This window comes from Vigna unguiculata, chromosome 7, assembly GCF_037176805.1.
Source record: "Vigna unguiculata cultivar grain cowpea cultivar isolate G323 ecotype 2 chromosome 7, ASM3717680v1, whole genome shotgun sequence".
In the NCBI taxonomy this organism is placed as follows: domain Eukaryota; kingdom Viridiplantae; phylum Streptophyta; class Magnoliopsida; order Fabales; family Fabaceae; genus Vigna; species Vigna unguiculata.
The window spans coordinates 9,378,034-9,450,122 of record NC_140798.1 but is presented as its reverse complement, the minus strand read 5'-3'; the positions used below and the strand labels follow the sequence as shown (position 1 = coordinate 9,450,122).

The window sequence follows — 72,089 nt, the reverse complement described above, 5'->3', positions numbered from 1 at the left end:
AAGCATGGATCCTTCACTCAAATGCTTTGCACTTACCACACCAGTCTCAAAGGAGTGTCTCTTTTCCCAATAACTAACAGTCTCAAAGGCATGTCCATTTCACTTATTATTGTTATTATTATTAATTATACTCTCCTTTTTTTTCTTTTCTTTTATCTTTTTTTTTCTTTTTTTTTTACTTTTATATTGTGAAACAGACAGACATTTCTCCAGTGACCAAATGCAGTGAGTGTCACCTTAGAAATCCAAAAAGAAACTCTTAAAGTCTATCACTCAAAAATTATCTTCCTTACATGTCAAGTGTCAAACCCTTTTCATGTGTAGTGTGTGTGAGTTCCACAACAATTATCTAATGTGCTTCTCCAAATATAATTGAATAAACTTAGACTTGAGTTAGATTTATTTTTATGCTATGCAAATGAAATGCAACAACTAACATGCAAATGACTCTCCCAAGCTTAGATGTATACGTTGTCCTCAACAAAAAGCAAAAACAACTAAGAAAGGAAGGGAGAGACTCAGAAAAATATTAATGGTGGGGACGGAGCAAAGCCATAGTGTCATGGAGCAATTGTTCCACATGTTGTTGATGGAGAAGTTGACTATTCCTGAATTGCTCAAACTCATTGTAATGGCGTTGTTGTTGCAAGTGAAGCTCAACAAGGGACTGATGGATATGGCTAAATGCCTCAGCATGAGACTCTGTAGTGCTTGATGGCACCCGAGAAGGTGGAAAAAGTGGAGGAGGAGAGGAATGGTGTGCATCAGATGCTGAGAACGTCCATATATCTCTACCATACACTGTAGTAAAGGCAGGATTAGGGAGAGGTTGTGGTGGCATGCCTTCTACAGAATTCATCACCAAACAATATTGCCCATCTCGTTTAACCAACATGTCATTATTGACAAGCATATCAAGATCAATACGAGATGTCCCCAAAATTGGCTTATCATCCTCCAAGGGAATGTTGAAATGGAGAGCAATAGTCGTGATCAGTCCACCAATTGCGATGTTTCCTGAAGAGGCTTTTCCAACCTTTGTGAGTTGATGAGCCAACCATGCACCCGAGTCTAGGTGAAAATCATTAACCATCCCCCACATAAATAACAACTCTGATTTTCTTACAGCAGCAGTGCTATCACCCATTGCAAACAGTGTGTGAGCTAACAAGCAATGAGCATAACGAAAACAGGGATGATGAATATGGGATTCTTTGGAATTTGATGAAACAAACTGACTTGCAGTAGATAAACGACACCAAAAGGCATGTTCATTAAAAATACATGGATACCTCCTCTCACCACCACTAGGAAACCCAAAAATAACATTCAACTCAGCCAACTCAAGAGTATAATCAGTGTTATGTAATCGTAACTTAATCAACCCCTCTTCGCAATTCTTTCCCTGCAAAATTTCTGCGCTCACAGAACTGAGGAATTCAAGAGTAATCCTATCATAAGCAGGGTTTTTCAAACTGATAAAAGTGGTCCAACCAATATTTCTCAGCATAGCAGTCATGTCTTCTAACATTCCCAATGTATTCAAAGAATTTTCATCAAGATACCGTGTAGGGAGAATCACTCGCTTGTGTAGAGAAGCATACCTCAGTTTTTGTTCTTCATTTTGGAAAATAATCCCATGGCCATTGTCCGCAGAAGCAGAAGAATGCCTCCGTTTTCTTGTGCCGGCAAACCTTCCCATCGTTTGAGAATACGCTGATGTCGCACAAGTTGGTTCAAGAGAAGGTCTAGGTACGGGAGAGGTTCGAGATTCGGGAGAAACTTGAAGTTCTGATGAGGCACGAGCTTTTGGAGAGGCTCGAGATTCTTCTTCTTGAGTGGGTTGAGGTTCCTCTAGAATGGGTCGCGATGACGAAGAAGGAGACGAACTCACAGTGATTAGCGCATAGACTTTCACTGAGTGGGACGATTTCATGATCGAAAGGAGGCGGCTAGAACGACGGCGCATTATTGGAGAGGGAAACGGTGGTCGGTGGACGACAGAGACGTGACAGAGGAGGAGTAAAAGTGAGCTCTGACGTGAATGGGGAGCTTTAGGGTTTTGGAGGGTGAAAAGGAATTACCTCTCTCGCACCTATTGTAATCCTCTTCTGTTCCCTTTTTTTCGTTTTTTTTTTCGTTTTATTTTTGAAAGAGAGGACTCATTCAGTATTTGGTTGTGGTGATGTTAATGCAACAGTTGTTACATTCTTTTTGCAAACATCACCTACATACACCTTCAATCTTTGACCATTCACTCTAAAACTTCTTTTTGAATTGAGGTCTGAAATTTTAATTGTACCAAAGGGAAAAACTTGCTTCACAACAAATGGACTAGACCACCTTGACTTTAATTTACCAGGAAACAATTTGAGCCTAGTATTGTATAACCACTAGCATCACACATAATTTCAAATGGTAAAGACCAGATAGGTGTTGTAATTATAGGAGCAGAGACAAGTTGTTTCTTTAAAGTTATGAATGCTTTCAAACATGCATCATCAAACACAAAAGGGGCTTTTTTTTCAAGAAGGTTTGTCATAGGCTTTGCAATTTTAAAAAAATCTTTAATAAATCGCCTATAAAAACCTGCATGTCCTAAAAAACTCCTTACCCCTTTTACATTCAATGGAGGAGGTAATTGTTCAATTATTTCCACTTTTGCTTTATCACTCTCTATGTCTTTAGCATAAATTTGATGACCAAGAACAATACCCTCCTTTACCATAAATTGACATTTTTCCCAATTTAGCACTAAATTAGTTTCTTGACATCTTTTCAACACCTAGGTCAAATTAGATAGACAAGAATCAAATGAAGAGCCAAATACAGAAAAATCATCCATGAAGATTTCAATGCAATTTTCAACCAAATCAGAGAAAATGGAATACATACACCTTTGAAATGTTGTAGGTGCATTGCAGAGACCGAAGGGCATCCTCCTGTATGCAAAGACTCCATAACGGCATGTAAACGCTGTCTTCTCTTGATCTTCAGGAGCGACGACTGTTTGGTTGTAACCAGAATAGCCATCTAGAAAACAATAGTATTCATGTCCAGCCAATTTCTCAAGCACTTGATTTATAAATGGGAGGGGAAAATGGTCCTTCCTTGTGGCTTGATTAAGCCTTCTATAATCAATGCACATGCGCCACTCAATCACCTTTCTTGTGGGAATGAGTTCATTCTTTTCATTTTTTACAACTGTCATCCTACCTTTCTTAGGCACCACATGAACCGGACTCACCCACTCACTATCCGAAATTGGATAAATAATGCCCGCGTCTAATAGCTTTATCACTTCTTTCCTCACCACATCTTTCATTGTGGGATTGAGCCTTCTTTGTGGTTGTCGGATTGAGCCTTCACCGTAGGACTAATACCTTGTAAATCATCAATTTGCCAACCTATAGCAGATTTGTACTTCCTCAACACCTTTAACCTTTACAAGCTCTTCTTCTTCAACAATAGTAAGTTCATTGCTTATAATGACAGGATTGAGCTTTTTCTCATCTAAGAAATTGTATTTAAGGTGAGAAGGAAGTGGTTTTAATTCTACCTTGGATGTCTCGTTTCCTCCACCTTCACTTCTGTTGAGATCTTCTACTCTTCTGGTAGAACTGAATAAAGGCTTAAGAACTTCTAATTGATGTGCACATTGAACTACCTCTTCATCACTCACTTCTGCCTATAACTCCTCCGCTTGCATACCTGATAACAAAGTGAGCTCTAATGGACTCTTCCTGCCATGATTATCCATTTCTTTATACACCAGAGACTCAATAGTTTCAGCTCGAAAACTATCCTCTTTTTCCACCTTGTGTTTCATTGCTTCATTTATGGAAAATGTGACTTTATCATCGGCCACTCTTAACATCAACTTGCCTTGTTGTACATCTATCAATGCTCTTCCCGTGGCTAAGAATGGTCTTCCCAATATAATTGGAACTTTAGTATCTTCTTCCATGTCAAGGACCACAAAATCAGCTGGAAAGATAAATTTATCCACCATTACTAAGATGTCCTCCACTACTCCATATGGATAAGTCACTGAACGGTCCGCCAATTGGAGAGTTATCATAGTAGGCTTCACTTCTCCAATACCCAACCTTTTAAAAATGGATAAAGGCATCAAATTAATGCTTGCTCCAAGATCACACAATGCCTTACTTACCATTATATTTCCAATCTCACATGGAATTACAAAACTTCCTAGATCCTTCAACTTGGGAGGTAATTTTTGTTGAATTATTGCACTGCACTCCTCTGTGAGCATTATGGTTTCATCTTCTTGCAGCTTCCTCTTCCCAAACAACAAATCCTTCATAAATTTCGTATAGCTTGGCATTTGTTCCAATGCCTCTACAAATGGGATATTAATATGGTGCTTCTTAATGACATCAAGAAATCTTGTAAATTATTTCTCTTGATCTTTCTTCTTCAACCTTTGAGGAAATGGAATTGTAGGAACATATTCTCTCATTTTACCTTTTTCACTCTCTTCATTTTTCTCTCTCTCACTCTTCTCCTCACAATTTTTCCGCTCATTTTTTTCACTCTCTTTTACAATATCATCTCCTTGTGCATTTTTCTTGCTACTCACCTAACTCTTTTTCTCATTTTCAACCAACCTCCCACTCCTCAATTGAATTGCCTTACATTGCTCCTTTGGGTTTGGAACGGTGTCACTGGGAAATGTTCCAGGAGGCCTTTCTGAAATTCGACTTGAAAGTTGACCAATTTGATTCTCCAACTTCCGGATTGAAGCTTCCTGATTCTTGAAATTAGTCCTTGTCTCATTCATGAAATTAGTAGTTTGCTCCACAAATGTTGAGGTTTGCACAGTTAATTTCTCCACAGCACTCTCCAACGTAGACATCTTATTTCCTTGGTTACTAGATTGTGCTTGATATTGATAAGGAGGCCTTGGTTGATTGGGTTGATTTGAACCACTCCAAGGTTTATTTGGTGGGCTCCTCCAATTTGAGAAATTATTAGCAAACTGATTTTGTTGTTGTCCCATTGCATTCATCTGCGCCTCTTTTTGAGTTACTTGACACTCACCATTTTGATGCATTCCTCCACAAAAATCACATAGAAGAGACGTTGTATTAACAACTTTTGCTTGCATATTACCCAACTTCTGCGTCAACTCAGTAATTTGTTGTGTTAACAACTTGTTTTGGGCAAGGATAGCATCCAAGGTATTAACCTCCAACACTCCAGCTTTTCTATTTTGCCGGTCAAACTGCATATTCATTGTATTACTTGCCATTAACTCCAAAGTCTCCAAAGCTTCCTTAGATGTTTTCAAATTAAACGATCCTCCACTTGCTGCATCCAGAATTGCTTTAAAAGATGGTACAAGACCATTATAGAATATTTGGACTTGCAACCAATCTGGTAAAGCATGATGTGGACATTTCCTCAATAGCTCCTTGTACCTTTCCCAAGCCTCGTACAGCGATTCAATTTCTTGTTGCACAAAAGTAGTGATTTCATTTCTCATTCTCGCTGACTTGGATGGAGGAAAGCATTTGGTTACAAATTTTGTAGCCATATCTTCCCATGTACAAATACTACATTGAGGTTGTTTATGAAGCCAACTTTTAGCTTTATCCCGTAATGAGAAAGGAAAAAGCCTCAAGCGGATTGCATCATTTGAAACTCCATTAATCTTCAAAGTGTCACAAATCGCCAGAAAATTCTCCAGATGAGAATTAGGATCCTCTGAACCTGCACCTCCAAATTGATTCTACTGGATGACTTGTAATAGTGCAGGCTTGATTTCAAAATTGTTCGCTTGAATAGGAGGTCTCACGATGCTCCCTTGGTAAGTATTTGTATTTGGCATCGAGTAGTCAAGCAAAGTCCTCCTCATAGGTTGTTCCTCAGCCATTGTTGATATGTGCTCCTTCTTATCAATTGATGGCCCTGCTTTTCTTTCTTGCGATACTCCTATTGCATCTAGCAGTACGTTCAATTTCTGGGTCAAAAAGCAAGATTTTTTCTGCAACTGTACCTCGCATGAACGCTTAAAGACACAAGATTCTAACAATAAAAATCACTTGAAAACAAATTAACAACAAAAAAATAATTAAAACAGAAAAAACAACAAACTGAAAAAACAAACAATTTTAACTAACTAAAAATTAAAACTCAAATCTCAAGCAAATTAGATCATTAATATCAACAGAAAAATCAATCCCCGGCAACGGCGCCAAAAACTTGATGAACGTTTGGCAAGTGAACCAATCGTTAACGTAGTAATAAAATATCGTCCTCTGGGATTGACTTGTTGAATACTAGATTCCTAATTTACGTAATTTTGAGCAAATGTGAATCAATATAATTGCAAGCATAAAATTTGTAGCAAAAACTTTAATCAAGAGAAGAATCGTTAGAGGATTGATTTCGTACTTTTTCCTATAAAATTCTACTCCTTTTCAATTGATGCAAGTAATGTAATCATCCACTTGAGTTCACTGAGAGCTGTTTTACCCCTAATCCCTTAGTAGGTAAAATCTATTTATTGAATTCGAACTCCCAATTTCTTAGGTCAGTTTACAAAAATTCAATAAAATCATGAAAAATCAATGATCATCTCTATTGCAAACTAATTAGATACGCCCAATTTCCCAATTGTGACATACTCTAACCTGTCTTGTTTATAATCGCAAATAATCCCTAATTTCCCAATTGTGAAATTGCTCATAAATAAACGATAAAACCATAAACAGAGCACTGAGATGAAGAACATTAACAAAACATCAAATGTAAAAAGTAGAATTAAGTGATGCAGCTATTGTAAAATGTCCTCCTTGAAGAATTGAAATTGTAATGGCCAATAATATTTGCACCTGGCTATGGAAAGTGAGAAAGATCGAAGAGGAAATTGAATCAAGGAGTTGATTCCTGTCTGAACCTTGGAAAGTGGTTGGGGCAATTGCTAGCAACTTCGAAAAACCAATTGGAATTCAAATGGACAAGTTCTGCATGGAGAACTAACCTACACCAACCAATGATTTTAGGAAGACCTAATGATGTCTTTGGATAGAGTATTTTAATGAAGCAATTCATTCTTTTTGAAGAATTTAGAATTATTTGGAATGAAATGCTTTGTTTGGATAGAGAAATTAAAAAGCATTTAAAATGCATGCATTCTTTTGAAGTATTTCAATTAGCTAAATTAGAAGAAATTAAAATACCCCCAAATTTGTGGAATTTGAAATTCTTCTCCCCCCAAACTCACACTCTAGACTCAACCTCAAATGGACCCGGCAAGCCTGACAACCATGACGAGCTGGGCTGGCCGCACAATCCAAATGCATCGGGTCATCCTAACGACATAAACAAGTCAGGCAAGCCTGACTACCCACATAGGTCAGGTCGGCCCGACGACCCAGATAGGTTGGGTGGGCCCAACGACCCAGATGGGTCGAGTGGGCCCAATGATCTAGACAAACCGGGGTGGCCTGAGGGCACATACAAGTCAGGCGGGCCGACAACCCAAATAGGTCAGTCAAGCCCGACAACCCACACGGGTCGAGCAGGCCCGATGACCCAAACAAGTCTGACAACCCAAATGAGTCGGACGGGCTCGAAGATAAAGACAAGTCGAACCGACTCGACAACCAAGACGAATATGGCGTGCTCGATGGCCCGAAAGGGCTGGGCGGGTCTGACGACCCACACGGGCTGCATGGGCCAAACGACCTTGAGGTATCGAGTGTGCCTAATGACCTAGACGTGTCGACCAGGCCCAATGACCCGTATGGGCCCCACCTACTCAACAATCCATACTGGCACAACTAACCCGCTGACCCGACAATCCTAACTAGCTTGACGACCTAGACAGACCTCACTGGTCTGACGACCTAAGTGGTGTTTACCGACCCGATGACCTAGCCGGGTCGAGCCGATCCAACGACACAGACTGACCGGGTGTGCCCAATGACACGATAACCTAGATGGGCTGGCGAGCCCAATGACCTAGTGGGGCCAAGTTGGGCCAACGATTCAAACGGGTCGGGTCGGACTGGGTCGATGAATTTGACGGGCACGACCAACTCGTATGGGTCTTCAAGCTGACCAGACCTGTCTGGATCGTCGGGCCATCCCAACTCGTCTGGGTTTCCCGGTTGGCCTAACCTGACTAGGACATCGAGTTGGCCTGGCCCATCTTGGTCGTCAAGCTCATTTCCAAATTTATCATGAACTCAAAACATAATTAAGCCTAAAATAATATTGTTAAAATGAAATTTTATCTCACAAGAAATTCAGTTATTTTATCCAAACAAAAAATTGAGATGTAAGGTATTTTAATTTTTGTATCCAACTAAGTTATTTAGAAAATGAAGGGAATTTAATTGCAAGCAATTCAAATACAATGCATTTGAATTTCTCAGCATCGTTGAAATGCTTCGTCCAAACACAAGGTAAAGAAGTTGACTTGTTAGTTAGGTGACTTGTAAATAAGACTATGATTGTTTAGATAGTTTGTAAGTCTTTTAACCTGTTGTTGGCGGTTAATATGAATATTAATAATATGTTTTTTCAAATTTCCAAGTACAAGTTGCATGGAAGCCTATATAAGGCCTTAACCAAACTTTAATAGACACAACCTACATTAGTGTAGCAAAGGCTTTCTATGTCGATTAAAGAAGGTCTTTTTTGTCGATTCTAGACCTGACATAAATATAATTGGCGTAGAAAGTTTTCACTTTCTATACCAGTTTTGGACCCACAATAGGGGTTTTAAGATGTCCTATGGACCAGCCTTAGGCCCATCTGACTAAAAGAGACCATTAAATTTTAGGACATAATTAAAGTGGGTCTTACCGAATAAACATATAGAATATTTTGTATGGTACAAAGCTAACTTAAAAGTATATTCTTATCATAAGTGAGAGTTTTCTTATCAAACAAAGGAAAAGTACAAGATGTTTTTGCGTTTGTTAGCTAAAACACATGCTTGTTACAATATATTTTATTTAGGAAACACTTATGTTTTTTTAGACCAAACACTCATGACTGTTACTTTGTTGTAGAAACATTTGATCAAAACTAATAAGGGTCTTTTAGACTTTACTCTAGTATTCTCAAATCATGTTCCAGTGATTGAATTATTTCCTTCACATTCCCTTTTTGGAATTGTTTATTTGTAACTTCCAATCTCCTAAGAAGGTTGTATACATTCATATTTACTTCCATCGCAAGGTGTTTTCCAATGCAGTACATAATTGAACCATTTAGAGATCTTTTATGGCAATTTCTAACGGTTGTAGATTCATTATATGCACAAATTGTGACTAAGCCCCCTGCTATATTATTTCTCTTCCAACCAAAATTTGCTCTAGTTAGCCCTCAAAATGACCTTGAAAGTTCTCACATGTGAAAAAAAAAATCTTATCTAGCACTAAAAACCCCATGCTTGATGTTTAAATTTTGTTCATCTATTCGTTATGGATTTTCCTCACAGGCTATATATGTGCCGCAATAACAACTGAATTTTTTTTTCTAGACTATATGGAAAATCTGAATATGGTTATGTAATGAACCAACCCAACTGAAATCTTTTTATGAACATTCCTTACAAAACAGAATCCATAATAATCCTTGTATAACATATAGAGAATACGATAGCATGTTGAATAGATATCAATACTTTTTAACCTTGTTCAAGATAGATTTGTGCAAGTAGATGGATAGGGCATGGAACATCATGTTTTATAGGTCAGTGTTCCTCCTTGATTGGTAGAGGATATCCAACTTGTATGACATGTACTTTAATGTTTAGACCCCTCCATTGTAGCTTTTAGCCAACTAGACTTTATGTAAACATCATCTATTTTTCGATACTTTTTATGCAATATTTTCGACAAAAACTACCAACTTTAATAGGAGAATGTGGGTCAATGGATTCTACGAGATATTAATGTCCATGTCCTACTTGTGCTAATCCAATCTATGTTATCCTTCCTTAAAAAATAATGTCATTTCTTTGATTCCATATATACTAAACCACAACCATTCACGTATATATGATCTTCCAAATTTGGTTTCGAGATTCTTTTAAACATAAACTATTCTAAGTGGTATTTTTGTTCGTTATGTGATACAAACACATCTCTATCCAGATTTATATGAATTCCATGTAAAGAAAGCAATATTACAGCTGAAAAATAAGTGATTGATAAAGAAATATTTACAATTATGTTTTTTTTTTCTATTTCGTATAAAAATTTAAATTAGTCTCCAAATTTTATTTTTCTCAATTAAATCTCTATTTTTAAAAATATGATCTAACTTGGTCATTTATGTTATTATTTTACTAATAACGTTAAACATACATCGCATGTTAGTTAATTATTTTTTTTACTACTTGATGTTGAAATTAACATGTGACATGGTCACTATTACATGACACGCACAGACTATTGAAATATGAATTTTAAAAATCAAATAAAAATTTAAAAAACCTAAAAAAAAAACTCTTTTTTTTTTAAATATAGAAACCACATTAAATTAAATATAAATAAAAAAACATTGAATATAAAGATAAAATTTTCAAATATTAAGTAAAAGAAAATAGATATTAATTAGTATGAGCACTCGGTAGCCAGCTAGGTTTTGGTCCCAAAGGATGGCATTATTGAGCAAACAAAAGATGGCATGCATGGTTGAAAAGTTTGAAAAGCACTTATTTTATGTTTTTAGTATGCAAAATTTTGAGGAGTGTGGCGGCGTAAACATTAAGGGTTGAGGACCACTACACTTATTTCCGTTTGAAATCGCCAACTTGCTGGATGTCACCTTCACAAAACGTATTTCGTTTTGGTTTACATGCATTGCTTTGGAATTATCGGCACCTATTATGTAGCCAACAAATTAAACCAGTTTCGGATTCAAGAAGCAATTCTTACTGAAACCAGCGTTTGGTATCATCGTTGCGTTTGCGGAAGGACAATGATAATTACAGTTCTAACATTACGTGCACAAACCATACTCTGGAATATTCATGTTCACGGAAAACAAGAACATTCACACATGATCCATATTTAAATTCCATGAACTGGCTCTGTGTTCGCTTTTTTCAATGCAGCATATCGCATGTGATTCTTGACTTAGAATATCCAATTAGCTTTCTCACTGTGAACTACTCATATATACTCATTCAAACGGGGTGAGGTATATGGTTTCAAGAAAATAAATCAAATCAAATATATTATTTTGGATTGGTATAAAAAAACATATAATTAATAAGAAACTCAAAAAAGACTGAAACTGGATTATGGAATTTTTATATATTTTTTTTTTTGTTTTTATCTATTGGAATATAATCATATTTGCGCATGATTTGATATAGTTTTTGCTTTGCAAAATTACATTCCTAAAATTTAAAAGTAAGTTTATATGAATGAGAGAAGTAAGGAGGTTTGAGTTGATGAATTAAGCGCAAAAGATTTAAAACTGCACCACTAATAACTTCTAATGGTCTAGGAATATTTTTTTTTTAAACTTAATTTTATTTATTTAAAATAATATATATTCTTAACTGTTTTTACAAGGTCACAGGTAACCTTGAAGGAAGATAAACTCGTTCTAGTTAGGTAAAAACTTCTTTGGATGAAAATGTTTCACCAAATATATATAACAAAATTATATATATTTAAAATTTAAACTTAAGCACTAGTTAAAATAATCTCACGTCCATTCACAGGTTTAGTGATATTTTTTAATTTCTCTCAATTTTTTTAATAATATATATATATTTGAGTTGTATGAAATTTTATAAAATGAAGTTATTTAAATAGAATTTAAACATAAAAAATTATAACTATTTAAATTAAGAAACAATTTTTAATCATATCTCAAATATTTATCTTAACAAAATATTCTTTAAACAATCCATATCTACTTTAGGTATGATAAGTAATTATTATTATTAAGGTTACATATTTTTTATTATAATTTAGTTCGTGATTAAAAAAATGTTAAAAGAATTTAAAAATTAAAACGTTATTCTAAGTAATATTTTGTTTAAAATCAGATAAATAGCTAAAAGTAACACATTGAAAAATATCTTTAAAACTGCAGTTTATCACTCTCTAATTTAACATGTTTCTATTTCTTAAAGTGATAAGATTAGTATTTTAAGAACTAATTAAGTAATATAAATAAATAAGTTTAAGAATTTAGGTCCGGATGTCAAAAAAACTTATTTTGAATTTGTTTAATTTCAAGATTTGTACAACATCACTTTACTCTTTTTACAAACTAAGATGTTTTAATTTTTTAACATGAGAAATCAAGATTATCTTTTACATAAGAAATACAAAAAAATCAAGCTCCTCCTTTTTACCCAAAACCGAGATTTAGATCGAAGCTTATCAACTCCATAAGCTTACGACGTTCGTGACGTTACGGTACCATTTCAATCCTAATTTTAATCAACCACTACTAAATAATGATTAGTAGGAGCCCAACTCTACTTTTAACACCTTTTGCTTATTGCAAGGAAAAGAATTCGATATAGTTTTTGTTGAAAAATCAGATGAAAAATATAAATAAAGTGGACTTCGTGATACATGTATATTTACTGTTCTTAAAAGATTTATTTGATGGACGACTCAAGAATTTAGGAGATTTAAATTAAATTAAAAAATTGGGATATTTTATTTTAATTTTTTTGAGTTTTTTTATTGAAATTATTTATTAGATTGTCATAATTAATTTTATTTAATATTTATTTTTCAGTAGAAAATAGGTCTTTTATTTAATCTTTCTTGAGACATTGTTGATCTTAAATAAATTTTTATTATTTTTAGTTTTAAGAAATTTCTTTTGACTGAAGCAAGTGTCAATGGAATTGTTAACATTATTTTATAAGTTATATATGCATTTGAAAAATAATCTATTCTTTTTATATAATTAAGAGTGTCAATTGGTTTATCATTTTCCAAACCTATATTTTAACAAAACAATTCATCTTTTTGAAGAATTTAAATCTCTTTGTAATGAAATGTTTTGTTTGGATAGAGAAATTAAAAAGCATTTAAAATGCAAACATTTTTTTTGAAGTATTTCAATTAGCTAAATTAGTATAAATTCAAATGCTCTCAACTCTTTGGTAGACTTGTCAATTTGGCCTAGTCTACAAGGCTTGGCCCTGACCTACGTGGGCTAGGGCACAAAAAGCCCACACGAGTGGGGCGAGCCTGATGACCAAGATGTGTCGGGCTGACCCGATAACCCAGACTATCCAGGCTGGCCTGACGACACAAACAGGTTAGATGAGCCTAACGACCAAAATAGGCCCGACGACCAAGATGGGCCAGGCAGGCTCAAAGACAAAGACAGGTTAAACCGACCTGACGACAAAGATGGGTTGAGCGGGTCCGATGGCCCAAACAGGCTAGGCGGGCCTGATGACCCACACGGGCTATGTATGTCAAACCTAGAGGTATCAGGCAAGCCTAATGACCTATACGAGCCTAACCAGCTTGACAACTTAGACAGATCAGACCAGCTCGACAACCTAGTTGGGTCGGGCCGGCCCAACGACATAAACTGGCCGATTAACACAAATGGGCTCGACAACCCAGATGTGTCGGGTGAGCACAACAACCTAAGTGGGCCAAGCTGGGCCAACGACCCAGACGAGCTAGGCCGAGTTGGGTCGACGAACTTGACGGACACGACCAGCCCGTATGGACCGTCATGCTGATCAGGCTTGTCTGGATTGCCAGGCTGACCCAACCTAGTCAGTTTAGGTTTCCTAGCCGAACTAGCTAGCTCGTCTTGGTTTCTTGACCAGCCCGACCCATTTGGATCATCAGGTCGGACCAGCCCAGTTGGGTCGTCGGGTCGGCCTGACCCATCTGGGTCATCAAGCCCGTTTCTAAATTTAGCATGAACTCAAAACATAATTAAGCATAAAATAAATATTGTTAAAATGAAATTTTATCTCACGAAAAATTCAATTATTTTATCCAAACAAGAAATTGAAATGTAAGGTATTTTAATTTCTTTATCCAAACAAGTTATTTGGAAAATGAAGAGAATTTAACTGTAATCAATTTGAATACAATGTATTTCAATTTCTCAACATTGTTTAAATGCTTCATCCAAACACAAGGTTAAGATATTTAATTTTGAAAATAAATCAAATTCATCAATATCCAACAAATGATCATGTGTTAAAGATTTTTTTAAGGTTTAAGCATTTTTCTAATTCATTTTTTAACTATTTTTATAAATTTATTCATAGCTCCTTTTTGTGATGCAATTAAAGCCTCAATTCTTTTCTTCTTTTGAATTTTTTAATATCTTGATTCAAATTTTCTAGTTTGCATATCTATATACTTTTATATGAAATAAAAACAATTATAATATATAAAACACTACTAAAGATAAGTATATAAAACGAATGAATTGAAATAACAAAACTTGATTTTTGTTGTCCAAGAAAGTAAACTTGATAGTAGATTTGTGGTATCTTGAAGTCTCAAGTCTCTTTCTCCTTGTCAAGTTTCAATTTTTTCACAAACATATAGAGTTTATTTTAGTATTAATCATTAATAAAAATAATTCAAAAAAATTATTGTTCTTCTCAACTTGATAGTAAATGGGCAAGATATATATGCAAAAAAAACTCTCAAAATCCGTAAATCGAAAGGTACCGAAAAACAAAACTGGGCAAAAGAAACACATTTCTAATTCTAATACAAATCCAAAACAAAATAAAAATAACATCAACACAAATGGAAAGAAAAAACATAATAACCAGTAATGAGGATTAAAACATTGCTACACATGGACAATATGAGATTTAAGAAGAGATTCAATGAATGTAATATGCTAAAACCCTAAAAAATGACTCTTAGAAGAGAAGAAAGTAAGGAGAGGTAAGAGAAGTCATATAGAGATAAAATAAGAAGATAGAATCTAGAATAATTATAAGAGAATAGAGATATCTAATCATTCTCTTTTTCTTAAACAAATCATAATTTACCAAAAAATGTTTTAACTCATTAATTATCATTTTCAATACCAATAAAAATTAACAGACAATAACAATAACTTAACTCAATTTTAATTTTATTTTCAAATATAAACTTATAATTAATTTATAGAGATATATTAATAAGAAAATATTTTTTTGAGGCTTTTTTTCTTAAACATAATTTTATAGTTTATTTAATAAAGAAATATTAGTGGTAAAAAAAATTTTGAGGCCTTCTTTTTATTGGGGGCCTAAAGCAAGTATTTTACTTGCTTTACCCTTGAGTCGGTCCCGTTTATTCGTATTGCACAAAGTTTCTGGAATACAATAGAAACTTCTCAAATATTTCTAAGAATTTAGAACTAGTAAGAAACTTTAAAAGCAAGAGAGAAAAGAAAAAATGAAGAAAAATTATGGGTCTCATAAAAGATGTAATGCATCATAGGTTGTATAGCAAGTTATATGAACTAGTCTCAGATTGAGAAACTTGACACACAATGCAGTTGGTATAGCAAGCTATATGAACCAATGACACTTGATGGTTTTAGTGATTTATCAATCTTACTAGGTCATGTATGTGCCTGGTATTCATGAGTGCTCTAGAGATCATGTCAAGATCTCATGAAAGTGGCCCCACTCGATACTCATATAGGTGATTTTATCAAGTGTATGCTGCAAATCATACATTGCTTGTAAGTGATATGAAAATCATTAAAAACTTTGTTTAAATTAAAATACTTACACCACATAGAATTTTAATTACAAAGTTTAACCTCTCAATAATGTAGTCTCTAGCACACACAAACACACACCCCCACCATAGGAACGAACATAATTGATTTAAATTAATTTAGTGCTATATGAGCTAACAAGTGACTTGTTTTTACCTATATGAACCTTATTCATGGGATTTCCAATGACGAAGGTTTGGTTACCATCACTTGTTTGTTTGCAAGTGACTTAAGTTTCATTCCCCTCAATGTTTCTAAATTCAAATTTCTTCCTAAGGGTTTCGTTAGAGGATCTGCTAATTTCGTTCTGACTTCACATAGTTAATGGAAACTATTCCACTCTTTAGGAGTTGATTCACCAAATTATGTCTAAATTGTATATGTTTATTCTTTCTAATTAATTTATCAAGTCATTTTAGTGTAAAGAATTTTAAATTATTCAAATAAATGAATTACCCTTCTAAATTACCTCATCCAAACACAACATTAAGTTTTGGCTAATTGAAGTTCTGATTGAATTTGATGAGAGATGACTTCTAGGTTGATTAACCATATCTAAACTTACTCTTTGATAGTATTTTATGTCTTGTACTTCTTCACATTGGATACTTTAATCCTACCATAGACAATTTAAGATGAATTTGTTAAAGTGAATTTGAGGGGAAAGGAGGTGGATGTAGAGTTATTTGGATTAAGGAAAATATTGTGAGAAATGAAAGGATTTAAGAAAAAAGGTTTATGAAAATTAGTGAGTGATGTGATAAGTTTGATATATATAAAAAATATTTTAATTCATAAAAATAAAATATTTTCATTTTCTTGGTTATAAAAATAATTTAAAGTAAAATATCTATTTATTATTAATAATAATAATATTGTTATTATTATCATCGGTTGAAAACAATTTTAATTAAATATTACATTATAATAAAATTAACACTATTATTAAGTAATTATTATTGTAATTAATGTAGTAAAATTAATTGGTATGAGGCTCACTTCTGCACAAAGAGAACCTATTATAGCCACAAAATCGGTTCTCATGTTGCATGTGTAGCCTTACATGTGATGAATAACTTATTTTGAAAACACGTGGAGGGTAATTTCATGATCTCATGTCATGTTGTATGCTAATGAATCCTCATTTATCTCTGTAACAATGCGAGGATGCAAATATGACACTCACGTGCAATTCTTCTCCTTCAAATACCTTTAAATCTTTTGAAACAAATGAGTTACCCACTCACAAATCTATCTGTTTATATACAGGGCATAAGTGGAAACAAACACACTCTTAGAGTAGACCATTTACTCCTTAATTTGATTGTGAAAACAATAATGATGATTTGTATATAATAAAAAACATTAATTTAATTTTAAATATTCGTTTTATCATTAAAAGACAATACCCTATTAACTATTAACAAGAAAAAAGAAACATTTCTTTCCGTGCTGAAAAATAAATATAGAAAGCGAAACATGCGTATTAAGAGAAAAAGAAATATTTTTCTCCTTTTACTTTAAGGGAAAGGAAGAAAGAGATATAATGACGGGTGAAAAATCAAATTTTCTTGTTTTTTATTTTTTATTTTCTATCTACACACTCTAAAAATCTAATAATTTTTATTTGTTTATTTTTCTCTCTTGCTTCCTTTTATCCTAACTTTTTTCCTCCTTAATTGGAACAAAGTAAAATTGACAAGTATGGCTAAGGCAGAGAACAATCCAAAATTGACTTCTATAACAATGGAGATTACGAGAACTTGGACTTGAAAATGAGTTTTGAATCAAACAATTATTTGTGTCGTGGTGGAAACAAACCAAACGATACTTCTACGAACCCGTCTTGTCCCCAAAATTTAGCATATCACTGTGATGTGGCACGTTCATATCACTGTGATCATTTTTTCTTCTCACCATGGAACAAAAATTGGGCTAAAGCACCCAAGGAGGTAAAAAAGAAAATTGTGTTTACCAAACAAAAAAATTATAGTTTATAAGTACTGCAAGTAAATGAGTTATGTTTTACTTTCGTGCACCCACATGTCGAATAGAAATATGGAATGCTATAAGATTATTTCAATATAAAAATAAAAATAAAAATAAAAATAAAAATATTTTGTATTCATAACCTCAATTAAAATTCAAAATATCTTATCAATATATTAAAAAATATACAAAAATATTATGTCTCTACTTTGTCTTGTAGTAAAATGTAACCTTTCATAATTTTATTTGTGGATCGTTGAGTGAGATGACAAAAATGTTATTAAGGAGTGATTTAAATTTAATTTAATTTTACAAAATTAATCTTTAAGATATGATTTGCACATATTTAGATATTGTCAATTAATCTTAACTTTAATTAATGTGAAATTTTTAACATAACATTCCCACATCCCGATATATATATATATATATATATATATATATATATATATATATATATATATATATATATATATATATATATATATATATATATATATATATATATATATGGTGAGATTAAATCTTAATGTATGGTTCAATATGTTCAATAGTAAATAAAAGAATAGATCCAATAAATAATAAACTTTGTTATCATAGACTTTAATTTATAATTTTAATAATATGCTAAGAAGTAAATTTTAAATTTAATTTAATTTTACACAATCAATTTATAAGATAAAATTTGTACATACTTATATGTATCATAAATTGATCTTATATTTATTCAATGCGAAACTTAAAAAACAACAACTAAGTATCATTTATATATAGTCTAAAAGAAATACTCTCGCACAAATTACCAACTATAATATTTTTAACCTTCTTAGCCAAAATGTGGAACACGAGTAAGATTCTTCGGCCTTAATAATTTGTACTGGACATTTATTTCTAACGTACTCCTACGCACTTAACGTTTTTTTCAAGACATGCATTAATCAATTACCTTAAAAAGGGGAGTTAATTAATTAAAATAATAAAAAAAGTACATTTAATTTCCACTTGTCTATGATTCAATAGTTTTAGATTTTTCAATTATGTTAATTTAGTTTTTCAAATACCTCAAAATATCTTTCGTTTCTCAAAATTTGAATTGAAGTTATGTATTTCAAATAATTTATAATTTTACTTTCCTATATTTATATACTATAAATCAATTTCATATTAACGACTTTAAAATCATACAATTATAAATGTATAATAAATTTAATTGACACGGTGGTGGAATAGCAGGAACTTAAATCACATTAACTATATCTTAAACGAATTCGAACAATTACAATATTTAAAAACTATAAAATAAAACCTAAAATATATAGAAGCCACTTAAATTTGTTATGATGAGAATTGTTGTGAAACTTGAGTAGTAGGCTAAAGTGTAACTTGCATCACTTGTTTAATTGGTGAATTGTGAATAAATTAATGCATGCTGATTTGGCAGCAGATAGCAACGTAGCTGCCCCACTTGCTAAAGTGTGAAAATCGTGCTTTTTGGTTAGTTAAAGGGCACGTTCGATTGCAGTGTTTATGTCAAATTTTGTCTCATCCATGTGAGGGTCAATGTTGTTGTTTTTGCTGTATACATAGGAAGGTTCCTCCTGGCGACAAATGATTCATATGAATTTTGTTATTACATATGTGCAATCAATGATGTTCTGCAGAAAAGCTTTGTATTGGTTTTTAATAATGACATTGGACATAAAGGAATAAGGAGGGAAATAACCAGGAAAAACACATGACAAGCACCTTTTGAGACAACCCTCAACTCATAAACCAATTAATAAACAACTCACACTTATGTTCATCCACCCTATATAGTTCCTCCAAAAGAAGCTAAGTCTGTAGCACCACAATGCACAATGCTCTATATAGGTTTTCCTTCTCACTATAGGAATAAAACCTTGTTATCATTTGTGTAAGGTTTTATGTTAGAAGTGAGTTTTAAGCCTAACTTAATCCCATAAAACCGATTTGTAAGATGAGATTTGTACCTGTAAGACTTCCAACACACCCTCTCACGCCGAGGTATATACATCTTATGCGTGAGACTCATATATCGAAGAGACTAGTAAGTAAATAAATTAATAATGAAAATAAAATAATAATTAGGTTAATGAGGAGCAATTTTTTCATAATAAAGATCAACCTAGCAGAACAATAAAGTTTTATATCTATATAAACCAGAGACAAGGCTCCCTACCAGCCAAGTAAATATGTATGTTTCTCTAAATCCATCACGTAAGAGAAATCTTGGACCGTCATTCATTGAATTGGATCCCAGAACATTGAGGAACAATTTCTCATAAAGACAAAGAATCAGGTCATTCATTTCATTGAAAACTAGAGGATATTTGCTAATGAAAAAAGTTATACATTCTCTCCCTTTTTAATATATATGTGAGAATCATGTAACTTATTTAAGATCCTATTTGAGTTTTTTATGTTACGTAATTGTATGAAAGACATAATGTTCTTACATATCAAAGTCTCTTATGAAATTATGTGATTCTTCTAATATTTTTTTTCTTCTCAATTTTATAAACCCTAATTATGAAAATTTAGGGGTTTTTAATTTATGATGTTTTTACATATGGTGGGTATGAAAAATAATTTCTTTTTTATCCTATATTATGATTATGGAGTTTTTATTGTACATGTTTGATTGGATGGTAAAATTGTGTTCTTTTGGTTGTATGCGTAAATATTGATGTTTTCCGTGTAAATTTTGTAGGTTTCCAAAAATATCTACATTAAAATCGACTCTAAACTACCTTGTAACAAAAACACTCATTTTTCATAGAAATCTAATTTTTCCATCATACAAATCAAGAGTTCCCAACATACTATAAAGCATATATTTGTTTAGATGATCCTATGACACATTTTTATTATTAATAGTGACATAAGAACTATATAGGATGGTTACGCAGACAGATAAGAAACAATGTTACACTGGATAGAAGTAAAAGAGAAAAAGATCAAGTTAATCTTTTACAATTTGCATGACACGTTGATTGTTTCTGAAGTAAAAATTTAAAATATCATGGCTATCAAAAAGTATATTTAGGTGTTTTGAGATAGTTTTGGAAGTCAAGGTTAACTTTCATAAAAAAATAAAATTGAAACCTTGGGAGTTGGCAAAAATGAATTAAATAGAATTTGAGTGGAAATTGTCTCGTTTATCTAAATTTAGCCAATTAATAAATCAAACAAAAATAGAAGGCGAGGATATACGGATATGGAAAAAGGAGGAACACAAGTATTCAGTCAAATTTGCATAAATAAAGTTGTATAATTCAAAGTTTTGAAAAAATTCTGGTACGTATTTTTATTTATTTTAAATATTATGTTCTATATATCCTGATTAGAAATTTGGTACAATGAAACAATGAACATATCTATCTAGATTTTAACAAATCAAAAGAGAAAAAGAAGTTTATTAACTAATAATATTATTAACGAAAAAGCTATGAAATCAAACCTTTTATTGGCTCGATTGTATTATGAGAACACCTTTACAACACATTTTCCAAGTATCTTTTATTTAGGCTTATATGTCTTCTTCTTAGAATACCCCATTATGGATTTACTTGCATGCAACAATATGCTCTTCACAAAGGCACCTAACAATCGACAACCACATTTCAATTAAGTATCTAAGGACTTTTTACGAATCTAAAATACGTTTTTCAAGTATTCAATCAATTTTCAAAATTATGTTGTGCATATAGAATTTTGTTCAATGCAATTTAACATTTATCTCGTACAACTAACATTGTAATACGCACACCTTCCAAATTATACAGTTTGTAAGACATCTCAAGAAATATTTTTTTTTTATAAAATAAAAAGCAAAGTCGTAATTTCAAAATAAAAAGGACGCAACATAAATCAAGGGACTGAATGAACAAATATCCTTATTCTGCGAATGTGTAATTAACAATAATGATATAATAATTCATAATATATCATTATCCGTAATTAAATCAGAAAACCCAAATATATATTCCACCTTCAATTAATCTCAATTGTAACTTCAAACGACTTTGGATAATATTCTATATTTATAAGATTATAATATTTAGAAATTATTATTAAAAATACCGCATTTATATATTATCTAAATATTTTAAAACCTATTTTAACTAACGGTTTAAATTCTTTTTAAATTAAAATGTTCTAATTTAAATCACGCAATAAAATAATATTTTAAATATCTAACATATAAAAATATTCTTAAAAATAAAACATAACTATCTATAATACCCTTACATCTTATATCTTTACTAGAAAACACACATACTTAAATATTAATTTCTAAATTTTATTAAAATTATTTATCAAACAAATCCACCGTCTATTAAATATAGTAATAAATTGAAAATAATCTTTTAAACAGTGTAAACGGAAAGCCCGTGTATACACAGTAGAAAACAAAAAGAAGAGAGAGTTAAGTTTTGTATTTGGGAAGAGGAATATTTTGGTCTTTACACATCCTCCTAGTGGTGTACAGAGAAATTAAAGGATTGCAGGAGCCCATAAGTTAATTAGACCGGGCCAAGTAATCCAGCAGGCCCATTTTTGTATTTCTGTTTCTCACACATTAGTTGTTGTTTTTTTTTTTTTTTTTTTTTTTTTTTTTTTTTTTAAGAAGAGAGATTTGATTTGAGGCGCCGTGGTTTCACACTCCATCGTCATCCTCAGAAGAAAAACCCTAATTACAAGTTGCCAGGGAAGTGGAATCAGAGCTGTGAAACCCTAACGGTTGTGAAACGCTAAGAATGGGAGGAAAATGTCCGCACCGGAGCGTGAAGAAGAGAAGATATTCTCACAAGACAGCACGCCGAACCAAATTTGAGTTGAAAGGGGACGATATGGTTTACGCGCAGGTAAACAAACCCGATGAAGAGAAAACCCCTTTACCCGTAGACGAAGATTTGCCTGGGATGGGACAGTACTATTGCCCTCACTGCGAGTAATTTCTTTTTCTTCCTCTCTTTTTGTGTGCTTGTTTTATCAATATAATTAACGTTTGTATATATATTGATTTTCTAATATGGGATTGAAAAATTTGGTGTTGTGGAACACTGAGATGCCAAGTTTAGGTTATAGGAATAGAAGATGAAAAGGGTACATGGGTAATAACAGAGAGGAGAAAGACGAGAGAAAGCATAGATTTTAGGTCATGTTTGATTCACTTTTCAGTTTATGGTTTTAAAAACTGATTTCTCGAACTTTTTAGTTCTGATTATTCAATAACCTGATAAGAAGAGTCCCTGATAATTCTGCACTCTAGGAGTGGGTTTATAGTTAGCATCGGTAGCATTTTTCTTCATGCTGTTTCAAACTGTTAACTGGAGTCTGTTTTCGTCTTTCTTAAACCTATTCAATCCCATCCCTCTTCTCCGTTTCGGAACAACATGGGAGAACAAATCATTGTATGTTTTCCTTAATTCTCAATCTGCTTATTCCGTTTTTGTTGTGATTTAAGGAATATGGATACTGAAGTATTCGTCTCCAAGCTCCCTTCTTTTTCTTGTTGCTTTTTTTGATTGTTGGTTGGTTTCATGATTAGATAGAGTAATTGATTTTTATTTGTGCAGTCGGTACTTTTCCAATAAAACTGTGAGGGATGAACACTTTAAGACCAAACGACACAGGAGGCGGTATGCTACTTTTTCTTATGTTTTGTTTTTGAATCTATGCTACATTCTCCCCTTATTTATATTGGTGAAGATTGGTTAAATTTATAGAATCGATAGTGTTTTGTTGTACTCTTGTTTTTTATGTTTGAGCTTTCAGATATGTGAACATATAAAGCTGATGGACACTATGAAAGGAACAAGTCTTGCTTCTTAATAAGAATTGAGTGTAGTTGAACATAATACTAGAAAATTCAAGCTTCTTTAGATAAAAGAAATTGCATTTGGAACTTTAATAAAAATAAAATTGATCCTTCTTCTAGTCTCTGTTTTAAAAGGAATGATCAAATTGGATGACTCGGTATAGATTATGGATGGAAAATAGTTAACCAAGTCATGCATGTTGAATAGCTTGATTAATTACTTACCTCAGTCCTAATTATTACCTTAGCTTGCCCTTTCCCTGCTTATACTAATAAATTATATTAATATAAGGTGTGAATTCGAATTGCCCTTTTCCTGCTTGTACATTATTGGAAAAGTGAAGACACACCCACACACACACACACACACACACACATATATATATATATATATATATATATATATATATATATATATATATATATATATAATGAAGTTAAGTGGCTCTGTTATTTTAGCTAATGAGGAATTCTATCAACACGCTTATCATCAAAATGTTCTATACTTGTTCCAACTCATAACATGGCAACATATATGTCAATTGAAGTGCAAGCACACTGGCATTTACATATTGTAGTAGAATGATATTGGTTCTAATATTACGGTTTGATTGTGTAGTGTAAAACAAATGATGGGTCCTGCACCACATACTCAACTTGATGCCGAATTAGCTGCAGGGATGGGTATGCCAGACAATGGACCAAAGCTGATGTCAATGTAACTTCTTTTTTTGTAGTGGGTAGAAAGATTGTCCTAGAGTTTAAGATATAGTGCTTCTTTATTACACTACAAAGCAATATTAAATTTTGAATGCTGTCTTTTTTGTTTAATTCCTATCTTTTGTTTACTAGATGAAATGTTGGAAAACACTATTTGAGAGAGTTTAAATTGGAGTTAAAGGTGATTTTGATAATCGCTCATATGGAATACAGTGGTGTGTGTATATAGTAAAAAGTGATTTAGGTTTGGATTTTGAATGTAATATGTTTTTATAATAAAACTTGAGACGAAAATGTGCACTTGAGTGTTCAGAAAATTGCAAAAGAGGGTGAAGAAAAAAGTGGCAATTGCTAAATTGATCCCCCTAATTGCCAACTGAACCTTGAGTTTATTTAAACAAAGTTCACCTTATGCAATCCACGTTAGAATTGGTTACAAATGTTGATTGTAATCGAGTAATGTTGATGAACAATTTTTTTCATTGAGTAAATGATGTAATTTTTATATAAATAACGTTGCTTGAGAAAAAATGTTTTGAATGAGATGCATTAACTAAAATACTATTTAAGTATTTATGTTGTATTTGTTGTAAGATTTTCAAATTAATTAAATATTCCTTTTAATAACTTAACATTGTAATGTTGGAATAACTTACTTTATATTATTATCAAACAATTCAAAAATTATTCTAATGTATTGATACTTATTTCTCCTACTATAGGTGGGGTGACAGCTAGTTTTGACATGTTGGAAGATATCATTATTGCCGAACCAAACGCTTATATTGCATTTGCGGGTAAAAGTGTAATTGAACAAATAAGGTATTAAAGATTAATTGAACAAACAAGGTATTGAAGATTCTTATTATGGATAATTAGATTAAACTGTCTAACTAATAGATAAAAAAATTTAAGAAAATCATTTTAAAGATTTCATTAACCAAATAAATTATTATTATAGTATATAAATTATTCAATGTTAATGTAACACCCCATTTAAATAATAACTTTAATTTAAATGAAATGTCACATACCATGATGCCAGATATAACCAAGAATCCTTGCCCAAACCCCCGAAGCTCACCCCCGAGCTATATGTTACAAATGTTACAATGAATCAATTTTCCCTCATCACAAGGTTAGTCCTTAATGAATTTCAAGCCTCCTGCTACTCTCACCACAAGAGTCAGTCCTTACCTAGTTATACATAAGCACGACCCTGAGAATCTCACCTAGAGATACCAAGGAATTACGCACTGACACGGACCAACATTCTTAATCAATCAAACGAGTTCAACATGCGTATACACATATATAAATATACATCACATACAATTTCTCATAATTCACCTCTTTCGTATTCCCAGCCAACTCTAAACTATCATTGCACACTTTTACTCGATACTCACAAGAACGAAACCTTTGATGTTTTTAAAGAACTGGTCTTCGTAGAAATCTCTAGGTCTTGAATAAGATAGTTCTTCTCACGCACCTCTTATCATTTCTAAGCATCATCTGCCACCATCCGCTGCGCTACTTTGATCTATACCCAAGCTCACTTGTTTGTTTACTCAAAATAATGATCCCTTCATGTCCGCCATGACAAGGAAGCAATCGTCGTTGAGAAATCCTCCTCGAGACCCCTATAAAACTTGCAGAACCCTTTAAACTCCTCTTTTGATAGCCTCAGCGTTTCATTTTCTCAACAATGTATCTATCCTTTTATAACCATATTCCTTATTAGTCACTCCAACCTTAGTCAATACTCTTCCTGAACGGCTTGACACACCACAACTTCTCTTTAAAGATTCACCAAACTAACAGTCCTCCTGGTGATTATACTGAGTTTATACCATTATGTCTCCAACAACTCTTTCACTTGTTTCTCTTACTTCACAATCCTTGCATAAAGCTTCCAATTAGAAACTATCAGCACAAGTTTGACTTCAGACCCAAATGCAAAAGGGAACATCACCACTCTAAAGCGAAAATTCTAATGTTTACTTCAAAATAAATCTATAACTCTTCTACCATTGAGATTCCTTGCGTTTATTTTTCGCTTGCCTTTATCGTTTAACTCTGAGTCACATGACACCCTGCCCTCATCTTTCAGCTTGATCCACACTTGTTACACCACCACTGACATATCTCTTCAAATCAAAGGATACTACTTCGTTGGAGATCGCATCTCCTAAGAATGAGATTAAGAAAACAACCAATTCACTCTTGAGATTATGTCCCAACCTTGTAAAGGAAACAATTCAAATTGGCTTTGAATTTAAATACTTTGATCACCACGAAGGCACCACACACCCGAGCGAGTCTCCACTTGGTCGCAATTGTAGCAAAACCATCGTCTCAACCTCAGCCCCTTCTTAAGGCAACTATGACTTCTTTACCATACTGGCGACATCAAGGAGTACACGATCCCAAGAAAACCGGCTCTTAGTCCAAGCATCACCTTGTAAGGTGCATCTCTGGATGAGATTTATTCGTGCTAATTACTTTAGCATCAACCCTTGTAGACACCATGTCAACTACTCAAAACTTTTCTTTTCACCCCCTTCATCATTGTGCTCCGACGTCAGTTGGGTTGTCCTTCCATACGAGAATAACCTTTAAAGGTGTGTCCTTCCTTCTGGTGCGTGAAACCTTCCACTTTATACCCAAGGTCAAATGTCTTGCTCATGGGAACTACTTTTCCTTGAAACATCCCATTAACAAAGTTGAAAAGACCCCTTTCCACCTGCTGACTGTTAATTCTAATATGAACCTCTTATCCATCTCAGCCTCTCACTAGAGGTTTGCCATCTCTTCGCACTTCACGGTCTCTTCCCTTCTTAGCTTGCTCGTTGCTAAGCGATCTCTCCACTCCCTGCAGCTTAGAATTTGCCTATTGTTCCTCTTCCACCACTCCAAGAAGCATTAGGTGTGACCATATGACTATATTCAATGACATTTCTCCTTAGGGGTGGCAATGCGGGCCGGCCGGCCCTGTTTAGGCCCGCCCCGCATAAGGCCCGCACATCGCGGGTCGGCCCGCCCCGCCCCGCACATTTTATGCGGGCCACATACTCTGGCCCGCGGGCTCGCGGGCCGGCCCGCTTTTTTATTTATTTATTTATTTTTTTATGATAAAACTTTCAATGTTTAAAAATTGGAAAATTTTAAGAAGTTCACAAAATTAAGTAAAGGCTTTGGGGAATTAGATGATAAATTGATAATTCAACATTTTCATCATATTCATACTATGACATACACAATGTATTCTTTAAATTTTAGCACATTAAAAGTTACATAATACTTGTCTTTTCCAGTTATACAAGAATTTGAAATGTTAATGCAAGAGTCCATAAAAAAAGTAATTAATATACACAAGTGCAAGTTTTTTTTTTCTGCGGGCCGAGCCCGCGCGGGCTTGCGGGCTTGCATGTACTGATACCTTTCAGTGTTCTTAATCTTTGGATTCGACTCTTTTTTATAAAACTTGTAGTATTGCTTCTCGAGAGTCTATCCTTAAAGCTCCCTCTGCCCAAACGTGATTTTGTGAACTCTAGCATCTTTTCCGGTTTATCAACCCAAAACTTAGCTATCCTTACTCAATTATATACATCGTACATCGACTTTCTATCTCTGAGGCAAGACGTCGTCTTAGAGACCCCATTCAACGCTTATAAAGATGATCAGGCCAAGTTGACATTGAATCCGCATTCTCTTATCTCTGTAGACACTAGAAACAAAGCACAGAGGCGTAGTAAGACAACCTAGATCCTACAAAGCAACACCCTATCACTTATAGACAACCAACCCTCTTGTTTGTCACCCTTCTTTCCCAAACCATTAGAATTAGGAAGGAAAACAACCTTTAATCTAGTCATGAGTGTGCACCCTCATTACTTTATCAAGGCGTTTTCTGTTCTCAAAACTTTTGGTTTCACTGACAAACTTGACTAGATATGACTACTTTCGCCCGCGAGGCATGACAAACCCACAACCTCAGGTCATCCTAAGGACGAACTGCTCTGATACCATAAATGTAACACCCCATTTAAATAATAACTTTAATTTAAATGAAATGCCACACAAATAGAAATTTAGAGACAGGTCCTGGAGTATGGACGTTACTCCTTACAATATCCAAAAAGCTAGGAGAAACTAAGGCACACCATGATGCCAGATACAACCAAGAATCCAAGGACTTAACGAAATTTAATAGAATACTAAAGAGCAAAACGTACATGGGCCATAGTCCTAAAGAAAAGCCCAAAAGCAGAAGTCAATCCCAAGGCTAAGCAGGGGAACCATCACCTTCCTGTTGACCACGGGTGTTCCTCGCATCTGCTCACATCAACAAGTTGATGATCATCGCAAAAGAGAGTACCACACAGTAGAACACACAACAATAATAAAAGGGTAAGCTAGAGCCGAAAATGGTTTTATCATGCAGTCAGATATACTTTCACAGTCAATTATACATACACCACTCAAGCATGTTATGACTTTTCAAAACAATACACTAAGACTCGACTCGATTTGACTCATCCGGATACATATAACTTGGTTGGATTCAGGGGATGCTTGCACTTGTGGTGGATACCTCTGCTCACCCCCGAGCTATATGTTACAAGTGTTACAATGAATCAATTTTCCCTCACCATAAGGTTAGACCTTAATGAATTTTAGGCCTCCTGCTAATCTCACCACAAGAGTCAGTCCGCTCTAGGTGAGACTAACTGACTCCTTAGAGTGTCAGGATGCAACCTTATCTTGAATCCTTACCTAGTTATACAGATGGGGCACCACCATGGACACCCACTAATAGGGGCCATGGGATTACGTCCTGACCACTGAAGCACGACCCTGAGAATCTCACCTAGAGATCCCAAGGAATTACGCACTGACACGTACCAACATTCTTAATCAATCAAACGATTTCAACATGCGTATACACATATATACATATACATCACATACAGTTTCTCATAATTCACCTCTTTCGTATTCCCAGCCAAACCATACCAACTCATTATTCTCGAACCATGAATATGGAACTCCGTCTCATATCATTATCATGCCATATTGATACCAACCCTTTCGTGTCTCATGTCGAACTCAAGCCAAACTCATCATTTCAATTCCATGAATCACCTCATACATATATCATACTCACATCATGTAAAACTCATAAATCTCAATGTTACCATCTCATGCATACAAAATCACTCAATTCATAACTCATGAAGCACATCCCTCATGCATAAACATTCAGAACATACTTTAGCACAATAACCCAGTCCTACATGTGATATTCACCCAATTAACATAGAAGAAAACAGTACAGGGTGCATCCTCGCCCAACTCTCGCTCAATATGAGGATACTCGCTCAGACGAGAGGTTTCCCTCGCTCAGGCGGACTCCCCTCGCTCAGGCGAGAATTCGAGGAGTGGGAATAGTGGCTCCTTGCAGGGTCTCGCTTAGGCAAGCCCTCCTCCCTTAAGTGAGAATGCATCTCGCTCAAAACGGAGACTCTTCGCTTAAGCGACCCTCGCGTAGGAATCCTGGGCGAAACCTCTGCTAGTCTCGCCTATGCGAGACAAGCTCGCTTGGGCGAGATTATCAGACTTCGCCATTGTCCGCACCTGCATCAGTTATATTTTACGCATATGCAATATTACCAACCCTTCCCCGCATTCACAGTAGCATACCAGTTCAAGAATCACGAAACACCAACCAGACAACAGACAAGCACATGAAACAGAAAAGGGTTCTAGCTTCCCTTACCTGGAATAAGCTAGCACAGTACTCCGACACCAACCACGAAACACAACAGCTCTAGGAAAAAGCTTAGAAGTTGAGTAGAAATGAGTTTCGAGCGAACTGGTCTGAGATGGGAAAGCAAACCCTAGTAGAGTAACGGTTGCACCTCTTAGAACAAAGGGGCAGATTCTGAAAGTGAGTAAGAGGGATAGGGTTAGGGTAGACTTAGGGTCTGTTTTTCCCTTTGGGCCAGCCCTTAGGCCCAACTCAAATGGGGCAACCCTTTTTAAATTAGGGCAGAAAAAGTGGGCCTTACAGTTACAATAATGTACAAACTATTTCTGATCTTAACACAAAATAGCAAGAAAACATTTAAAGGAATGACAAATTAGGCTCATAAGGCTACTTCACAGAGTGAGTTATTACAAAAGTTTCATTCGATTAAAAAATACTTAAAAGTTAAAGAATACTATTTGTTAATGGTTAGCAATGACCAAAATTTGTTCTTAACTATTTGTCAAAAAATATCTATTGGTAATTACTAATAATTTTTAATTATCGGACAATATCGCAACTGAATCTTCTTTTTCCTCTTCCTTTTCTCTCTCCTTTTCATTTTTTCTTCTTTTTCCTCTTCCTCCTTTTCCTTTTCTTTCTTCTGCTCATCTTCCTCCTCGATCTCTTCCTCTCACTCCTCCATTGTTGTCATTGTTGATTCGCTTCATTTGTCGTCTCCTTACCTCTATCATTGCCTTGTTGTTACCATCTCCTCCTTTTCCTCCTCCACTGCCTCTTTCACATTCTTGTTCTCTTCTTTCTCTGGCTCATTTATAATTAATTTATAACAAATATTTAGTTAGATTTGACAAGAAAATCAATGTCCATTTTACTGACAAAACTACCAGTGAATGTTTTATAGAATAAAGTTACCACAAATTTAAAGAAGATTGAATTACTGATAGATTTACCAATGAATTTTCAAAAATTTAATTTAAAAAAAAAAATCATTATCAAGATGTTGACCGACATATTTTAAACAACATGATCAAAGTCTAAAGCGAAAACTTTTACATCTATTTTACAGATGAAATTTATCGACTGAAATATCTATCGATAATACACATTATAAATTACCGACAAGTTTTATTAACAAATTCATTAGTGATGAATATTTTTGTTGATAATAAAAATTCTAATGGATATTACCATGAAAATATTTATTTATAAATTCTATTTTGCCAATAAAGTTTTCTAATCGGTATTTAATATTCTTTTTGTGTTAGAACCAAAATTCAAGTTGAAAGACATGTAATCCTTACAAAAACATATTATAGAATAGACTAAAACCATAATATCAATCTTCGAAAATATTCAAGGAAAAGAGACAATTATTCACTGATGCATAGACACGTTGGGTAAGGTTACATAGAAATACGTTCAAAATTCGTGCAATCTAGAGTTATCAACACACAAGAAAAATATTATTTAAAAATAAGAGGTTATTAACCTTCACGTATTTATCTGACTGATTAGTTTTATTTTTCCTTTTTCAACTAACTCAATCACGTATTCTTATTTCAAACATCCGCATTTTACTTTTTATTAGTGTGTTAACATCTGACAATATATATTTTAAATGATTTTTAAATTGAATTTCAAATAGTAATCACACTAAATAAAAATAATTTTAAATAAAATATAAATTGAATTTTAAAATATTAAAAATAACAAATAAAATATTTTAACGTATTATAAAGTTTATAAAATCATAAAAATTATAAAATTAAGTGTTTAAACACAACAATAATTCCAAACATTTTGAGATTTAAGAATAACATAATTTCTATATAAGTATACGTATTGTATCCTATATTTTTTAAAGATAAGACGAATCATTGTATTAGATACGTGTTATATTTAATACTCATATTGTATATGTGTATCATAGCAATTATTATGTGTGTATCCTCATCAAGTAAGGTATCTCTAAAATCATTAAATTTTTAGTCCAATATCTTTCACAGGAAAAAATATTTTTTGAGTTTGTATTTTTTTTATGTGACTAAAGCAAAACAAAATAAGTTTTGAGAAAAAAACATTCGAATATGGCTCAACCATTTAGTCGTGAGCCAATCCCAAAGTTTTACTAAGTAGGTGAGTATCATGATAGTTCAGAACTACACCCTGAACTAGGATATTCATAAGCCAAACTTGAAACTATCTAGTACCTGCTTAGCATTACCAAGGTTAGGTAGTGAATATATATCTTTTATGGACCTATAAATGACTAATATTTTTGAGAAATAAATAATTATGATTGTACCAATGTTTTTATGAGAAACACTCAACTACCTAATCACTTCCCAAAATAACTTTTGATGTTCATAGTGGGCCATCAAAAGTGGAATATGGATCCATATGTCTGATAAAATGAGATTGAGTCTTGTGGTTGTAAGTCAAATTGTAGAGTTGTCAAAATGGACCGCTTGGCCCGGCCCACCACGAGTGGGTCACTTAGTGGACCAACCCAACCCGGCTCACTTATTAGTGAGTCGAACAAATTTGAACTCGACCTGGCTCATCACGGATTGGTGGATTAACGGGTTGGCTCACTAGCCCTCTTAATTAAAATAAAATATAATTTTTTTCTCAAGTCATAAATTATAATTCAAATTAAAATTTAAATAAACTTCAATACAATCTAAATACAATCCAAAATTATGTTAAACTCCAATACAAACCAAAATAAATTAAAAAAAAATACAAATTACTATCTAAGATCAAAGCATTCTTGTCACTTATCTAACTATAATATTAGAGTTTTGAATGAATAAATCTACGACATTTTCATCTCTTGAAGCATCTTCTTTATCCCCATCTCCAATAAAAAAGAATGTTAACTAACAATATTCAAAGACTAAAAGTAATAAATAATTCAATTAATTTCACAATATTAACAATAATGTTACTTGTTAGTTCAAAACCATGCAACCAATTTTGAGTTAAAATGAGTGCCTCAACATTCTCTAGAAGAATGGAAGAATGATATTTGGTTAGCACACAAGAACCAAGACTAAAGGCAGACTCACTAGCAATGGTAGTGATTTGAATGCTAAGCACGTCACAAGCCATCTTAAATAAGTTTGGATAACGATCTCGACGATCCCTCCAATAGCTCAATACATCCAACTTATCAAAAACATTTGGATCAAGATTCCCTTCATCTAAATAAATATCCAATTCAGATCTTCATGTGTCATTAACATGTTGGCTCAAATAATCAACATATCCCTACAATAATATGAGAAAAAATTAATGGCATTCGTAAGTAAGTAACAAAACAAAGCAAGTTATTTTGAGAATTAAAAACTTACATCAAATACATCCATCACTGGCTCATCATTTGTAAAAGAAGCAAGTTGTGTTGAATGGGCAACTTGAGAACTTGAACTGTTTGACTCATTTGGATTTAATTTCACATATTCTTCAAACAACGTATACATGTTATCCTTTAAAATATTAATCTTTTATTCACAAGTAGAATGATTAATCTTTGAATAACAAAATTGAATTGCTTCAAACTTCATCCGTGGATCAAGAATAGCCCCAATAGCAAGAATGTCACAATAATGATCCCAATACTTATTAAACTTGTTCATCATACTCAATGACATATCTTTAATCTTCGGATCATCACTTTTTGCATTTTCTTGCAACAAACATTGAATTTTTCAAACTTGCATGAAGTAACGATTAAAAGTTGGATAAGAACCTGAAATCAAATTAGTGATAACATAAAATGGCTTCAAGAACTCACATTTTTCCAGCCCTTTTCCATTCATCATTTGATGGACAATGAACATAATTTTTATCACGGATAGTCAAGCATCCAAAGGAACGTCGATATCTAATTGCACTCCCAAGCATAAGATAGGTAAAATTTCATCTAGTAGAAACATCCATTCTCAAACCTACTTTGGTATCAATATCTCTTACTTGAATAACATTCTTTAAATACAATTCTTGCCTCTGATCCTCTCACATACTTGATACTCTCTCTAATCTTATGCAAAGCATCATAAGCCACCATTAAACCCTATTGAACAATAATATTCAGTACATGTGCACTACACCTTACATGAAAGTAATCACCATTACATATCAAACTATTTTGCAACTTCAATTGCTCACACATTTTTTTGCAACACCTCACTGGCACTAGCATTGTCTAATGTGATAGAAAAAAATCTTCCTATCTATTCCCCAATCAAGCAACAAAGCAAACATTTTTTGTGCAAAATCATGACCGGTATGTGGAGGTTCCATTTTACAAAAGGCAATGATCTTACTATTCAACTTCCAACTAGCACCAACAAAATGAGTAGTCAAACAAATAAATCCTTCTTGATTTATAGAAGTCCAACAATAATATGTCAAACAAATTCGGCTATGAGATTTATGCATTGAAGGTTTCACCATTTCCTTGTGTTCACGAAATTTCTTTGAAATATTAGACACAATTGTATTCCAACTTTGATGAGGCTGCTCTGTCGTGGAAACGTCGAATGTCTGCTCCAATCGATGGAACACCAATTGATCCACGAGGAATCGCGCTCGAAATGCAGCGGAAGGCTCGAATCTCTACTGGAAAGAATGATTCTTTCTCGTTCCAGTGGGGAACCTTTCAGATTCTCACTTAATCGGAAACCCTAAGAGGTAAAACCTCAACTAGATAGGTGAGCTGGCAAATGGGGGATAAACCTAGCACTATTCATCGAAGCTAATCGATACAAAAGGTTGGCACGCCTTTTTATAGGTGAAGGCAGTAGGAAAACGTTAATAGAGAAGGGAAAGAATAAGGTAGTTGTCTATCAATCCTAACGGCAAAAAAACGTGACTCATGAACCCTATGGAAGGGAATGCGTGAAGGTAGGATGAGCTGCTATGAAGGAAAGGTGGAACCCTAGGTGTAGAACACATGAAGGAAAGGCATCTCTCGTGTTTCTAAGACGAGAGAAAGGTTGGATGCATTTGTGATGCAAGAATGAGCGTTGTCTTCACACATTGATGTCATTTGGTTGATTCAATTTGATGGCCCAAACAAAGTTGAGGCACGTGTTATCTGCGCTGCTGGATACAAAGGGGTTAACATAGAAGATGTGATTGGGTTGTTAGCAAATATTGAAGTTTTGGCCCAAACTCATTGATGTTGGAATGGTATGTTGATGTGAAAATGTTGCAGATCTTCCATGCAGCCACTCCTCATGGATTCTTGGATCCATGGTACCAAAACATTTTACAAAGAAAATATTGAAAATAACACTTAAATGTGTGGGCCAGAATACAAGCCCGTGAAACTTATACAATTATCTAAGTATTTAAAAGCATAAAACCTAAAAATGGGTCAGGCCATTTGCTCATGATGAAAGCCTCTTAGGGTGATATTCATCATACTTGGACAAAAATGAATACGAAATAAAGAGTTGCAAAGTGCTTGTAGATGAGGCGAGAGTCCTGCAAGGGATACAACAATAAATACATAATAAATAACTTACTTTAAAACTATAAACTTAATTATTATAAATTGTAATAACTTAATTCTTTCAGACCCTTGCATGAAGTTCAAGGATTTAAGCGTTATAGTCTCTCTTCTTTGTAATAAAATAACCAACCAATGAATATAAACTAACGAAGTTCACATTTTCTTCACTTCACCAAATGAACTTCGTTCATGCACTTTGCATATACTTCACAGTTACTTAACTTTACAATATTATAATATTTTACTTAAATTTACAATATTATAATATTTTACTTAACTTTACAATATTATAATATTTTACTTAACTTTACAATATTATAATATTATTGTTTATACTTTTTAATATTCAAAGATTAAAGAAGACCTTTGCCTGCACTTCACGTGGGTAATATTCAAAGATTATTTATGTAGTTCTAACAGTGTAAATAGGACCCACAAGCATTTCAAATCCATGACATGGTAAGCATACAAGCATTATATGTACTAGAAAAATGAAAACAAAAAAGAATGACCCAGTCGTTTATTGAATGCAAAGTACTTCTTTCAGAAAACTAATTGTACCTTGGATTTGTCGTCAGAGCAGCCTCAGTAGATCAACAAGGTACATGATGCAGAGCAGAGCATGAACCCTAATTGTTTAGTGAACACTTGAACTGAAAAGAAAAATAGGGAAAATTATGATTGGAAAGAAAACATGAGGCTATAAAGTAATTGCTTATATAATCAATAATACTAGAAGAATAAAAGAAAAAAACAAGCCAACAGTAAGTGATGGATGAAAAGTTATCTGCTTGTTGAGTTGCAATTGATGTTGATCGTTGAGTTGAGATGCAACGTCAATCTCCTTACTACTTGTAGTTGAAGCTAGGTTTCCATTTGCCAACCCACCAATGTGTTTGGTAAAAAAAAAACTCAATATTGCAAAGCCCAACATAATGTGTGACCATGCTGGTTGGTGGGCCAACCCGGCTCGCCATGGGTTCAACCTGAGTGAGCCGGGTTCTTGGTGGACCGGGTCAAAAATTGATCCGTACTGAAATTTGTAAAAAAATTTCAACCCAACCTAGCCCGAACCCGTGGTGGACCGGGTTGGCCCACGGGTTTTGACCCACTTTGACGACTCTATCATATTCCCAGTGTCTGTATTGTTTGTTCAATTTATTAAGATTAATATTTAAGGCTTATAAAGACCTCACTCCTTTCACATTTTTATTTTTCTTTTATATGTACCTATTGTACAAGTAGAAGGGGAACCTGCTTAGTGAGAGTTATTCGTAAAATTTGGGGGATCTTCTAAAGATATACTAGTGGATAATTTATATTAATATATTTAAGAGATATTAAAAATATAGATAATCTTCTATTTTGATGTAGAACTCTTAATATTATACAAAATACATATTTTTGTAATATTTCATGAATAATTACATATATATGATAAACCTTACCACCGTTATAATATTAAATTTTGTTATGTTTAGGTAATGCTAAGATATATATATATATATATATATATATATATATATATATATATATATATATATATATATATATATATATATATATATATATATATATATATATATATATATATATATATATATATATATATATATATATATATATATATATATATATATATATATATATATATATATATATATTGATATGAAGTTATGTTATTGGTTGTGTTTTCTTAAAAAATCTTATTGTACAAAAGAAAAATTTATTTCATCTTTTATCAAATAATAATTATTTACATAATAGTGGAGTGTCACATAACACTATTTTGATATTTTTTATTTTTTAACTAATTATCATACATGTAATTTTATCAGTATAATTGCATAAATAAATTTTATTTACTATAATATAATAATTTAATGTAACTTTCATGAATCTTTTTTATCAACATCTAACATATATTGAAGTTTAAAAGATGAAAGTGTTATAAAATAAAGCTAATAACATAAAGAAGAATAGTTATCAGCACGATGCTCCAACCAACTGAGGACTAGTGGAAAGACCCTTAGTAGGAAAAACCTTTTGGGATAAAAATCTAGTGAAGGAAAAAGTACACCATTCTATATAATATTATTTTTTACATCTTTTATTTCTCCCCCTCAGGTAAACTTACATCATTAAGATGACAAAGTCCAATCTTGTGAACCAATTGCTCAAAAGTTCTTCTTGACAAAGACTTTTTAAATAAATCTACTAGATTTTCGCATTAACGAATCTTTTGGATTTCTACATCATCCTTTCAATTGAATAATGCAATATTGTCTTCATGTATGGGTGTTGATTGCTTTCTTCTCAAGGATAGACCACAAGTTTGTCGCACATGTTGAATTATAGACCTTAACTGAACATATTCACGACTTACATCATGTAATGCTAAAAATTATGCATGATTTTGACGATGTTGCTATTATGGTCTCTTTCACATATCGTCATGAAATCATTCTGCTACCACATGTGAATAAATATCTTGTTCGTGATAAACCATTGTGACATTTTGAGAATATAATAAATAACATGCATTTGCATAATCCATTAGATTCAATTTTGAATCATTTGGATAAAATAATTTCATATTCATAGTACCCTTAAGGTAACAAAGTATATTTTTTACTCCAATCCATTGTTTTCTTGTAGGTGAAGAACTATATCTTAACAAATTTACAGCAAATGCAATATCACGTCAAGTATAATTAGCAAGATACATTAGTGTTGTTATAACACTAAGATATGGTACTTCTGGACCAAGTAAATCTTCATCATTTTCTTGAGCTCTAAGAAGAGCATTTATCAACATCTAATGAACTCACAACTATTAGAGTGCATAATGGATGAGACTTGTCCATTTAGAACATTTTATGTACCTTAATTACATAAGCCTCTTGATGTATAAAAAACACATTTGTTTAAATACTCAATTTGTAATTTCAAACAAAAATTTTGCATTTTCATGATCCTTCATCTCAAATTCTTTCCTTAAGCAATCAATTGCCTTTGTGAGCTCATTAGAAGTTTCAACGATGTTTATGTCATCTACATAAACAATAATTATGACAAATTAATTTTTGGTTCTTTTCATATAAATACAAGAACAAATAGGATCGTTTCTATATCCTTCTTTTAATAAGTAATCAATAAGACGATTATGCCACACACATCCTAATTGCTTTAATTAATAAAAGGGCTTGTTTAATTTTATTGGATAACCCTCTTTAGAATTTTCCTTGTTAGACAAATAAAATCCTTTAGGGATTTTCATATAAATATGATTCTCAAGAGAACCGTATAAATAAGTTGTAACATCATCCATTAGATGTAACTGCAAACCTTGTGAAACTAGGATAATCAAATATTGCAACGTTGTTGCATTCAATACTAGTGAATATGTCTTTTCACAAATCAATATCAGGTTTTGTGAAAAATCTTGAGCAACCAATTATGCTTTGTATCTAACAATTTCATCATTCTTAATTTGATTTTTGCTCAAAAATCCATATGTACCAAACGGGTTTTACACCTTCAAGTGTGCGAACTATAGGTCCAAAAACCTTTCGTTTAGCAAGCAAATCTAATTATGCTTCTTTGCATATTTTCATTTTGGCAAATCATTTCTTTGTCAACAATCTTCAATGATCATTGGTTATTGATTCCCATCGTCATTCATAGCATTCATCACTATATTATATGTAAAAGTTTCGTCATTGTTGACTTCATTTTGGTTCCATAATATATGATTCATGACAAAATTTATTGAGATCTCATCATTTTGAACAATTTCAAGTACCCGAGCTTCTTCTAGAACCGAATCATTAATTATGTCAGATGAATCTTTTGAGATTTTCACCTTTTCGTTTAGGCATCTTGCATTTTAGCTCCCTTTCCCATTCAAAAGTTTTTATCTTTGGATTCAATAGGACTACCACGCTTCAAGCTTGTCTTTGAAACTAACAGGCTTACCACGCTTTAAGCATATTATGAATTAATATCAATTATCTTCGGAGCATTAGCAGTTGGTATTGGTTACCCTTTTTTCTATCAGTAAAACATAAGGTAATTGATTGCCTAATTTTGAAAATGAATTATCCTTTAAACTTCTAGTTCACATTCTTTTATTCGAGGATCAAGACGAGATAATGATAATTCATTCCAACCAATACCTTTTTTCAATTGTTTTCTTTCTCCCTCTAATGTTTGAAAAACGTATTCATCAAAGTGATAGTCGAAAAGTCAAACTGTAAATAAGTTTTATGTTGGTACTTCAAGATATTTCATTATTGAAGGAGAATTATATCCAACATATATTCTCAATTGTCTCTAAAGACTCATCATAGTCCCTTTTGGTGGGGAAAACATATATACCACACCAAAAATTTCTTACATGAGAATATTAGGTCATTGACCAAAAAACCAACTGCATAATAGAGTATTTGTGATAACTTGTTGGTTTGATGTGAATCAATAATGCAACATGCAAAATTGCATATCCCTAAGTAGCCATTAGAAGATTAACTCTCATAAGTAATGGTCTTGCAATCAATTTTAGACGTTTTAATAATAATTCTGCAAGTCTATTTTGTGTATGAACATGAACTACTAGATGTTCAACTTCAATTCCAATTGATATACAATACTCATGAAAAGCATGAGATGTAATTTCACTAGTATTATCAAAGCATATTTTCTTAATCGGATAATCTGGGAGGTGAACTCTTAACTGTACTAATGACTTTGCAAATACTTGATTGCGCGTTGATAATAAACAAATATGTGACCATCTAGTTGATGCATCAATTAAAACTATGAAATATATATGATCCACATGGTGGATTTATTGGACATAAATATCACCATGTATTCGTTTTGAAAATGAGATTGGCTCATTTCTAATTTTTCCGATGATGGTTTTATCAACTTTTGTGAACATATAGTACATGAGAACTCATTGGTCTGAAGAAGTTTCTTGACTCTTAAGTGGGTGTCCACATGAGTTTTTCAACTATTTTTCGTATCATGATATATCCAAGATGACCCTACCGATCATGCCAAACAAGAAATTCATTTCTATTTGTAAGCTTCTAGCTTACAATGACATGCATCAATTGCATTACTATTGTAGTATAAGCCATAAGAGAAGGCTAATAATTTCTCTAATACACATTTTATATTTGACTCAATTCGAGTGATATAAAGATATTTAATATCTCCTTCATTGTTTGTCTCAATATGATATCCATTTAAACGAAACCTTGAAACTTAATAAGCTTTTGTTAGATTTAGGAGAATAAAATGCATTTTTAATATGCAATCTTGTACCTCTTTGTAGAAGTACAATAGCTCTTCCAGAGCCTTCAATTATATTTGTAGTACCAGAAATAGTACTAACATTGACTTCTCGCATTACCAAACAAGAGAAAAATTTATTACTCTTGAGAATACTGTGTGTTGTTGCATTATCAATAAGACATATATCCTCATCATTGGTGTTAGTGTCAACATCCATTCTTCATATAAACATAAATATCAATATGAGAAAATCTTTTTTTAACACTCTTATAACCAATGAGGTGATCAATGCTTCCATTTGGTTTAGCAAAGAAGATAATAATATCAAGATGAGTATCATCCATATGGCCATAATCAGAATCACCATCTTCATAAGCAAAGTATATTTCTATGTTCTTCTCATTATTTGTAGGATGCTTTGGTGTACAACAAGCACAACTCAAATGGCCTTTATCATCGTAATGATAATATATACTTTCATCTTATTTGCCAATATTTCACATTTTTATTTTCCCTTTTCTCACATTATTGTGCCACTTCGGGTGAAAAAATGTGTGTTTGAAATTTCCTTTATATCCATGTCCATAATCAATATCACGATCATGAAAATATAAATCAAATGTTGTTGCATTCACTTATGGCAATATAGCAGAACTAATTGGACATGTTTCATGATTTTCTACTAAAAGCTCAATGCTTTTTTCAGCCATACAAAGGCATGAAATAAATTCATAATATTTACTACTACATTCACTTATGGGAATGGAGTAGATTGGGCGGATCTCATGATTTTTCATCAAAAGCTTCATTACTTTGTTCAGCCATACAAAGGCATGAAATAAATTCATAATATTTATTATTGCATTCACTTATGGGAATGGAGCAAAACCAGTTGGGAGGATCTAATGATTTTCATCAAAAGTTTCATTGCTTTGTTCAGTCATACAAAGACATGAAATAAATTCATAATATTTGTGAAATCTTTTTTTCACAATATTGTTGTTGTAGGAGCAAAATAGTTGCTTAGATGCTTTATTTTTTTCTTTAATGGTATCTCCAAGACCCATTGCATCTAAATGTATTTCAACATTTAATATTGAATATAAGTTATGCTTCCTTGTAATATCAAGGATCACAAATTCAAATTTTATAACGTTTGACGTGTTCAGAACTAGCACAAAAAATAATAATAATCATTATAAAAAAAATAATAAGACGAAGACGAAAATTGATGAAGTCAAACAATTCTTATCACAAGAGAAAGAATATAAGGTAAAATTGTAAATGAAGAAATGATTAGAAAGAGCCTAGATTGAGACACGCGGAGCATTGTCATTAGAGAGAAAACTTCCACTAGTCTTCAGTTGGTTGGATCATCGTGTTGATAATGTGTTATAAATTAAATAAAGCTAATAACATAAAGAATAATAGAGAATAGAAGGAAGAATAGAGAATGAGATAATATGGAGCAACTTCTCTATGATTATTGATAGGAAGAGTCTTATTTACAGATAAACATGGTAACCCATAAAGGATACAAATCAAATAATTAATACAAATATTTACATAAAGAACAATCAATGAATAATATGAATAATTGTATCAAATCAATGGACGACTATTAATTCATAACAGTAAGATCTATATTAAAATTATATTGTTATTAGTTTAATCTTTATTTTTTGTGAGTTTAAATATTATAACTTGTATTAATGTATAAAAAAAGTATTTCATTAGAATTTAAAAAATTTAGAATTTAAAAAGTAAACAAACATTTGAAATATCTTTTAATTTGAATATTTATTTTTTTTTTATATTTTTTAAAAATATTTTTAAATTTTATTAACTAAATTTAATTAATGTTTACAAATTTAATAAACATTTTAATTCTCATGATATTTTATTTGATATTCTAATTTAAAATATATATATATATATATATATATATATATAATTTTAATTTTAATTTTTTTCTAAATATTTAATATTAAAAAATTAACCCTTATTTTAATATTACATATTTGATAATATTATAATTCATTTACATTTTGTTTTAATTTTACAAAAATTAAATAATTAAAATTGAAACAATAAGTAAATACAAGTATGAATATATATATATATATATATATATATATATATATATATATATATATATATATATATATATATAAAAGATTTAATATCCATTCAATTTGAATAATAAAAATGATTTTTTTTTCACGGAATAGATATAAAATAACAAAACCCATCACACCGTTACTATTCCTAATATCAAGTACTTTTACAGCTGAAGTAACTCTAAATAAAAAAGGGGAAATTGATAAACAAATAGAAGGAGACATCTGTCAAAGAGAATAGTTTTGGACACACGCAATGTTTATTACTAATAATTAAATTAATTTTTAATCATGATAATTAGATAAGAAATTGTATAAATAGCTTCAGTAGGGCTGCAAATTTTATAGTAGAAATCGCTATCCTGAGTTATTACAGTCAGTATTACAAAAAAACCAAAGGGATCTTCTTGGCCATTTAGTAGGCAAGTAGGGTTTGATATCCCTAGTTAAGTTGCTCATTAATTAATTGTTAAACTAGATTACAAAATCAGACCATGTTCTCTAACTGGAATTGGACTACAACACTTTTCGTCAACCTTCAGTGGAAGAAAAGATGAGTAACATTCCTCCACTAATCATTCTATGCGGAATTTCCCTACAAGCAGTTGAACAGCTACTATGCATATCTAGCCATAGCACTCTATCAAACAAAGTCAATCAACCTTTGCCCAAAATTTCCAGAAGATAAATCATATACAAATTTTATATGGTTGTTCAAGGACTACATCTCCAATTCTTGACAGATAGGCGTTGACTATCATTCAGTTATTTTGCCCTGTTCTCGTTGTAAAAGAAAGGGAAATACCCTTCACACCCATGGCTTTTTCATCCCCAAAGTTTTACACTCCATGCCAACTTGCTGCGGCCTTTTCACTGGATATTATGCTGTTCAGCAGTGAAATGATCAATCAAAGGAACAAGCCATATAAATGAGGGGGGGGGGGGGGGGGGGGGGGGGAAATAAAAGTGACGGGAATGCATATTAAAGAAAGACAAACCATTGAACAGAGCAAAGAATCAAGAGCTGTGATCCCACCATTATCTACAACTTCCCAGTGGTCAGTGTAAGTAGCAATCAAGAAGTTACAGAAACAGCATCATTTGAGTCCACCTTCAACTGCAATCCAGACACAAATAGACTGGTATAAACATATGTGCCAAGCAACTAAAAAAAAGACTAATTTTTCCTACCATCTTGAGATGACTATGTAAAGAACCATGTAACATCTTTTTGAGCTTCTCACAATGATCAACCATGTGACCCATTCTAATTAATTCGTCTAGCCTGTACAAAAGCCGCTCAATAGTTGTGTACGGGAACCAAACAGCAAACGGTCTTTTCCTTCTAATTATATCTGCTGGTCTCTGCAAAACGATGTTACTACAGTATTAAATACAGAACGGACAAAGGACACCGCGGCTAAACCATGCACTGCATAAACTTGCCAGTTGCCACCACACTGTATCAGGAATATCTATATGACAGAAGAAGTATTGGAACCCATATTAATAAGAAGAGATCACCAAGAAAAAAAAAAAACTCAACATCAAAAAGAAGAAAAACTGGGACAACTTGTTCCCAAACCTATGACATACTTTGTTGCACATCGGAAAAGAAAGGGAAGAATAGCTTTGATTGTTATTCATAATAGACACCAACTTGACAATGGTCACAAATGCATGAGGTAGAAAAACCAAAGACTAGCCCTTTCTGAAACACAACCTTTCCTAATCTTTTGACATAGAAAGTGCGTAAATCTTGAACCACTAACATTGTCACAAAATACGACCCAAAAACTTGTCATAAAAACCTAAACAAGCTAAACCACAGAGAAATCTTTGCACTAGTTAATCAGTGATCACCACAAACTCCAATCAAAATTATCAGCACCCACAGTAACCATTCAACATATCCAAATGAACTGCTTCCAAACACCCATCAAGTAACATTTCCACTGTAAAACAATTTTCAGCCCTATTCAGTCCATTAGAACAACCATAGTGTTAGGCATATGCAATGAGACTTTCCAGGTTTGAACCAAGACCCAGCTTTACCATTGCACTGGGGCTTAATACAAGTATAGTAACAAATACAGAACTCTTGAAATAACTTTCAATTTAACTAATATTTTCAATTTCCATGACAAGAAAAAAGTTCTGTTGAGTAAAATATTTACAATGCAGCAGACAACCCAAGACACGTAAAGAAGTGGTGATAGAAGTAACTAATTGTCGAGATACCATACATCAGTTGAGCATACACAAATCAAAGTGATCATTAGAAGAGCAAAAATGTACCATTGAGGCAAATGAGTCTATGCACTCAAGCAAAAGGTAAGTAGCATCTGCATAACGATCATAGGTAACATAAAGCTGAAACAAAGATGCAGGATTTGATTCCCTGCCAGTCATCCCCCACAACCTTTCCTTTTGACCCTCCTGTCACAAGCCACATAAACAATATCAACTGTACAGAAACCAATATTGTAGAAGCCGAGGCTGGCTGAATGAGAATGGAAAAGTATCCCTTAATTTTGTAGAGCAGAAGCAACTAAAATTGAATTTATTTAGTTGCATTGGAAAATGAACAATTTAGATAGATTCATATAGGAATCATATACTTGTTGAAACCATACTGAGACCAATTTTCAAAACAAGCAGGTACTCTCTTGCATCAGTTAACGCCAATCGTTAACTGCAGTTTTCAGCCTAGAAAATTACCTTGAACAATTGCACAAGCCAAAGAGGCAATTCAATATTAGGATCTGCACGTAGAAGAGTCTCTGCAACAATAATCGGTAATCTACCGTGAAATTCCTTATACCTTTCCTGCAATTTAGGAGCAATTTTAAAGAAAGGGTGAACCAGGGACAAAAAATGAAAATAAAAGGTACATAAACTGACTTAAGAAACCACACACAACAAAATGACAGAATGGTACACCCGCTAGGAAAAACTACGAGACTTGTACACGCGCAAAAATGTCTTTTATTAGGGAAAGCTTCCATCAGTGACAATATACACAGCTGAAAGAAATTCAAATGAGCATGGAACGCTAAATCCAATACCACAAGTTTATGGGGTTTAGGTTCTTTAACCCTTAATGAGTAGAATCTTATGACCTAGCCCTAACAAAGGAGACAAGACATTCGTTATATTATTGGTTCTAGAAACAAATCAAAAGAATGTCAGAAAATGACATTACCAAAGCTCCAAGCATAACACATGTTATTCTTTTATAATATTCCAACTTCACTAGTTTCTAGATAGCAATAATGCTTACATAAAAATAACATTCTTCTCAACTTGATACACCAAATCACATAATCTACACTTGCATGAAAATTTTCCTTCTTGTTTCCCAGATTGTTAGACAACAAAAGCCAAAAAGATGTCTAAATAATCAGAGGAATACCCTTTAATCATTGAATACGACAGAGTTAAAAACCATATATATATAGACAAAGATTAAAAATGCAAAAATCATGTAATGGACAACACAATAAAACAAGCAGAAGATACTAACAAGGTAAAGCTTGAGTGTTGCCCACTGGTTGCTTCTTTCAGTTCGTGGAGTTGTGGAAACTGTAATAGGTGAACCGTGGACTACCATCTCATTCTTTGATGATGCCAGTAAATGACTGCGTTCCCTGAAATAAATAAAGAGTACATGATACAATCTATACTGACAGAAACAGTATAAAGAAGTTTTCTGAAAATAAGGCAATTGCCAAAACACTAAATAAACAATAATGAAATCACAAATTCTAAACCAAACAGAATGACCTTTAAAGTCAGGTATCATATCTCATCAATTTAAAAACAAAAAAGGTTTGTAAAAGAATGGAAAGGAATAGGTCAACATACTCGACCCAGGCGGATTCCACCTTGTCAAGACAGCATTTCAGTGAGATAGCAGATAGCACTCTTTCCATCTCCCTAAAGAGAAATACCAAGACTATAAGGTCAACAATATACACATGCATGTGTGTATGCATGCAACACAAGTTCAAGATGTATACCTCTTCAGTGCAGAACCCTTGAAAAATCTTAGAACGACTGTAAAGGCCATATCATATAAATTGTTTTGGACAAGAAGATCAGCCAAGTCTGAGAGAGCTCCATGTTTTCCTTCAAAATGAAAGAGCGGGAATGAAAACTGGTTTGAAATTCTATCAAATGAAAAATACAAAGTATTTTGAAATTTAATGACATCAGAGTTGTTAAGGAAGCAACCATATGAGTTACCGACAAAAGATGCTTACCAGAAAATGTCCACTTGACATTTACCAGTGACAACATATACTCTGCTGAAGTTAGCACAAATTCATTCTCAAGTTTTTCAATATCAATTGAGGACTGCCAGCCTTGAGGCTCTGCATCATTATCAGCTGCTGCTGTAAGGTTCAGAAAATAGCATCACCAACACTCCAAAAACAAATAAATAAATTCTTTTATTATAAAAGAAGAAATTCACCAAGACATGGATCGTTATATCGAGTAAGGAGAATAAGGTCCCCTTAAAGAAAAAATTAAAAAAAAAAAAAGAGAACAAATAAAACATTAATGAAGCAAAATTACCCAATCCCTCAACATATTAGCAAGAGTCACTTTTAAAAAGACTACATTATATAAGAATCCTTTTCGATCAAGCATATTTCATTCTGTTAAAAAAATGAAGTAAAATTGGTGATATAACATGACTATTGTAGTTGAATTACTTACAATGTTCATCTGGGGTTCTTTTAGCTTTCTTACTTGGATAATGTTCATTCACAAGAGAACTTCCCTCAACCAAGGAATCAATCCAGGCATATGCAGGATGAACAAGATGTAGTGCATTGACTGCAGCAGAGAGTGCATTCAGCGTCTCTTGCAACATCAAGGAATTGCCTACACTATCTTTCAACGCTGCTTCAGTTCTCAAACGAGCAGAATACATGTATATATAGTTCGCTGCACGTCGCCAATTATGCCGGTGCATTTGAAATGAATAAAGCAACTTGTACAAGTTTGGCTTAGCAGAAATATCTGATCGATCAGCCTACATGTTACATGTAAAATTTATGGATATTCTAGAAAACTTCAAATTAACATACAATTTGTCCAGAACAGGCATACCTTCCAAGCAAGCTCTTGCTCCACTTTCTCCACTAAACCAATAAGGGGAAGTCTATTGCTGCAAAGAATCTGTAGATAAGGGCAGGAGGGTACTAAATAACGTAAGTAAATGGAAATTTTACCAAAACAATGTGAAAGGAAAAGTATAAAATATTTGGAGGGAGTTATTGAAATGCAGCTTCCTTTAACACAAAAAATGAATTAAATTTTGACATATACTTGAACTATGTAAGAAAATAAAGAATTATTTTAGTGATATCAATCACACCAATTACATTCTCATCATCTCTATTTTTAATAACCAAAACCTTCAAGGAAATAAAAATATGCAGAAAAAAATAGGAAGATTATGAAGATATTTTTTTCCTAATTACTATAAAGATATTGAGAATATTTTAACCTAATAATCTGCCTTATACCACACATATAACTCTGGAAGTAAGGAATAACGTCACACTGTTTTTAACTAGAAAAGTACAGGAATCATAACAGATACAATAGAATAATTAGAAATATAGAAAAATATCATTAGCATAAAATGGTAACCCATAAGCAGAGACATTCATACATTTACATATTGCATCCCTGCAAAATGTTGTAGGAGTTAAATTTAACTTGCAAACTTCAGTTTAAAAACCCACTGGCATTCGTAACTAATTAATATTCTTGTAATCAAACTTTGAACACAGTAGCACAAAAGTACGGTCGCAAAAATACAATCTATTTTAAATATTAACCTAAAGAAATCATTAAGTAGATCATTCAAAGAAGAAAAATCAGAAGAGTTTATCATAGTTATCCAACCTTTATAGCTCCTTGTTCATATAGAACAATTATGAATCGTCTCAGGCAAATGTATTTACTCTCCTCATCTGGATTTGAAATTATTGCACAATATGCATCATAATATCGACCAAGGTCTAAAGCAAATATGAAAACATTTGCCCATAGTCGTCCTTTGATGGTTGTCACTGATTCATTAACTGAGTTGTTTGTGCGGATGTCATCTTTCATATATAGAGCCTCATCAACTTGCTCAAGCGCAGCAAGTGCAAACTGGCAAGCACCCTCACTAATGCTATAACGTTCAAATAACTGCATTGCCCATTGATAATATTGAAGCTTCCATGTAGCAATTGATGTACAACCACCTGCATAAAAACCACAAAACTGAAGCTACGATTATCCATTTACTTACTAAGATCATTACAATTAAGCTACAGAAATACTCACTAAAACCAAGGTATATAATTCCTAAGTCATCTGATAAACTCTGCAGAGCCTCAGATGCACCATTTCCAGATGAAGACCTGAATTAAACACCAACAGTGATGGGTCATACCTCAAGGCAACCACAAGTAAATATGAAGAGAACATAAAACACAATAAAAAAATGAAAACTATACACATATAGAGAGAGTTACAACACGAAGACTATTATTTATGAAATTTCTAAGCTGACAATTGATTCAGATCTTCTAATATACTTCCTATTGCCTTCTCTCCTTGCTCACTTTCCTCCATTTGTTTTAGTAACAGATCAATTGACTTTCGTATTATTTTTGCTCAAGGTCATAAGTTGTTAGCATTGAATCTGTTTAAGCAATTTGTGCAACACTTCAGAACTGAGATTTAATACTTAGGACTTTCTGTAATAGCAAGGACATAATAAGTGTTAGAATAAGTCATCTTAAATAGAATTTATTGAAAAGCTGTAGTGTGCTTTGTGTTGTACCTAGTTTCTAGATATGACCTTTCTTATTCTTTTCTCTTCCCTCACGTTCAAACATGGAGAAACAAGAAGCACAATATAGTTGATAGATCTAGTGCAAAAGTAGAATATTGTGTTATGGCAGCAGCCACTTGTGAGCTTACATGGCGTAGGCAACTACTACTACAACTAAAAATAGGGGATATCCATGAAACACAACTTATTTGTGACAATCAAGTTACACTTCACATTGCATCAAACCAGGTCTTCCATGAAAGAACCAAACACATTAAAATTAATTGTCACTTTGTTCGAGAAAAGGTGTTCTCTGGAGAAATCACTACTGATTTCATCAACTCTAACAATCAGTTGGCTGACCTATTCACCAAGTCCCTTAGCGGCCCTCGGATTGAGTATATTTATAACAAGCTTGGTGCATATGACATATATGCTCCAACTTGAGGAGGAGTGTTAGAATATAATTTGTTGTTACAGATTTCTAGGAAATCAACCGTTACATAATCTCATAAATTAGGATGATTGATAATTATTAGGTGTTTTTATTGTAATTGATTCTATTTAATAATATAAATACATTCAGAACATATACAATTCTATAATATGCTTGGTAGCTGGGAGTCGTTTTGGCACTAGGTGGCTACAGAATGGTGGCAGGTTATGGCTTCATACAACACAAATGGTATATGGCAATACAACGACACAATACATGTCATATAAATATCTAGATACATTAAAAATTCACAAAATAATAATGATAAATGCAACTTATGCAAATTCAAATTACAAGCATAATTCTCAGACATCATTATAGCAAAATAAAAATTATAAATCATTGTCATCATATATAACTACTTAATGCTTATTTCTTACAAATAGGAAGAATATCAACTTCCCTTTCTATATTATTTATCTTTCCCTAACTTTGAATTATGTATAACCACATCATGCAAATAATAAAAAGAGAAATAGTTCAAAGGTGTGTTGTAATACCTAAAGAAACAGCGAATGGCATCAGAAACTTTTTTATCCTTATGGGCTGCATGTAATCCACACTGCACTTGTGCAAGTAGGCAACACCCTAGAAGATGATGACGTATGCACCATCCACCATCAGCATCTTGAATACTATGGGATGTCTTCTCTTTTAGTAAATGTGCTTCGGCAATCATAAGCAATTGCTTTTAAAACATTTGTCAATTGAAATACAAGATATTTTCAGTAAACATAACTATACAGTAAGAAAGAAAGAGAAAGAACCCATTGTGGGGAACAAAAAGGACAAGTAAATTAACCTCAGCAGCACCAAACTGGCCATGTTTGAAAAGAATAATTGCAAGATCAATAGAACGGGTTAAGAAAGTAGAAGATTCTCCAGCCTGACCCCAGATGATCCAATTGATGAAGTCTCTTGCCCTATTAATTAAGCTCTGTGCATTTGAAAAGCGATCTGAAGAAAAGTGGCTATGGTTTAAGGATGAACTTTCAACATTGAGCAAGAATATAAAAGCCAATGTAAAGTCAAATCTGCCCAGGTTCTCATTCAGCAATCTTTTCCCCATGTTGTTATCTGTATCACGCTCAAAAAGGTCAACACAATATCCAAAGTATGGCTTATACATACTCAGTTCAGTAAGCCTCAACTGTAAATGTTACAAACTCATAATGAAAGGGAAGGAAAGAAAATAATCAACTTTATTGCTTGAATGACAATGAACAGAGCATGGAGAAAGATCTCTACTCCAAAGATTTTCCTTTACAACCAAGCCACGACCCTATTTACCCTTTGGTAACAAAGCTGAATTTCACTCCCTACTCCTATTTAAGCTAAACCTGTCTTTCCATCCTCTAACTATTGACGATCTAGCGTATCTAACTTATAATATTTAATGAATCTCTAGCAGCCAGAAAATGTAGTTTTGACGTTTCTTTTAGCCATTGAACATAAGCTGTACTTTGCTGAATTATTTTACAGTCTATGATCTTAAATATATAACTGCAATCCAAATTTCTACCTGAGATATCATGAGGTACAATACCATGAAAGCATTATAATGAGGAGCTTGGTAAAAATAATTTTTTCAACTACCCACCTCTTCATTATTAATATAAAATATAAATTGTACTTATTATTGACCAAGAAGGATTTAAGGAACTACTCTCTTTCTCAATAATTTTGGTATGGCTTCTTTCATACCAAGTATCTCACATTGCTTTTCTTTATTTTGCTCTCTCAAATAGTATTGCCTAATTGGGTGAATCCAAATTTGACTCCGAATTTTAAGTTTTCACATATCACATCACAATACAACACATGGAGATGACATTCCTTGATTCAAACAGTTCTTTCATTAATTTCCTAATTGATTTTAAATGTCTTATCTCTTTAATTTGTTCCTATCTGATAAAATGGAATCTGTGAAATTGACAAAGAAAAACAACTTCAGTTTCATCTTCTTAGTTCATACGGTAAGTGATTTCACCAACTGTGTTACAATGATGACATTTTTATAGATTTAACCAAATTTAAAATCCTAATAATATGAAATAATTACTTGTTTCTTCCAGAATTCAGAAGGGGAATAATCTTGTGAGCCTGCATCCCCTTACAATGATAAATTCATGCCAGCCAAACCAAATTGGAACTTCCATGATACAATGTAAGTAAAAACACCATACAGCCTACCTATTTGTAGTGATGAAAGTTTAGAATTGAAATCCTCGGTTACAGCCAGTGAAGATGGTGTGATCGTAAAGAAGATGATGATCAGCCATTCAAAAATTATTTCTTGAAGCATCGGAACTAACTCAAGCTGTACTTTGTTTATATCATCATGGGTCAAATGGACCTGCATGAAGAGCAATCGCAACATATATGTGTGAAACAAACAAGACATTAATCTATATCTACAAAGATGCAATAGAATCACGTTAACAAATACAACTGTCTGTATATGTTAAGAACTTGATCAACATGAAAGGTCAATTTATAGGGAAGAGAACATAATTACCAGTAACAAATATAAAATCAATCATTGATCCTAATATCTACCGTTACTACATGTATAGGACTCTAACATATCTACAAGATTCTAAACTCCCTCTCGAGCTCAAGGATATAGTTGATATGTACCAAGTTTGTTGCATATGTACTTAATTCAAGTACCCCTTACTCGGTGAATATATTTGCTAATTGACCAAAGGAATTGGACAATACTAGTACATACTTTACCCCAGACATGACTTTCTATCTGACAAAGTGATAATAAACTTCAATATGTTTTGTTCATTCAAATCATACATTTAACACCTTCCCTCAAGATGGAGCATACTTATAAGTCAAGTTTGCTACAAATGCCACCAACATAAGACTCTATGAGAGACTTAATGAACATGTCAATACATTGGTAGTTGAATTTGCCAGAGTAAAGACAAAGTTGTGTATATGCTAACGAAAACACAAACAAATTGGATTTCCTAAGGCGTGCATAATCACTACCTTAAGGACTTATCCGCAGTATATTGCGCAAATCCTCTAGGATACAACAAGAACTTCTCAAATATTTTCAAGAAACTCGGAACTAGCAAGAAACAACAGCGGTTAGCTGCAGACAGTGGCGGACAGCAGTGAACGGTGTTGGACAGCAGCAAACAGCAGTGACTACTGCAGGACAGCAAGAGACAAAACAAGACAAAAACCAAAGTGGGATAAGATTAAAAGAGAGAAAATATATTTTGGAGGGCTTGAAGGTCCCCTCTCATGACCTTCTATTTATATTGAAAAGTCTGATACAAGAGGAGCATAGAAGATAAAAGGTCTGCACTAGACACCCAGGTACAACAGTAGGTACGGCTGGTAGATGTTTCCAACACACTACTCCCTACTGAAGCTTAATGATTATTCTAACAGTTGTAAAGGAGGGAAACACAGCGCAATGGAGGTTGTGGTGAGAGTTTGAGATCATCTAGTAATGGAGGCTGCTGCAATTAGATTTACACAGCAATGAAGGCTGCAATTAGATTTACACAACAATGTAGGCTGCAATTAGGTTTACACAACAATGTAGGCTGCAATTAGGTGTACACAACAATGTAGGCTGCAATTAGGTTCACAAAGCAATGAAGACTGCAATTAGGTCACACGATTAGAGGCTCCCAAAGATCAAGAGTTCTAATACCAACTCAAATTTAGAAGAAATAATTTCTTTCTTACTATATCTCCTTACATACATCTAATACATAGACATACATTTGTTGTATATTTTTGGAAACAAGAATAACCTATCTTAGGGAACAAATCCCAAAGATTGCAGGATTGTTATGCTGATAGTAAAAGCAAGGTACAGCAAACATACAGAATTAAAATACAATACGAATCATATTTAAAACTTTCTAGAATATATTTTGACAAGAATTTTATAATTTCTATCTGATTTAATTAGACAATAATTTCAAATAAATTATGCTTAGAGTAAAAAAAAAATTACACTTAGGACAACAAGTATGCATACATGAGGATGGACTCACCTGGCCACTGATGTCCACCAAATAGCTTAGAAATAGAAGAAAGTCCCAGGCAGATTCAAACATCACTTTTGCAATCTGATAAGTAGTATGTACTATAACGGAAGAATTGATGCTTGATGATACTTCAGTATTAAAATTTTGTATTACTTTCTTCGGAACCAAAAATTTCAGGAAACACTCAATTACATTTAAAATCCTGCCCCATGCGGAAGCCTTTTTGTACAAGCTTTGAAGTGACAAAAACATATCCACGGAAAGTTTCCTCAAACTTTTATGATCTGTCAGCTCCTTTTCCAGAACAACTACATGATTACCAGAAGTAGATGTTTGGAACACTGGACCTGACATACAATATCCAGTTTCTAAAATCTTTACAACATAGCGAATGATATCTTCAGAAGAGATCAACGGTGTAGTAAAAAGAGATTCATAAAATATAGAAGAAGCAGTTTTGCCCAACTGTTGGCTGAAACTCATGACACATCTGAGCAAGTCAATTAGAATTTCACACTCCAGATCATCATCAAAGATATCCATGAGGCCTGTGAGCTCACTAACATCATCTGAAGAGCCTACAAAATATAAACAAAATTTATATTAAGAAAAGCATATGAAAGCAGAGAACAGATTATAATGTAAGTTAATTAATTAAAAACTATTAAGTTGTATAGAACAGATGGAGTTCTCAACTCCATCTTCATTGTAGTTTTTTATTCTTGTTAGTTGCATAGTATCTGGTGAAAGGCAACCATCAGTAACTGTTGAAAGGATAAGCAACAAAACAGGTCACGAAATACTGCTCTAGTACCACATTGAGAAGAGAGACACAGAGAAGTCTCAAATTTAGAAGGACGAATATTTTATTTCTCATACTGAATAATTGGGCCATTGGACCTATATGCAGACAAGCCTCATGGCTGTTATGGAAACATTATTCAGCTAATTCTAGGGAGACAAATCCCAATAGTTATGGGATTTATTCTAGAAACACAATCCTAGCATTAACAACAAATAATCAGTTGTGATAGAAAATAAAATTTAAACTTTCTTAAAATACATTAAGTAACAATTTTGACAAGGAATATGATGAATTGCGTATTGTGTACACACGAGTATTCCTATTTATAATGAAAAAGAAATATAATAATAGGGAACAAAATTGAAATTGAATAACGAGAAATATTTGGTAATATACCCATATTTAATATAATCAAATCACATCTCTTAACACAACCAAATCATATAATATATAACACTCCCCCTCAAATTGAAGCATAAGTATCATGAGACAAACTTAATACAAATGTCATCCACTCAAGACTCCATGAGAGACATAGTAAACATGTCAGCCAATTGGTTACTAAAGCTGACAGAAAATAATGACAAAGTTATTAATAGTCCCATACATTTTTCTCCATCAAAATGACAATCCATCTTCAATATGTTTCATCCTTTTCAAATCATATATTAAAATACCCTATCAAGCTGAAACATACGTTTCACATGAGTCGAGCTTATTGAAAATGATTCAGAGGGAATAGCTGTTGAAGAGCATAAAATGAATCAATAACACAGCAGTTGCCAGAAACCAAAAACTGCTAAGGGAGCGAGCCAGCCACTGGAAATCAAAAAAATTATCAGAGGACACAGTAGCTGAGACAAGCAAAATTGCTCAGAGAGCAGCATGACAGTTGCTGGGAAGCAAAAATGCTCACAAGGCACGACAACTATTATCAAAGGGCAAATATGGTCACCACACATCACGGTGATGCCAATGATAGTGGTTGTCAGCCTGCAAGGGCTCAACAAAATAAAAAACATCGAGGAGGAACAATACTTGCTGATAAAATGTCAATAATGAACAGTATTTGCCAAAAACAAAAAACTTGTAAACTGTACTGTCCAAAAACATTAATGCTAAACAGTACTAAATAGAAACATCAACAGGATTCACTGGAAAAACAAGCTCACAAAAAAGACTTTGGTGGTGAACTATCACTACAGTTGTGAACAGAGTATCTGGCATGAACAGTGATGACAGTGGAAAGAAAATAAATAGGAAAGAGTATATGATTGCTAAACAACTTACTCTTGTGAGTTGTGGACCCACAAGGAAAGAACAGATTTTGTTCCGTTCACGTTAGACCCTTGATACCATGTTGAAAGGATTAGATACAAGTCAGGTCACAAGGTATGGTACTGCTCTAATAATATGTTGAAAGAAAGTCAAATAAAAATAATGAATTTTGAGTATTGTGTAGACACATGATTAATATTTAAAAATGGGAAATATTTGGTAACATATTTCACTATGAACTCATATTATATATCTCTATTTAATGTAATCAAATCATATTTTTAACATAATCAAAACATATCTCTGACATTTACAATGAGCAAGTTAATGAATTTAAAACTATTAAGAGTTGTATTGAACAAATGTAGTTCTCAACTGCATTAACTTGGTAGCTTGTTATTGTTGAGGATCCCACATCTAGAGATATGACCAAATTATACTATATGAGTGGAATGCAATCCTCATCTTATCAAACGAGTTTTGTGATGTTAAGTTAGGCTTACAATATATCTACTTCCTAAGATGGTTTTGAGGTTTATCTAGTGAGATTTTTTAGACCTATTGTGCCACCTATTATTATTAGGTAACACTCAAGATGTTAAGTCCTCAACATGATAGGATGTGAAAAAGATCTCACATAGATTAAAAATAAGATAAAATTGTGAATTTGTAATATATAAGTGGATCGCAAACCTTATCTTATCAAGCCAATTTTGTTAGGTTGAATTAGGCTTGAAGTTCACTTTCTAAGAGTTATTCTTGTTAGTTAAAAATTAATGCAGAAAGACGGCTATCACTTACAATATGCCAGCTGTCACTAACAGTTTGTAACTACCTAACCACTGTATCAATTCTTCATTATACCTCTCTTTTTGATTCAAAATACAAAAGATTCAATTTCTTTCTCTCTTTTCTCACTTTCCCTGACAGATTCTAAAGGTTTTCTAACAACAACCGTTTATGGAAAAGCCAGAAATATATGTAATAATATAAGAATTCACCGAGAGAAAAGAGAGAGATAACTATAATTAATATTTACCCTCCACGATCCGTTCAATATCTTCCAAAGACCGAAAAAGTGAAATGGAACTTCTTCTGATTAAACCAATGGCATCAGAAGAGGAATCAACAAGCAAACCATACAATGCATTGTTCTTGCACCAATTATGGAAATAGCGGTTGAAAAAAATTTTCCAGCAGTGCAACAAAGAGACCTTTTCAGATCCAACCTACAGCATTATCAATCTTGTCAGTTTGCAACAATTTTCCCAGCCTTAAAATTAAATAGAGAAAAATTAAGGACATATTAAATAGATTTAGTAAATATGACAATGTTAACCTCATGTTCTATGATGGAAAGTATCTCCTTCTTTATCCCATCAGCAGTTAATGTATGCAACTCAGATTCACCCAAATGCCTGCTATACTCAACTATAGTTGCATACAAAGTAGCATTATGATGAACCCCCGAAAGAAGCAACCTTCTTAAGAAAACACAAGATACAAAAGGTAAAATATCATCCTGCAGAAAAGAAATGACTGAATCAAAATCTTCCTCTTGATGATTTTCTTATTTCATCAATAAAAGAAATAATTAAGTTGTTTCCTTAACCATAAGAGAACTCCCAGAACAGTAACAATTTACATTTCACTTGATAGAAAATCCTTTTACTCCAGCATAGGTAGTTTGAAACTTAAATTTCTCATCTACCATTTTTTCTAAACCTTGAGAAGCAATTAAGGTAAGTTGCTTCTAGTAACCATTAACAGATATTGACAAGCTAGAACTAACCACTTAAATTGATACATATAGATATCCTAAGCCATGAAAACTAAGTACGTGATAAGTAACAAGCACCAAGACCTTATCAGGTACGCAATACAGTATCATTAAATATGCCCTCAGAGTTTGGATACAAACCACTACCATGTTCTTAGAGTTGGATTAATCATCTTTTTGTAAAATCGTCATTAGCTATAAGCACACCCAGTGCACATGTACTTGAGTGTACACAAATGCAGTGCAACCAATGAGTGCAGATGCATTCAGTGAACTATGAAGTCCGACTTTTTTCTGTAAATAATAGCAAAGCAATAAAAGGTCTCCAAGACCTTTCAAGATGAAAATTATACGTGACCTACTACCTTTGAAGATGAAAACATTGAATGTGTGATCTGTAAAATTTCATCTGCAAGATGCTCTGAACTTTGAAATAGTTGATCAGCAACAAATTCCTCCTGTAAAGCATAAGAAAATGCTTCTACCCTGACAAAACACAATATAACAACTAAGAAAAAACAATCAATGGATGTCTGGATTTTTGTATAGGATGATTAGGAGCTCTCCCTGTCATCATTTGTCTAGCAAACTTTTTCTTTTACATCTTCATATATAGAGTTAGGAAACTTTCACACTAGTGTGAAGTGAAATTACTCTTTAGATGATTGAATAACTTAATGAATTTCTTCCTAAAGTTACAATGGATCATATTAAAAGCTACCACCATTGGATATTCCTAAATGAGTTTCAAAATAACCCAAAATTGACTATACTGCATTGCATTTGCAAGTAATATAATTTATGTACCATATTTTTTTCAAATATAAGCAGTTATCAAGAATCTCACTATAATATCTAAATTTTCAGAAATTTGACGTAAAACTGTAACATAACATGATGGCTACAGTACTTGTAAACAATTTGGAGATGAAAAGCATTTTTAAAAGGAAATTAGGTGTAGAGTATAAAATTTTAAAACAGCACCAAAACAAACCCTCACCTTGCCTGCCTCCCTCTGGAATTATGGACAACTAGTACTATCATTATGAATTGGCAAATATTTAGCTACATAAGAGTTCTAAACCAACTTCCTTCTTTCCTATTGAGCAGTAAAATGCTAACACCACTAGAGATATAGTTTCAGGTTTTTTATTCTACAACTACTTCTGAAACATGATCAAATGAACAGCCAGATATTAAAGAACTGAAAATGTTGCATACTCATCAGTATTTGTAGAGAACGTGTGTGATACTAATTCATCATCCTTCAATATCCATATCTTCTCCAATGTTAATTTAACATCAAGGCATCTTCCCTGCAAAAAATAAAAGGACACTCACATCTGGAGCAAGGGGAAAAGTCACGTTCAATTCAAGCTGAACGAGTAAAAACAGCAGATTACCTCCTCCAAGGGAATGTTTTGCACTGAAGACTCCATAGAAAACACGATTTTATCCCCAATATTATACAGGATACTACACAAAGAGATCGTCTCCAAATTTTCATCCTTCACAATAAAGCCTAAAAACTCAGTTACAAAAAGAAAGCAAAACAAACATAACAAGTCAAAGGGTAATATCAACTTTACATTAACTAAACAGTGAATGTTACAACAGATTTTAGCATCCTCAACAGGCAGCCCAAATTTCTCTCAACAAATTTGAACAGAAATAGGTTCTTATGAACTTTAAACATAAGAAAAACTACAATTTTTTTTCATTTCAGACAAAACTAGGATAGAAGGCAGAAGATTCAATCCAAACAGCAGGAGAAAAAGAAAGGAGGGAACACAAAAGAACCATCAAATTTTGATCAATTATTTGCTTTAGAGGGAAATCTCGTGAATTAAATAAGTAAACACAACAACAATTTCTAGGCATTAGTTAAACAAATTCAGATTGGGTTATTGCAAACCCAACTCATTTGGCTTATTAGCTGGCAATTGCATAAACAAGCCTGCATACACGATGAATATGAAATTAATTTTAATATCATTCAAGGGAAGAAAAAGGAACATTTTATCACACTCCATCAAATAAATTGAAATTATAAAACATAACAAGGGAGTAAACTGTTGCTAATTAATATTTCATATGAAGCATATTTCTATATCATCAAATTATATTCCTACTTCACTAATTAATGCTTAAACATAACATCTTAATCTTAATCTTAATAGGTTACAAAATGCAGTCCATTCCAAGTCAAGCTTAAATAATAATTAATTATCGTTGTGAAGTTATTACCACCAGACCTATACTTCAAAAGACTATTCACAGATTCTTTCATAGGCTTCAATGTTAGTGTAGGACCATAAAGTTATTAGTTTAAACTGTTGTGAGAAATACATTTAAAATAGGAAATCTTCAATCCACCAATGCATTTTTTAATCCCTAATAAGATATATGTCTTCCTTTAAAAAGTCCTGCTATCATCAAACTTCAGAAACTATGAAGTTTCTTTCAAGAGTATATTCAAACAGAAGATAATCTAAACATAATCAATATTGGATAGTTGCATTTAAAAAGAGTAAGAAATCAGAATGTCTTTAAATGCAATACCAATGTGTCTCGAAATAAAATTGCCAAAGGAATTATGCCGATATCTGGGTAAGATTGACCCACCCATAACCTCACAAAGTTAGCACCTGAAGAACAAACAGATTTTGTGAGTATAAGTACACAAAAGAATTGGGAGAACACAAATACCAATAAACAAAGTAAAGGAGAGATCAAGTGTAATTCACTTTAAATTGAATTTGATATGCCAGCAGATAAGAGATAACGTTACTAATAGATTCCAGAAAATTACTCAGACAAACGAAATTAAACTAGGAAGTTTTGTCTAGGCGTAAATATGTTTGAGGTCCTTTCATATACAGAGATTTCGTTCTAATCCCAGCAAAAAAATGAGTTACTATCTCCACAATATTCACTGTCACCTGATTACATCCAAATAGAGTATAATAAAAGAAAATAACAACCCTGAAATGGTGATATGGAAAATTTTTAAAAATCAAGATACTTTAAGAAATGCGTGTAAAAAAACATAAGTACACCACATCTATAAAGAGACATTCACATTACTAATTGCTCATCATATAACAAGAGTCAAAAAAGATAATCACCATTAAAAATATACTCGTAATCAAGCAAGCATGGCTAAGTATCTTTTCCCCCACTTACTAGAATGTATTCTTGTTACTATAAACCCAAAAATATACATTTTCCCTGCCCAAATTAGAATAGCACAGAAAGCACACATTTTAACAATAAATATAACAAATAAAAAACTACAGTAAATGTGAAATTGGGTCTCAAGTTATTTCTTAGAGTACCTTAGCCGTCAGGTAGTCATAAAAGAAAATTTTCAAAATAATCAATGGATATGTGTCAAACACCAATACTTTTTTTTGCATTTTGAGTATTTGGATGTCATAGTCAGGTGACCATCCATTACATAAAACATGCTTTATGTCCCTACAAATATAGAGCTTTTGTCCTCAAAATATGCCGAATTTTGTTTACTCCATAAATATAGTAATTTTTGCTTTTAGATGGTGCAACCTAACTGTGTAAAGCATGTTTCAACCTACCATTATGTCGACGGCCAAACCAAGTTATGGCAACCATAGTCATTAGAATCTTACGATTTACAATTCAATACATTTTGGCTATTGACCGATTTGTATCTCAAGATAAATGACTTTATACCTCACATACGCGAATGACTTTGTGTAATTCAATATATACAATTCAACCATTCATGGCTTTTTATTTTTTCACCAATTCTAATGAAAAAAAAATGTGAGCTTAAACAGGAACTAAAAAAGAACACTTAGGAACTTCTACTTTATTATTCTATCTTTGTTTGCCACTCATTCAATGAATCTACTCTATTTGGCTATTCAATTATTTTGTTTTCATTCTTGTTTAGTATGACTATTGCTGAAGAAGTTTTCTAGCTTGAATTCTTTACATTGAAAAATATATTATCCATATTATATGTTTGAATTAATTTTTCACTGTACTTGAACCTTACAAATATTGATGGTTCACTATTTGAATCTCAATTTGATAACCTTGATGGCAAACATTGTTGGATTAAAAAGTCAAACCAAAAAACAGAAACTTGAAAAAATGGATGCATTAGCAGGGACTAAAACAAATGTAAGCCTTTGATTTGTATTTTTTCTGGATTAGACCATCAAAGAGATACAAAAGGGATCAAGTAGCAAAGGAAGAACACAGCACAAAGTTCCTCACACACAGCAACTCTCTCACTTAATACTCTTCTATTTAACACAGCCATCCCCTAAACTTCTGACACATCATACATATAACCTGCTCATTAAACCCCTATCTAAATGCATAACTAACTCCAAGAATCTCTTCTTTGGACCCACACAAGCCCAGTCCCAACCTGTTAGACTAACCCAGTGGCAGATTCGAATCCCCATACTATGGACAAATAAACAAGACAAGTGGGTTTTGCTTTCTTCAATCTTTTCCTGATTCCTACATGTGACTACTTCCTTTTTTGTCAAACATGCACAATCAAAAATCTTTAGCATTCATTATAGATAAAGACATCATTACAAGGAAGGAAGCTTCTGCAGTACCCATCCATTAGTGGATTGCAAGGATGCCAATAGCCCTAATAATTACTGGTTTACCTGTCACACATCCAACTTAGTTGTACAAACATAGGTAATCTCTTCATGAATTTTTATGTTTATTGCTAGAGATCCCACATAGGCTAAATACATGGCCAAATTATATAATACATAAATAAGTAAAAATTTTAACTTACAAATCGATTTTGTGAGATTGAGTTAAGTTATCCACTTCCTAAGACAGTATCTAAGTTTATCCTAACAAAATTAGTTAAGTCCATCTGGTCACTATCAAACCACCCATAAATATCTACTATCATGCTCTAGATGTCCAATCCTTGACGTGAAAGAAAGTATTAGAGATGTCATATCAACTAGAGATATAGTCAAATTATAGTATATACATGAGTGTGCAAGCCTCACCTTCATGGTAGTTGAATCGAGAATCGTATTGCATATCGGATAGCTTAAATTTTGAATCATGAATCGTAAGATTCATAAACATTAAAGAATGTAACATAAACTTAAATATACAAGATATATAAATATGCAAAATGTATTTATTAAATTAATTAATTATATATATTTTTTACCTTAAATATAAATGTTTTATTATTATATAGTATAGTATTGTGTTAATACCAATAATGCCTCAATACCAAATATAATTGAAAAGTTACGATATTCAAATCTCTTTGGCTTTACTGGTCTCTCCGTCAATGTATTTCTTCGTTCTCCCTACACTCAAGTCACATTTCTTTACCAGCAATGAATGAAATTTGAATTTCCACAAACCTCAGAATTTTGCATTTCAATTTCTCCTTTCTCCGATGACCACCACGACATTCAAATTCAAATCCACCACAAAGAGAACTCCCGTGGGAGCCTCCTCCACAACACTCAGAAATTATTATAGTCTTTCTCAGGTACTCTGTTCTCAATGTGGTACTAGAGCAATACCATGACATGTTTTGTCACTGATCCTTTCAACACTTATAAAATGGAATATGTGATTAAATATTGACCACAAATTACTAAGGATACTAAAGGAATCTCCCATAAGGACTCTTCCATAACTTTCAAAATGAAAGCAAATTATTTCTTTATTTTTCTAAATTGACAAATTTTTAAATAAAAGTAAATATAAAAATAATAATCTACTATAATACTACACAAAAGTATATACACAAAGTACACAAAACTTTGAAATGCATATTGATATTTTTATATTCGTGTATAATATTTCAAAATGCTTGCAATATCTATAGGGAATAGCTAGAAAAAGGATAAAACATAGACCTAGAATATGTGTGTGTGAATGAAAGTTAATAGACAAAGTGACAAAGAAAAACACTGCTCAGCTGGAGCAGAAACTAACTTCACTCATGTTTGTACTTTTCTATTGCCACCCAAACAAAAATCAAATTATGCTTGAGAATCGATAGAAAGAGAAGAAAATAAAGTAAATGAGGGAAAAATATTGAACCCAACAAACTGAGAAAAACAAGTAGTTCAACTGGAACAATAGATGTACAATTTGAAACAACAAAAAATTTTGCCTGATATGGGAATAAATATCATCTTTGTTTCCTTTCCACTAAATATAAAGATTATGGGATTAGTGAAGAACGTCATTAGCAAAATGTGACCTTCCCTTCAGGGGGGGGAGGAAGAGAAAGAAGTAAGAAATACCAGGAATTAATAATTTTATTAATATTTTCATATTATTTTATAAATTATTTATCATTACAATAACAAAACACTCAATTATGGGACATAAACGCCTATTATTTTAGCAACATAATCAACTATATGTGCAACATAACCAATGAGGTTGCATCTTTGCCCACCTGCACAGTTCTCTCTTCTTTATCTCTCTCAACGTGATTTTCCCCCCATTCTCACCACCCTGCGCAGAATCAACAGGCAATGGGACCTACAACTTTCCTCGCCAATCCCTCAAAATCAGCTCAAGCAAACTACAACCATACTACCTAATTCTCTCATTTTCAAATGTTGCAACAGTCCATTGGCTCGGGCAAAAAGAAGCTTAGAGTTCCTAAAGGAAATTACAAAGTTGCATCTACCTTTCATGGAAGTTTGTTGTCCCATACACAATATTAAAGAAGACACAAAACTATAATTTCTTTTCTATCACTGATAAAACTTTAGAATCCAAAAAGACCGCTTTCACAATAATCATAATCAATCCTAATTCGCTACTATAAACCTGTTCAATGCTAAATATTAAAAGGTCTCCCAGAAGCTGGAATAATATCAAAGCCAGCCAGCGCTTGGCCCTAAACATCCCAAATTATATGCTAATAACCTAATACCATGCAGTGCATGCTATTTCCAATTTTCATAAACCTACTAGTTAAATAATCATTGGGTCCTGAAACCTCCTTAGTTTATCTCATTCATATAAACATAAGCACTGCAAAAAACAAAATTAACAGTTCACTTCAACATTAATGGAGGCTGGTAATAATGGAACAAGTATAACACAAATAAAATAATATAGCAATCCACCAGCAGATTTCCTAATTCATCCCATTCATGTTAACATGAACATTGCAAAACCATAACTAACAGTCCTTTTCAATGTTTATAAGGCCTCCATTGCAATGGACAAATAAAAAATAATGTAGGATGGAATTAAATCCAAGAGGTAGACAATACCTGTCATTGTCATAGTCCCCATGTTATGGCTAAAGACCCTGCTGTGAGATGCAAGATCCCAAATACGTAAAGTCCCATCCAAATGAAGAACAAACACAAACTTTTTGTCGTGCAACTCCAAAATTACCAACTCCTGTACAGTACCTACCATTTTCCCCCTAAATACACATTTCAATTACATGTCTTATAATTCACACCATAGTGACAGGTTCAATTGACGAAAGAGACAATATATTAGAAAATTGGAGAAGATACTAAACATGCTTAACGAGTATTAGAATTTAAAAAGAAAATACCGTGGTATTAAACCCCACAAGCGTGTGATTCCAGCTTCGTCTCTCAGCTCATGAACAAAACCTTTGACAAAAACAAATTCAAAACAAACCATTGAAAAGTGATAAAATAGACATCACCGAAATTTCAAAACAAGAGAAGAAATTAAAGACAGTCAGAAGATGAACTTATGTTGCTATACAACTGAACCCCAACCCTATTTTCCAATTCACAATTAAAACATCCCACAACACCAGCCTAAACCAGACTAAGGGTGAAGTTTCAGTGCAATCTTAAGTTCCAATAGGACATACAAATAATACAGCTGAAATTTACTATGAAAGCAAACAGAGGCAAGAGAAAAACGCATGCCCAGAGAGGAAATAGCAAGTTCATACCAGGAGCACTGGGGTCTAGAACACCGAGTTGGAAACAGAAAACAGAACCATCACTCGTGCCAACAACAAGACCCCCGGCAGTGGCTGTCACAGCAGTTATCGCTGCCGCGTGATTGGCAATATAACCACGCACATTAACCTCCAGAAGCTCGTCCACAGGAACAATGGAAATGGACGCATATGCAGAAATATTTCGAATTCTCAAGAGGTACGCGACGCCAGAGACAGTCAACACATAGAGCAAGTAAGGGAATCTAGAAGCACCAGAAATCTGCGCAAATGACAAAGGCAACAAAATGAATTGCCAAAGCGAAAAAAACACACCAGCAAACCGTAACCAAATGTGGTGAAGAAGTTAAGAAACCTCGTTTTTGCATATGAACGCGAAGGGGCAAAGCGCGTCGGGGAAAGTGAATCTGAGTCCCACGCGAGGGAATTCCTTCGAAGCAGCGAGTTCAAGCAACTCGAGAGAGTGAGGTAGAGCCTTGTGAATTCTCCTGCGGTCAGCAAAACGGTAAGTTTTCCGAACGCGAAAAATGAAATTAAAAAGAAGAGGAAGAAGAGAACCAGATGAGATAGGTAGGAGGATCTCCGACGACGAAGCAGGAGGCGCGGTCGGAGGTGGTAGTAGAAGCGGCGTCGCCATTGACGGCGACAATGTTGGAGGAAGAAGGAACGTGGAGATCGATCCAGCGAACGGCGTCGCTTCCGGCAACGGGAACTTCCTTCCCAGCCAATGCTGATCCCGTTACCATTTTCTTCTAGTGGAATCGCAGTAGCGAAGCAAAACCCTAGTGCATGTGAAGAAGAGCTCGGGGTTTTGAGACTTGGCGCTAAAAGGTGAAAATAAAAAGAAAACGTTAGAAACATTTTTAGAATTTGACTCCCCCGTCTTTATAGTTTAATTGACTCAATTTCAATAGGATTTTACATGATAAAAAAAATAGCTTGTGTTTGAATTATAATAAAATAAAAATAAATTATATTTTATTATAAAATAAAGTTAATAATAAAGGAGAGAAGAAAAGAGAATAAAGGAAGATTAAATAATGAGATAATAGGGAGCAACTTCTTTATATATTAGTATTGATAGGAAGAGAGAGTCGCATAAAGGAAACAAATTACAACTTACTTAATACCTATGTTTACGTAAAGAGTAAGAGTAATGTAATGAGTCATAGTATTGATAGGAAGAGAGAGAGTCCCGTAAGGAAACAAATTACAACTTACTTAATACCTATGTTTACGTAAAGAAATGAGTCATATGAGTATCAATCATACCAAAATCATATGAGTAAATGTATCAATGGACAATCATTAATTCATAACATTCCCTTGCGTGTCTATTAATGAGAGAATGTGTCTAATTAAAACCTTACTAAGAAAAACCCTTTGGGATAAAAAAAAAATCTAGTGAAGGAAAAAGAGTACAACATTTTATATTCTTTAATACAATATTGTTCATGACATATTCTATCTCTCCCCCCTCATATAAAATTACATCATTGAGGTGACAGAGTCTGAACTTGTGAATCATTTGCTCAAAAGTTATTATTGACAAAAACTTTATAAATAGACATGTCATATTTTCACATGAATGAATTTTTTGGATATCTATATCATTCTTTCAATTGAGCAAGATACTATTGTTTTCATATATGGTTGTTGATTCCATCTTTGTCGGGGATAGTCACAAGTTTCTTGCACATGTTGAATTATATACCTTAACCAAACATATTCAAAACTTTCCTCGTAATTCTATATGATTAGATGATGTTGCTACTATGGTTTATTTCATATACCATCATAAAACCATTGTGTTACCACATCTGAACAAACATCTTGTTTATGATCAACTATTGTGACATTGTGAGAATATGTAAAATAACATGCATATACATAACTCATTGGTCTGAATATGAATTATTTGGAGGGAATAAGCTCATATTCGTAGTACCTTTAAGGTAACGAAGTATATGTTTTACTCCAAACCATTTTCTTCTTGTAGTTGAATAATTATATCTTGCTTAACAAATTTACAACAAATGCAATATTAGATCGAGTATAATTGGCAAGATACATTAGTGTTTCTATGACACTAAGATATGGTGTTTCTGGACCAAGAAGATCTTCATCATTTTCTTGAGGTATAAGAAGAGCATTTATCAACATCTAACGACCTCACAACTATTAGAGTGCATAATGGATGTGACTTGTTCATTTAGAACATTTTACGCGCCTTAATTATATAAGCTTCTTGATGTATAAAAAACACATTTGTTTAAATACTCAATTTGTAATCTCAAACAAAAATTTTACCTTTTCAAGATTCTTCATCTCAAATTCTTTCTTTAAGCAATCAATTGTCTTTGTGAGCTCATTAGTAGTTCCAATGATGTTTATGTCATTTACATAAACAATAATTATGGCAAAATCAATTTTTGATCTTTTCATATAAATACAAGAACAAATAGGATCATATCTATATCATTCTTTTAATAAGTATTCAATAAGACGGTTATGTCATACACATCCTGATTACTTTAATCAATAAAAGGGCTTGTTCAATTTTATTGAATAACCCTCTTTAGAATTTGTCTTGTTGGGCAAATAAAATCCTTCAGGGATTTTCATATAAATATGATTTTCAAGAGAACCGTACAAATAAGTTGTAACATCATTCATTAGATATAAATGCAAACCTTGTTGTGCAATTAGGATAATCAAATATTGCAATGTTGTTGTATCCAATACCACATAATATGTCTTTTCATAAATCAATATCAGGTTTTGTGAAAAACCTTGAACAACCAATTGTGCTTTGTATCTAATAATTCATCATTCTTTATTTGATTTTTGCGCAAAAATCCATATGTACCCAACGGGTTTCACAACTTCAGGTGTGCAAACCATAGGTCCAAAAACCTTTCATTTAGCAAGAAAATCTAATTATGCTTATTTGCATGTTTTCATTTTAGCCAATCATGTCTTTGTCGACAATCTTCAATAATCATTGGTTATTGATCCTCATTGTCATTCATAGCATTCATCGCTATATTATATGCAAAATTTTCATCAATGTTGACTTCATTTTGGTTCCATATTATATGATTCATGACATAAATTATAGAGATCTTATCATTTTCATCAATTTCAGGTACCTAAGGTTCTTCTGGAACAGAATCATTAATTATGTCAAATGAATCTTTTGAGATTTCCACCTTTTCGATTAGGTCATCTTGCATTTTAGCTCTCTTTCTCATTCAAGAGTTTTTATCTTTGGAACCAATAGGTCTATCACACTTCAAACGTGTCTTTGGAACTAACAGGCCTACCACGTTTCAGGCGTGTTATGAAATAATATCAAATATACTCAGAACATTAGCAATTGTTATATATGATTTGATTACCCTTTCTGCCAGTAAGAATATTTGGTATTGATTGACTAATTTTGTAAGTGAACTATCCTTTAAACTTCCAGTTCACATTCTTTTGTACGAGGCTCAAGATAAGATAATGATAATTTATTCCAACCAATATTCTTTTCCAATTATTTTCTTTCTCCCCCTAATGTTGGAAAAACTTATTCATCAAAGTGAAAGTCGAAAAGTCGAACTGTAAATAAGTCTTTTGTTGGTAGTTCAAGATATTCTATTATTGAGGGAGAATCATATCCAACATATATTCTCAATCCTCTCTAAGGACCCATCATAGTCCCTTTTGGTGGGGAAATTGAAGCATATACACCACACACACAAAAATTTACACGAAAATATTAGGTTACTAACCAAAAACCAACTACATAATAGAGTATTTGTAATAAATTTTATCTTAGAAGTTATGTCCAGTTAATTGTAATGCTATATCAAAACCGACTTGAATTGAAAATTATTTGTAGAATATAATGTTAGTTTTGAAATGGTGATTTAAGCCAAAAAGGGGGGGTTGAATTGACTTTCTAAAACTTTTTCGAAAGCTTAAACATATTTTCAATCGAATCAAATAGACTAGATCGTTAGGATGTAAAAGTAACAAATAAATACACTTTCAATCGATTAAAACATAAAATAGTAGACTAATTTGTTCTTGAACTATGAAAGAGTCGATTAAAAAGACAAATCAGTCGGCTAAAATACTGAAGATTTATGCAGAATGCAGAATTCGTAGATTTAACTCAAACATCAATCTTTTACATACAAGACTTGTTCCAATCAATATTTTTAACAAATATACAACCTCAGATTATACAAGAATGCATTAATCACACCAAAGAATGAATTGCTTAGTTTTCTTGAGTTTTAGAATAGATTCAAAGTGAGTGAGATGAAGGAGAGAGAATTGCACAGTTGTTTTTATACTAGTTCACTCAAACACAGAGTCACATCCAGTTTACGAAGAAAGCATGAGCCTGGTTTCCACTATATTCAAAAGTTTTAGAAATCACACACCAAGATTACACTTTTTAACAAAAAAACTCACAAGATTTTTGACTCACAAAAATCTAGACACACACCCTACAAGAATCACAATTACAGACCTGAAATCACATCAGGCAAACCAACGAGAGGCACAAGAACGTCCAAACCTGATGGTGGCTGTCCCTAGCCAACCATACATGTGTTCTTCAAGCTACTCACAAGCTAAAATGCCTCCAAGATCAACCAAGATCTTCAAACCACGAGTTGCAACTGTGTATTGTAAAGAGAGAGAGTTCTCCAGAGAAGAATGACAAAGTTTTGTGCTCAAAAACTCAGATTCACACCTCTGCTCTAGAAAACACAACACATATAGTTTGGTTTAAGTGAGAACAGTCGATTGAATTTTCTGTATAGTCAACTGATTTCACTTGACTTAAGTGAAATCAGTCAATTGAAAAATAATTCAACTGACTGAATGCATTCATATAATAAACTATATATTGCAAGCCTTTTTACCTGTTAAAACCCATTTTAACTGATTAAAAGAGACACATTAAGGCACACAAGACATCTAACATATGTCATATAGCCTAACAACATGATATAACAACAAAACATTACATTTAACATGTTATTTTCATATTTAACACATTAAAACTTAATCTTCAAGTGGATCTTCATTAATCTTCATCAAACACTTATAATCTTCATGCACATGGCTTTATTAATTCTTTGCTTCAAGTTTGCTTGTGCCAACAATCTCCCCCTGAATTGATGAAGCCAACATTCTCGAGTTGAATTGATGAGCTAAGATCCATAGAGAAACCTTAAAAAGCTTTTGCATACAAGATACCAAAATCCCAAACATACATCCAAGCAAAAGAACACAAACATACATACATATCACATATGCATATGCTCCCCCTATCACTAATAATGTGATTTAACTTCAGATATTAGATTAAGTTTGCAGTATTATATTGTTCCAACAAATTTATTTCAGGTTTTCCAATTTTAACACAATTTTAATCATTTAACACAATTGTACTCATTTTTCTCCCCCTTTGGATTCATCAAATGAAAGCAAATGCATAGACAAATGTGGAAAGATGAAAATTTTCATTAAAGCATTAACATAGGGTAGTATCAAGGCAGATGATACTTAAAACAAACAGAGCAAAAAGGAAACAAAATGAAAAATCATGAAGTTGAGACTGATATAATCAGTCGATTGAAATAGGAAAGTAGTCGATTAAAAAACTGGAACAAATAGACAGACACACAAAATGCAACACGAAAATGCAATGCATGACCTATGAGCCATCCCCTTCACTCATTCCTAGGGTTATCTATAACATCCCAACCGGATATTACTAATTCAAATAATTAAAATAGGAAATAAGTATAAAATCAAATTTATGACAATTCTTTTTCCCAAAACGTGGGAAAATT

General features: G+C 32.9%; 2 protein-coding genes, 1 non-coding gene and 2 pseudogenes across 6 annotated transcripts; 2 read left to right on the top strand and 3 right to left on the bottom strand.

The window, feature by feature from the left end:
* Window positions 1-3,394: 3,394 nt before the first annotated feature.
* LOC146884599 (uncharacterized) lies at window positions 3,395-6,029 on the bottom strand (annotated as a pseudogene).
* LOC114192839 (small nucleolar RNA R71) lies at window positions 5,406-5,512 on the top strand. Its single transcript, XR_003606158.1, has one exon. It is a non-coding gene; the product is annotated as a small nucleolar RNA R71 (small nucleolar RNA).
* A 16,372-nt stretch (window positions 6,030-22,401) lies between the features above and the next one.
* LOC114190324 (zinc finger (C2H2 type) family protein) lies at window positions 22,402-24,486 on the top strand. Its single transcript, XM_028079156.2, has 3 exons — window positions 22,402-22,702; window positions 23,331-23,393; window positions 24,192-24,486. The coding sequence occupies exons 1-3, from the start codon at window positions 22,509-22,511 to the stop codon at window positions 24,292-24,294; spliced, it is 360 nt and encodes a 119-aa protein (XP_027934957.1). The 5' UTR covers window positions 22,402-22,508; the 3' UTR covers window positions 24,295-24,486.
* Window positions 24,487-32,848: 8,362 nt separating this feature from the next.
* LOC146884598 (zinc finger BED domain-containing protein DAYSLEEPER-like) lies at window positions 32,849-33,724 on the bottom strand (annotated as a pseudogene).
* Window positions 33,725-43,326: 9,602 nt separating this feature from the next.
* SAR1 (SUPPRESSOR OF AUXIN RESISTANCE1) lies at window positions 43,327-67,077 on the bottom strand. 4 transcript variants are annotated; one of them, XR_003605914.2, is made up of 28 exons: window positions 66,787-67,077; window positions 66,584-66,716; window positions 66,220-66,490; window positions 65,845-65,905; window positions 65,549-65,706; window positions 60,813-60,898; window positions 59,654-59,758; window positions 59,472-59,566; window positions 58,616-58,736; window positions 57,810-57,992; window positions 57,510-57,699; window positions 54,394-54,965; window positions 52,553-52,715; window positions 51,162-51,436; window positions 50,860-51,047; window positions 49,371-49,447; window positions 48,942-49,288; window positions 48,138-48,206; window positions 47,742-48,060; window positions 47,282-47,410; window positions 47,039-47,147; window positions 46,884-46,955; window positions 46,543-46,666; window positions 45,738-45,845; window positions 45,315-45,455; window positions 44,208-44,381; window positions 44,015-44,133; window positions 43,327-43,901 (listed from the first exon to the last, which is right to left on the bottom strand). XR_003605914.2 is itself a non-coding variant. In XM_028080156.2 (28 exons), the coding sequence occupies exons 1-27, from the start codon at window positions 66,972-66,974 to the stop codon at window positions 44,092-44,094; spliced, it is 4,503 nt and encodes a 1,500-aa protein (XP_027935957.2). In that variant the 5' UTR covers window positions 66,975-67,077; the 3' UTR covers window positions 43,327-43,901; window positions 44,053-44,091. The 4 variants fall into 4 exon arrangements, 1 of the variants encoding a protein (XP_027935957.2); XR_003605913.2 differs by having other exon boundaries at window positions 47,282-47,413; window positions 66,787-67,076; XM_028080156.2 differs by having other exon boundaries at window positions 44,053-44,133; window positions 47,282-47,413.
* Between the last annotated feature and the right edge of the window lie 5,012 nt (window positions 67,078-72,089).

What these genes read in the sequence shown, in the direction of transcription:
- SAR1 (XM_028080156.2), bottom strand. Translation starts at nt 66,974, where the DNA reads ATGGTAACGGGATCAGCATTGGCTGGGAAGGAAGTTCCCGTTGCCGGA. An exon ending in GCCAGTTTGGTGCTGCTGAG is followed by an intron (nt 51,048 to 51,161) that starts GTTAATTTACTT and finishes ATGTTTTAAAAG; the next exon opens with CAATTGCTTATGATTGCCGA. An exon ending in GCCATTCGCTGTTTCTTTAG is followed by an intron (nt 49,448 to 50,859) that starts GTATTACAACAC and finishes TGTTTAATTCAG; the next exon opens with GTCTTCATCTGGAAATGGTG.
- LOC114190324 (XM_028079156.2), top strand. Translation starts at nt 22,509, where the DNA reads ATGGGAGGAAAATGTCCGCACCGGAGCGTGAAGAAGAGAAGATATTCT. An exon ending in TACTATTGCCCTCACTGCGA is followed by an intron (nt 22,703 to 23,330) that starts GTAATTTCTTTT and finishes TTATTTGTGCAG; the next exon opens with TCGGTACTTTTCCAATAAAA. An exon ending in ACCAAACGACACAGGAGGCG is followed by an intron (nt 23,394 to 24,191) that starts GTATGCTACTTT and finishes TTGATTGTGTAG; the next exon opens with TGTAAAACAAATGATGGGTC.